At 41.9% G+C, this 72,089-nt stretch overlaps 1 long non-coding RNA gene across 2 annotated transcripts; it reads left to right on the top strand.

The window, feature by feature from the left end:
• Window positions 1-46,883: 46,883 nt before the first annotated feature.
• LOC147628064 (uncharacterized) lies at window positions 46,884-49,849 on the top strand. 2 transcript variants are annotated; one of them, XR_015268405.1, is made up of 4 exons: window positions 46,899-46,942; window positions 46,990-47,172; window positions 49,583-49,621; window positions 49,669-49,849. It is a non-coding gene; the product is annotated as an uncharacterized LOC147628064 (long non-coding RNA). The 2 variants fall into 2 exon arrangements; XR_015268404.1 differs by having other exon boundaries at window positions 46,884-47,172.
• Window positions 49,850-72,089: the final 22,240 nt, after the last annotated feature.

Raw genomic sequence — 72,089 nt, 5'->3', positions numbered from 1 at the left:
GATCATCTTTAGGATCGATAGCTTGTTTGCCACCATCAGCCTTGTAGGATGGGTCCTTCCCTATATCATTCTCTTCTTTGCAAGTATAGTAGTATTGCAACGGGGCTGCATGTGGATGAGAGCTCTATGAGAGCTATAAATGGGTGTATCAAACTCATTTTATTAATGCAAAAATGTGAGTATATGATTAGCCCTAATCCATATCTTATTTATCTTCATTGGAGTCTGCACTATACTCTAATTATGTAATCTTCCATCTTTCATCCACCATAGCTCTCATTTTTTCATGTTTATGCACTCATATCATATTCAAATCCATCTCATTTAATATGGTATTAGAGATAATGTCATCACTTCATCACATTATCATCCCAAAATAGCATAATTAGCAAGATTAAAATCTTAATTAGTGAGAAACTAACTCATCTTATCTATTAGAATTTGTGGCAGAGAACCACCTGCTGGTGGTGGAGGGCTTCCCATTGCCTTCTCTCTCTACCATTGGGGAAGCTCTTCAAGGACATTATAGAGGAGCTATGGGAGATTGTGCGACTCAAAGGCTTTAGCTCAATTTGGCGTAAATCAATGGGAATCAGTGCCGTATAATTGACACTTAAAATTTTGGGAAAACTTGACCTATTGTCGGGCTTGTGCAGCCATCGCCTAATTCCACTTGGCTCCGTGGGTTTTTGTTAGCCACAAATGCACTCGTAAAGTCCATTCTATAAATGGTGAAGTAGAAGTTGAGATCCAAGCCTGCACCTCCTTTCTCATTAAGCTTTTGTTAGGTTGACTAATCCTTGATTAAAAATTCATTAATTCCAAGTATCATTAGCTCAAGATCTGCTTCACTCATTGCTATTTCACTCTCTTAAAGCATTTTGGTTAAATGGGAGTACAACAATTCAAGTTACATAAATTTTTCTCTTCAAGATTAGTGATCTTAATCTTGTTTAGCACCTAAATGTGAGCTAAATTTGTTCAAATAATTGTAAGAAGATTAGACATTGCTGAGATTTAATTAAAATCTCGATAAGACCTTCCTCATTGAGCCATGGCCACTCAAATTTAGTGGTGAAAGATCTACTTATACAAAAGGAACTTTGGGGGGTAGTAAATGGAGATGAGCTTGATGAAGGGAGTGATGATGATGAAGTCAAAGAGTGGATAAAGAAGGATAGAAAAACCTTAGCTATCATTGGGTTAAGTCTTGGGGATAACATCATTCATCATATATTAGAAGGAGCATGCCAAAGAAGCTTGAGATGAGATAGAGAAGGTATTTGGAGCCAGGGCAAAAAATTCAAAAATAAACTTGAAAATACAGTTCTATGGCCTTGACATAGAGTTCAGAGACTCATTTATCGAGCATGTAGGTAAGATGAAGAGCATTATGATGCAGCTTGTGGTAGCAAGGCACCTGTGGATGTAGTCTTAATTAAGAGCATGCCTCAAGAGTTCTCTTCAGTGGGGTAATAACTCATACTAATCTTCCAAATCTTACCCATGAAAGTATAGAATCTTCTTTGTTTGAAGAAGGTAAGAAACTAAAAGGTCCACAACAAAGCTCAAAAAATAGTAGGGAGACTACATTCTTTAACAAAAACAATATCAAATGTAATGATTGTAGAAGGATGGGGCATATAATGGCCCAATGTTATCATTGAAACAAGCCCAAGCTTGTATGTGATGCATGTGGCAAGGTAGTCCCCCTTGATAAGAATTTTTGGTCAAAGGAGAAGCAACAAAGCAACTTTATGATGGAAACAACTCATGAGGATGCTCCACAAGAACACCTTTTCTAGGTGTGATGATGTTTTATGTCATGTCTTATGTTGATGTCAACCTTGGGATTGCGAAACCCTTGGTGAAGATATGCCCCTATGTATGCAGATGTGATGATGTTTATGTTCATGTCCATGATGTTATGTCATGTTGATATGTAATCACCTCTAGCCCACCGCCGACGGTGATGTAGGCTAAGTGATGTATGAATGTGTCTCCATTAAGCATGGGGCAAATGTCATGTCTATATATGTCACATTATCTTCTTGGGATGAGACCCATTTGGGCACCAAGGGGGGTGGTTAAATTATGGTGCCCATCATGTCATGTATGGGCCACATGTATGTGGGATCAAGGTAGATGGAGCTTAAGATGTTATGAAATTAGAATGGACAAAGTCTAAGGTTATTAGGAGATGTGAATGGATGAATGTAAAAGGGAGTCAATGGTCAAAAAGTAGGCACATGGAAAGTGCGAGGGTGCACAAGGCATGTGGGCATTTATAAACACATGGATGGCATAAGGGTGCATGGAGCATGTGGATGAGAGCTATAAATGGACGTATCAAACTCATTTTCTTAATGCTAAAATGTGAGTATGTGATTAGCCCTCATCCATATCTTGTTTATCTTCATTAGTGTCAACACTATAGTTATGTCTTCTTCTAACTTTCATCCACCATAGCTCTCATCAGAGTTGATTTTGTGACTAGATAGATTTGAATAGGATATGAGTGTATGAACATGTTGAGACAAGGGCATGCCCTTTGTGACCTGATCCGACCGAACCTGTAAGTCACATGGTCAGATCAAGGAAGAGACTTGCACTTGGATTATAGAGACCAACACTTTTTTTCTCATCAAGAGGCATAGCCATTGATTCTTTTCCATAGAACAAAGACTATTCGGGATTTATGGACCACATGGACTTGTGCTAGGGAAGTTGCTATATGTCCACATCACTCTGTGCATGGATTTGGACATCACAATCAATTCTCCTGGCGTGTCAAAGTTGGGTCCCGGCAAAGATAGTGCAAAATCGCCATAACAGAGTTTCGGATCCGAAATGAGTCCGAATCGCATCTGAACACAACAAGAAAGATCCGGGTTGCTTGCCACACATTGTCCATGCATGATTCAAATTTCATGCCTCTTCTCGGCACCGCAACTGGGCTGAAAGCTTCCTTATAATCAATGCCATATGTCTGCGCATATCCTTTGGCTACCAATCTAGCCTTGTACACCTATTCTAAAGCTAGCACTCTTAACCTAGGATCCCCTGGTGCACTTTAATAGACAAGTGGTAAGCACACAGATAAAATATACACTACAGAGAGAGCTCCAAGCTCCCAAGAGAGAGAAAAATTTAAGGGATAATAGAAAATATGATTATTTTAATATAATACTAGCATGGTATAGCTCCAATATTTTTTTACAAATGACTGAGGGTCTATTTATAGGTGAGGGAGGCCACTAACCAACTCCAGCCGAGTTCTAGAATTTTCTAAGTTCAGTTTGACTCAATTTGGACAAGATTTGAACCAGTTTGGCTCCCTTTTTGATTTGGTTTGATCCAGGAGAGAGGAGAGATAAAAATATCACAATTGTTTTGAATTAGAAACCCTTCCACACGTGAAATAGGCACCTACCTCAAGAGTCCCCCTTTCCTTACTAAGGTGTAAAAATGCATCATTATTCCAAAATCTCATTTTTTTAAGTAATATCTCATAATTTTTAACTAATAAACCTTGTACTCAGTCAACTCTTCATCTTATGTGAGCATTTACTCATTTTTGGGTATTTTATTTTATTCTTTTGGATTTATCTCATCCCAACACTTGGATTAATCCTATTGGCCCATAGAAACCTTAATTGGACCATAATCCAAAATTTTTGAAAATGTAGACCCTTAGGCTAAGGTCCCTTATAAACATTTTCAATGAATTCCTAATGCACCTTGGAAAGTTCATTTTGAATTTTTGTTTCAGGGGAATCCATTTTAGAAACTAGGAGGATTTTTATATCCAAAGATATCTCAATTTTGGATTATCTCTCTGTGGACATTCTCTCTCTCTCTAGGCCAAAACAGGGTAAAACAAAATCTTTCTTCTATTTCAGAGAGGGGAATTATTTCAAGAATAGAAGGGGAGGTTCTTACACCTTTACACCTCAAAAGCTAGAGAAAGGAATCTTATACAGACTAGCTTAAATCCTCTCCAGTACCCTTCTTACTTACAACAGTTCCCGACTTCAAGAGATATTGTGATGGCTACCTTTGTGATGGGGAAAGAAGCACTTATAGGGCACTCAAAAGCGCTTCAATTTCAGTTCCTTATGAAGGGGGACACACCGGTAATGCAACATAAAGTGCATCTGGCGACAGTTGATTGGAGACCTAGTGAGGGAGGTATCCCATTGTGGAAGAAAGACAGTGAAGGCAAACCGATGCTACCACAGGGAAATCCACCTCTATTGCCAATGGCAGAGTATGTAAAGGGGCATGAAGATATGATTACATGAATAAAATCTTACATACAATTTTGGTAGAATCTTAGAAATGGGATAATGTATCAATTTTGGGATAATCTTAGTGTGTTAAGATATTATAGGCCTATGATATTATTAGAATAATGTAATCCAAGAGCTTGAGAAACCGATAGCATCAGAGACTAGATTATACACAAATTGTTGCCCAAAATCTTTCCAAAAGTTGGATGATGCGGATGCTGAAAGATTCTTAGATTACAAAGAGCACAATGATCATTATTGTGGCCCTCAATGTGAAAAACTAAGGGAAGAATTCAACCTAATGCATGATGTTAAGCAAGGGTACTTTATATTGTTGCACCTAGATATTAGAGACATCTATCCCATTTGGCTTGATATGGCTGAATCATAGATTGATATGGACACGACGTCACCAAAATATAAGAAGCTTTTGATATAGTATTGGGGACCTTGTGCTGCAAGGAAGAATGGTATGATAGATGCAGAGGCCTACACTGATTGTTTGAAGGGGTTTTGGATGTAGAACAAGGCAGATCCATGAGTGTGGAAAATGGCTAATGCAATTGTTTGGTCATGGAGACCAAAAAAACCAAGGCCATATACAAGAATCAAGATACCAGCTAGGGAAGCCAAAATAGCACAAGAATTATTCCGCCTCACTAATGTACATGATCCAAATGGGGATGAACTTGATGGTGCCCCCGTTGAGTAGTAGTAGAATCGTGACTCAATTTTGTGGTGCTACAGTTATGCTTTTTGTATCTTTTTTTGCACTTAATATGAACCAACATTTGTGCCTGTGATGTTCTTTTTATCTTGACAGTGTTCATATTTGGTTGTTTTACATTTTTCAACATTGAGTCTAATTGATGTAGGTCTATGTAAGAGACAAACACCATGGTGTTTTTCAACACCACATTCCTACATGATCTATCAATCAACTTACAAATATGGATCTTTATATCTATGTATATTTTCCCACATTAAGTGGTAAATTCCCAAATTATACGAAACCTCTCAATTTTGAAATTCCCAAAATGTGGGACTCTTCCCATATTATCTAATATGGTGTTTTGAGGAAGCAAGGAATCAAGAGACAGCTTACATGCAGGTACACTTTACAATAGAATGGTGTTGCAGAAAGAAAAAACGGGCACATTGCAGAAGTGGCACATGCCTTGATGGTGGCTGAAAAGAACATGCCAAACTATTTTTTGGGCAAAAGCAGTAGCAATTGCTGTGTACATTATCAATAGGACACCCACTGCAGTTGTTCATGGTATGATGCCTGAATAGAAGTTTACAGGCATAAGACCGAATGTGTCTCACTTGAAAGTGTTTGGGTGTATTGCATATGTGCATGTTCTTGATGAAGTGAGAAAAATTTTTGATCCAAAGGTAGAGAAATGCATCTTTATTGGTTTTGCTATGGAGCAAAAAGGTTATAGATGTTATAACCCTACCACTCATGAGATGCCAATAAGCAGAGATGTTGCCTTTGATGAGATGAGTAGTTGGTATGCATTAGTAGTGAAGGAAACATAAGATGCAAATGTAAGAAGTGTTGATGATGCACCATATGTAGAGCAGCAATGATGACAGGTGCATAGTGGACCTGAAGAGTCCTCTAGCAATGGATCCAATGTTAGCCCATGGTCAGCCCATGGTCAGCAGGGCAGGTTGAGGATAGATGCAAGTACACATGTATCACGTAGAGGGAAGGAAAAGGTAGATCAACCTTTTGTGCCTGATTTGTCAACAGGTCACTCATATATGTGGATGGTGACTCTAGTGGCTTTGAGCAGAGCCTTGATGAGGAGCTTGGCATTCCATCTATGGTTAACTTCTCTTGTCTCTCTTTGGCTTCCCCTTAGGCTATTTCATCTCAACTTATTTCTTTTTTTCCTCCTTTTTGAGGTCGATAGACTTTAATCCGTTTTGGATCAGCGATCCATGAACAAAAGACAAAGACCATAACCCAACCCTAGTGGCGTCCAAGATTCCATCGTGCATGGCTAAGCAATTGTGTATCCTCATTTAATCAGTGCAAGCATGGTAAGCCTCAAATCCTCATCCATGTGTACGTATGTAACATAGTGCCCCCGCTCAACTGTACAGTCCCTCATGACCTTCACTGGGAATGATAAAATCATAAAAGCACAAAATATAACAACAAAGTTAAAAAATAAACAAAAATATGAACATTGGTATGCGCATGCATATTTGCATGTATGCTCACTTGCGCTCTTACATGTGCCCACACATGTATGCTCACTTGCGCTCTTACATGTGCCCACACATACACCCTATGCATTCACCCACACATCCATACAAACATACACATACACATCCACCCACACATACACATTTAGTTACAATTGCTTTCATGTGCACACACACACACACCTTGCACGTTCACATTTGTGTGCACACGCTTATACCTTGTGCATGCACATTCACTTGGACACACCCTTACCCAGTTGCCCATCTACGTATATTTGCATGCACATGCATGTGAACACATAATTTTAAAGAAAATGTGGGGGAGAGGGAGAGCTTGAGTTGCTTGCAAGCAAAACACACACACACACACACACACACACACACACACACACACACACACACACACACACAAGAGAGAGATGGATGGCTGAATTTTCTTCTATCTTCTTCTCTTCTCCACAACCATATAACTAAAAGATAAGAGAACATACATAAAGGGAAAGTACTATCCTACAACAACATACAAAATGGTTGCTCTATAGCGTGAGCCCAACTATATGAGTTGGCACTATAACTATGCCATAACTCTAGTACTCCAAAGTCATTGTCACATAGACTGCCATCCACTGGCAGCATATCAACCCTAATCACACCAACTGTGCTAGTGGCATGAGTGTGGAAGCTATCACCTAGGCGAGTCATCAATGTCCACGTCGCATTAGTTGAGCTCGATATCGCAACACTCCCCCTTGAGCTCAACTCCACACATTGCACTCCAAAAATAAGGCATCTCCATTAACTTAAGCCATAAACATGGATTAAGTTGTGGACTTAGTGTAAGATTCCCCCAGCCTCTCAAGATGTCCAACATCTTCCCTTGTAATCAATTCCCTCTTCAGAATTATAAAAGATCTTGTTTCTACTAGTTTTGGCCTAGAGAGAGAAAATCTTCTAGGGAGTGGTAATTCAGTTTTTAAATATTTTTGGATAGAAAAATATCTCATCTTATTAAAATAAGTTCCCCTGAAACAGAAGTTCAAAAAGATTTTTAGAACGTGCATTAAAAATTAAGTATAATTTATTTAAGAGGCATTATCCCAGGGGTGAAGATTTTTTTAAAATTTTAAATTAAGGTTCCTATGGACCAATACGATTCATCCAAATGTAGGGAGGAGAAAAATAGAAGAATAAAAAAAAAATCCCCCAAAAATGAGTAAATACTCACATAAGATAAAGAGTTGACTAAGGACAAGGTTAATAGTTAAAAAAGAGAGATATTTAGGTGAAATGATGCATTTTTGACACCTCAGTATGGGGGAATTTTCCTCATGAAGGAGGCGCCTATTTCACATGCTTGAATGGGTTTTAAACTCCCAAATAATGAGATATTTTTATCTCTCCTCTCTCTTGTTTCAACTAGATCCAAAAAGTGGACTAAATTGACCCAAAATGGTCAAAAATTGACCAAACTGATCTGGAAAATTCTAGAATCCGTTGGCTTGGTTAGAAGCTCACTTTTTCCTATAAATAGAAGCCTTCCCCTTTGTTGAAACTCAATAGTGTTTTGCACTGTTACCCTGCCTCTCCCAAGTGCCAAGAACTGTGAATTTTACTCATAGTTCATTAGTTTTTAACCTTCCCTCTTCAAAAAGATTGGTGGCCACTCTTGTTTCCAAACAAGAGTAGAATCCTCAAACTATCAAGCCAAAGGAAAGCTCTCAAATTCCTTCGTAAGTTGGAGATTCTTCTCTTTTCTATTTATTTTATGGTTTTTATGATTTTTGTCTTCTCTATAATGGAAATGATGTTATGCCTCATTAAAAGAAGGCATTCCCCTCTCTTCTTTAGTAAATCCAACCATTCTTTATCCTAGATGATTGATTATTGGATAAAATCAAGTTTTCATAATGTTTCTCTTAAATAAGTAGAAAATGTTTACTTTAGAATGATTTAAATACTCTTGGTGAACTTCTAATTAGTTTTTAAAAGTACAAGTTTGAAAAATGGTCAGCCAACCATACAAAGGAGGTTATGGTAAATTTTTTCAAAAATTTGGAAATAAGCATTATCTTTTATAAGTGTGATTTCATGCATAGAAGATGCATTTTGATTATTTGCATAAAAGAAATTATTTTTATTTAAGAAGTGTTATTTTTATCATTATTGATTTTTATGCATAAAAGTATGCATAAAAGATTTTTTTTAAATCATAAAAGTGTTGCTTTTATCATTATTGATTTCTATGCATAAACATATGCATAAAAGATTTTTTTTAATTATAAAAGTGTTACTTTTATCATTATTGATTTTCATGCATAAAAGTATGCATAAAAGATTATTTTCTTATTATAAAAGTATTACTTTTATCATAAATGATTTTTATGCATAAAAGAAATTCTTTTATATTAAAAGAGTGATTTTTATCATAAATGATTTGTATGCATAAACATATGCATAGAAGATATTTTTTTAATATTAAAAGTGTGATTTTCATCATAAATGATTTTTATGCATAAACATATGCATAAAAGATATATTTTTTATATTAAAAGTGTGATTTTCATCATAAATGGATTTTATGCATAAACATATGCATAAAAGATATTTTTTTATATATTAAAAGTGTGATTTTCATCATAAATGATTTTTATGCATAAACATATGCATAAAAGATATTTTTTATATTAAAAGTGGGATTTTCATCATAAATGATTTTTATGCATAAACATATGCATAAAAGATATTTTTTTATATTAAAAGTGTTATATTCAAAGTGTGATTTTCATCATAAATGATTTGTATGCATAAACATATACAAAAAAGATTAATTGTTTTATATTAAAAGTGCGATTCTCATCATAAATGATTTTTATGCAAAAATGGATTCATAAAAGAAATTCTTTCATATTAAAAGAGTGATTTTCATCATAAATGATTTTCATGATGATAAAAATGTGACTTTCATCAGAATTAGATTTTATGCATAAATAGATGCATATTGAATGATTATATTTAAATAAGGGTTCTCTTAATCCTCTGTTTAATTTCTGTAAAAATTAGAAAAATGAATAAGTAGATAATCTGTGAGAAGAAATGCTACCTTTTCATTTTCACTAAGATGGTAATGAGAAAATTCAATTAAACTATCAGAGTCGGAGATCGAGATAAATGATTATTTTATTCCTCTCATAAGAAATTCATGTTTTAGAAATCTGTAAGCAAATACTCGTCAAACAAAATTTAGAAAAAGAGAAATTGAAATAGTACCTTTTGAGAAAGATAGTTTAGGAAGAACCTTTCCAGACCGAAAATCTGATTCAAACTATTGACCAAGACCTAATTCCTTCATCAGTTTCAATCAATGACTGTACTCAAATCACCACCGAATCTGAAACTATGTTAAGACTTAAAAAGACGCATATTGAATGTCAGTAGGATAAGGGTTAGGATCGGCCGGCCATGTATGGGCGCCCAAGTGTGAACGGCCAAGTCACCTATAAGAGTCAAATGTAACCCTAAAATCCTCATTCTCATGTGTTGTGAATACAAGAGTGCTCTTGCCTTATCTCTTTGGTTTCCTTCTCCTGCGTGTGTGTGTGAGAGAGAGAGAGAGAGAGTGAGAGAGCGATCGAGCGCACTGTGTAGTGGCACAGCGGCGGCGGTGAGGCGGTAGAGCGGCGACGGCGGCTCCTCCTTCATGGCTACGACGCGGGAATCCTTCAAGGCGGCGGTTGAGCGGTGAGTGACACACCCTTTGGCATTCTGTTTGAGCTTCCTTCCCTGGTTGTATGCTTGTAGACATACGTGGCTCGCATACGGTGTCTGGCAAGTCCCCAGCTACGACCTGTGCGACAAAAGCGCACAGGGAGCCCGAGCCTGCAGCCGCTGCAAAAGAAGCTCTTTCCAAGGCTCAACACCTAGAAGCAGCCTCCGAACAATAAGCTTCCGCAATAAGGCTCTACTCTGATCAATTGGATCTATAATGCCCAAGCCCCCCTGGGCCAGCGAAAGTGTAATAACTGCCCAAGCGACCTTAGCCTGGGCTGGCTGACCATCCCGCCCATACCAAAGAAAGTTCTTGATCAGCCTCTGTACCTGGCTGATGCAAGAGCTCGAGAAGATCCAGCAAGACGTGATGTACCACATGGTCACTAAAAGCACCTGATTCGCCACCACCACCCTCCCAGCAGCCAAGGATAGTCGAGCTGTACTCCAATACAAAAGCTTCCTCCGAATGCTCAGAAGAAGCAGGGCAATCTGCTGCTCAGGTGACAAATCCAGTCCAATCTGGTATCCCAAATACCGCACTGCTGTGCTAGGAGGAATCCATCAAAAACTTGGGTCTGGGCTCCATGTCGGAGTGGGAGCGCTACTGATCCAAAAGGCCACTGTCTTACACCAATTAATCAATGCTCCCGAAGCTGCACTAAAAACCTGAAGCGACTACTCTGCCCTCTGAAGATTGTCCTGGCCATGCAAAAATAAACCTGTGTCATCAGCAGTAGAGCAGAGCAAACTCAGCATCGAGCAGGTCCTCCCCCCGGACTGGGAGCTGGAGTCCTCTCAAACCAACCTCCTCTGTCGTCAGATACATGCTCAGAGAGCCTCAGCAAAGAAGAGAAAAAGAAACGGGGCGAGAGGACACCCCTGACGGACTGATCTGGTCAACTCAAAACTCGACCCTCGTCCTCTTGCCATCAGCACCCTGGCTACAAGCTGTGGAATATAGAGCCGCCACTCCTCGGATCCAAACTGGCTCAAAGCTGAGGCAAAGCATCGTGCCCTCTAAGAAACTCCAATCGACTCGATCGTATGCTTTCTCAAAATCGAGAAGCATCATGACCAGGTCCGCACCGAGAAATCTAGCTCGGGCCGTCGCCTCCCAGAAGGTGAAAATGTTGTCAACGATACTACACTCCTTGGACGAATCTTGTCTGGGTAGCATGAATCAACTCTCCCAGGAAGGGCTGGATCCTCAAACTCAAGGCCTTTGCTCTAAGACCTTGTAGACAGTATTGAGGATCGTTATAGGTCTCCAATGCCGAATATCATCATCTGATACTCCCTCCCCCTTGGGGATAAGAAAGATCAAGCCCTCTAAAAAGCTCTGAGGCATCACCCCAGTGTCCAAAACATACTGAAAGCCCCTGCGGAGGCTTGGCCCCAAAAGGTCCCAATAGCGCATAAAAAAGGCAAGCGTCAATACGTCCTCCCGAGGGCAACTATGGCGCGAAGGACTCTCAAGGCCTCAGCAAGCTCAACCTCTGAAAGAGGCTCACCCAGAACTGTACGCATACGATCTATGACCCTCCTTTGCACATGGGCCCACACAGTCTGTCTGCAAGCATCCCGAGCCTCAATGGCTAGCTTCGCTGAAAGGTAGGTCTCTATAGAACTCAGTGGGTGGCAATGGCTCTGATCTCCCCGGGCTCAGTGTGGTGGCTACCGACCCGTCCTGCCTCCTGAGATTGCGAACTCTTGCTCGAGCATGGCGAGGTCCAGTAATCTCAAAAAACTCCCCAGTCACTCTATCACCAAGCTGCGTCCACTGAGAGGCATGGCGACGATAGTAGAACTCATGTCTCTGCTCCTCTGCCTCTCTAACCTCCTAGCATGCCTAGCTCAGCTGGGACGCCACCCACTCACATGTAGGTTGCTGCTCCTGAATGCGCTGAAGCGAAGCAAGGCTATGTCTCAACCGACGCTCCCGCTCGCGTGTCTCTCCTAGCCGTGTCAAGGCTACAACGTGCAAAAAAGAGCTGAGCTCAATGAGTCCCTGGGCACACTGGCCTGCTGCATCTCGATCAGAGCTCTGGCTATCATGCCATATCCTCTCAATGTCCTCAGCGAGACTAGGATCTGTAAGTATCCTCTCTGGGATCCTCAACTGCAAGCTTGTCTCCCTTGTCCTCTCCTCAAGTGTCAAAATAACTGGCGCATGGTCTGAAAAAGAGGTGCCAGTGAGAATGCCAACAGAGCCCCCTTGCTCCCCTTGCCTGTCCCCCACATAGAAGCGATCAATCCATGATAGATTAGTCCCTCCCTGCCCGGCGATCCGTCGACCGAGAGAAACTAAGACTGTCTTGAGAGTGGGAGAAAGCCTCATGCTACCATGCATCAGTGATCCTCAGTGTCATGCAAAATCGCTCCCAAGCTGCAAGCTCCGTGCCCGTGCACTGTAACATGACTGCCTCCCACCCTATCGGCCGGGTCCTCAAGCATGTTGAAGTCTCCCCCAACACACCAATGTGCAGCCTCTGGTAGTGCATTTGTAACCTGGGTCCAGAACTTTGCTCTGGCACTAGCATGGTTTGGGCGCATAGACATTGAGCATGCCAAAGAGCTCATCATGCATCCTCAAAATGACATACTGTGCTCTACCAGGCACCATGATCCCGTGATCCACAATGGCTTGCCGCCATACATCCGCAATGACCATACATACTTCTCCCTGCCCACCCAAGGGGCCAAACCCTGCAGAGCAAAAGGTGTCCCATCCGCAATGACCATACATACTCCTCCCTACCCACCAAAGGGGCCAAACCCTGCAGAGCAAAAGGTGTTCCATCTACAAGGCATCATCACCGACGAATTGTATCTCCGGATCCTGCTCTCACCCAAATGGTGCTCCTACATCATCAAAATATCAATACTGCCCCCAACCAGGCATCTCTAAAGCTCCTGCCTCAAGCAGCCACGATAACGTATATAATGTGCGCGCCACCAAGGCCCTGTACATTCCATGAGATGATCCTCATGGATGACCTGCTGAGGTGGATGCTGTCTCAGCCGTACGACGGGCCTTCGCAAGCAGCTTGGATGGAGAATAGTCCCCATCCGAGCAGCTACGAATCTGCCCACTTGGTGTGCTGCTAGAATCTCGGATCAGGCGCCAGTGTGGCTGTGTCCCATGGCGACTGCCTCCCGCTCAGACAGAGCAACCTCGTGTATGCATACATATCCAGGGTCGCGTGCTAAGTCTACCACTATGCGAACCACCAGATGTCGAATCCCGGAGGCATCCACACTCCCGGGATCAAAGAAAAAATGAACCAACTCCCATTGTCTTTGAAATCTTCAACATAACATCCATCAGGGTTAAACCGAACCTGCAAACCCTGCTCAATCATCTGGCCAACTGAAACCAGATTCTTTGTTATGTTTGGTACATGAAGTACATCTACAAGGTACTTCACTTTGCCATCCTGTATAGACAATGGCACATCTCCAACGTGGGCAATTGGATGAGCAGTGTCATCCCCTGTTTCCACAAAGCCTGGTCTTTCCGGGTTTTTCATCTCCTTGAACCACTCCCCATGACTCGTCATGTGGTTCGAAGCGCCTGAATCCACATACCATACATTATCTTTTTGTGCTGCATCAACATTTTCAGACATGGCATTCACAACATGCTGCATAACAAACAACCTTTCAAATGTTATCCTCATTATTTCTGCTTGAGGATGCATAGTTGTTTTGCTGCACTTTCCCATTTTGCATGTCAGCCTGCTTCTTATAACATTCTGACTGCACATGTCCAGGCTTACCACAATAATAGCATTCACGTGCATCATTATATTGCCTTTGCCAATTTCCACGGCCTCTTTGACTCCCCCTGCCTCTGAATTTGCCTCTTCCACCTGTGTGTTGTTGTTGTTGTTGTTGATTCTGGGACTGTTGTTGCTGCTGCTGCTGCTGCTACTACTACTGGCCATAATTCTGATTACCTGTTCGGCCACCTCCTTGACCGTGTCCACGGCCTCCTCTACCTCGTCCTCTTCCTGAACTCGTGTAGAAGGCCTGTTGCTCTGAACTGTTTTTGGTTTGTGAAGACTGTTGGTCTTCACCCAAGCTCTTCTCTTCGATAATCAGCATAGACACCAAATCTGTAAAGTTGGGAATGTTTTCCCGAGTCTGAATGGACGTATTGAACGCCTTGTATTGTGGCCCGAGACCACGTAGACAGACTTCCACCTTATCATCATCATCTACTGACACACCAATAGATGCAAGGGATTCCACAATACCCTTTATCTTCAGCGCATAGTCATTCACAGACATGCTCTTTTTCTCCACAGTATGAAGTTCATTCTTCAACTGTATCTTACGTGCCTTGGTATTTGTTTCATAGAGCTTTACCAAGGTGTCCCACGCCTCCTTGGGGGACTTGGCATCCTGAATGTGCCCAATCATGGTGTCCTGTATACTAATGGAAAGCCAATACATAACCTTCCTGGCTCCTTGGTTCCAGTCTTTAAACTCTTTCACATCTGTAGCAGTCGGATTTATATCCGGTATTTCCGGTGCCTCTTCATGCTCACCTTCTATGTAGTCCCAATAGCCTTTTCCCATCAGGAAATTTGTCAACCTGAACCTCCAAGCATGGAAATTATTCTTATCCAGCTTCTCAGCCACAATCTGTGTTATGCCATCATTAGACATCTTGCCAAACACACAATTTTACCAGAAACTGCACTCTGGTTTTTCCTGCACAAATGCTGTATTTTCTGCACAGCGGTACTGTAGTACTCTCAAATGTCACAACCAGTGACTTCAATGTGCATACATACACCCAATGGCAATTGTAGACCTCTTTGCAGCACCCACAGTGTCTGCACAGTCAATCTGTCTTCTTGCAGTTCTTAAAACAGAGTTTTGCAGAGAATCGATGACTTACCCGCAGTGCTCGAAATCGCCTGCTTTCTGAAAAACGGAGGTCCAGACGCGCCCGAAACGCGTTTTCGGCCCGAAAATTGTACTCCAAAGGATTGTATAGTTGCCCTATAGCTTTACTCCCATGAAGAAAGCTCCTCAATCAGAGACCGTCTACCGGTGCCTCCCGTAGAGCTCCCGACAAGGGTGTAGTCACCAACACAATAGGGAAGAGTAGTTGAAGCTCTTACCCTCGTACCGCTTCTTGTGGTTCTCTTGCTTGCAGCTCAGCCCTTAGCACGAACCAGGCTCTGATACCATGAAAAGATGCAGGGGGGAAGAGAGTTTGAGCTCTTGCAAGCACACACACACACTCACAAAACCCTAATAGAGAACACACACAAGGTGAGAGGCTGAAATCTTCTTCTTCTCTACTCAACACTCAACACACCATATACAAGAATAAGAGTACACACAATATGAAAGGTACTCAACCAAATATATACACGGGTTCTCTATAGTGTGAACCCGACTAAATGAGCTGGCGCTATAACTATGCCAGTCTCTAGAATGGCTGTCACACAGCCTGTCATCTCGCTGGCTGCATATCACCCAAGATCTCACCAACCATGCCAGTGGTGTAAGTGTGGGGCCTATCCCCCAGGCGGGTCATCAGTGGCCACCGCCTCAGTAGAGACGAGCTCGATATCTCAACAAAGCAGCCACGATAACGTATATAATGTGCGCCACCAAGGCCCTGTACATTCCATGAGATGATCCTCATGGATGACCTGCTGAGGTGGATGCTGTCTCAGCCGTACGACGGGCCTTCGCAAGCAGCTTGGATGGAGAATAGTCCCCATCCGAGCAGCTACAAATCTGCCCACCTGGTGTGCTGCAAGAATCTCGGATCAGGCGCCAGTGGCTGTGTCCCATGGCGACTGCCTCCCGTTCAGACAGAGCAACCTCGTGTATGCATACATATCCAGGGTCGCGTGCTAAGTCTACCACTATGCGAACCACCAGATGTCGAATCTCGGAGGCATCCACACTCCCGGGATCAAAGAAAAAATGAACCAACTCCCATAGTCGGCCTATCACGTCTGCTGTCACCTCCAGATCGCTAGCATGGTGAGAAAACTCAACTGCCTGAGTCTTCAAAATGCTAAGAGCGAGATCCATAGTCCACCACTCCTAGTCGCTAGGGCCACAGAGAGGGAATGAGAAGGCCACCACTGAATCAAGTGCCTCCTCCCCTCGGGCCGGAGGTATCACTACATGAACTCTGATGGGTGCTGGCTCATGGGGGCCCTCCGCTCCAAAGAGCCGTGTGAAGGAATAATCAAAAGCCTCCGAGCGCTGTCTAATGTCGAGACGACTCCAGCCGATTGCGGATAGAGGATATCCGTGAACCCGAATCGGCATGGTAAGTTGCCTCTGCGGTGCTCGAGTAAGGTCGGTGCTCAGTGCGGCCCGCCGGACTGTAGGTGAGCGCTAGGGAACTGCCAGGGCCTCCCAGGGAGCTGAGGTGAGCGGGGGGGAGGAGGGGGGGAGAAAGAGCTGCTGCCAAAATTGGAGTGGGGATGGGAGGAGGCGAAGGTGGAAGCGAGGTGCGGGAGGGGGGGACGGGGGAGGGGAGGTGGGGGCGAAGGAGGGGGTGCTAGCATCTCCTGGTCCTCAGTCGGCCCTGGGGTCTCCTCCTGTAGGGGAGCAAAGCTGTTCCTCATGGGAACCCAGTGATGCTGAGACTGTGGCTACAGGACAGTGAAAAGGGTGTGTGTGGGAACAAGCTCTTGGATAGAGGCTGTAAAAGAGGAGATGTAATTGTGAAAGAACCTGTGAAAAGGTTAGAAGAATCTACTGGGAGAGAATAATGGGTAGCATGAGAGAATTTAGGAGTGTGGAGATATTCTGGGAGATATTCAAGGAAAAGAGAAGAGGTGGAGAGAATCAGGCAAAAGGTGGAGATATTCTGGGAGTGAATCATGGAGAAATCAATGGAATTAGATGCTTGATGTAAACTCTATAAATTGAGGCATAGCCCTAATGAGAATTTGCTAGTTTTTGAGTATCCATGCCTACATTAATCTATGTGCTAATTATTCACTAATTACGTCTTAATCACTTGCTAATCACTTTGTTAATTATGTTGATTCTAGTGTTTGATCCACCATAGCTCATCATTTTGCTCAAATTTCAACATGGTATTAGAGCCATGCCTAGAATCAATCAGATTTATGAGCCCATTAGTGAATTAATTAGGATTAGTAGATAATTAGCAAAAAAATCAATTTTTTAGTAAGCCTTCACTTCTCCCCTTCACCCCCAGCCAGTGGAGGACTCCATTCTCCTTGCACACATAACATTAGGCTAAGCCCTCTTAGGTAATCATAGTAGACTCATAGGGCTACACACATCTCAAATCTTGTGGGCTAATTCAACGCAGAACGCCGGCGGGAGCTCGATTTGCAGGCTACATTTTTCTGAGATGTTTTTGACATTGCAACTTCCACAGATCAAAGCTCTCTAATTCCTCTTAGCCCAAGGGGTAATCAAGCATGCTCTACAAGCTGGTGAAGACAGAATTGAGTTTCATCAAGTCTACATTGAGATCCAAGCTCTTCATCAAATCTGCACAGGTGACTTTGGTAAAACAGAGATTAAGCTTTCATTATTTGGTCAAATCTTGTGTTTCTTGGCTTAATCCTCTACTAGACTCATTGCTATTGATGCCTTTGAAAGCATTTGAGCTCATTTGAAGTGGAAGGCACCAGATCTGGGCTCCCCGCATACTCTGTTTTCTGCACACAAACCAGAGCATTAATTTGCTAATCAGTGATTAATCAGTGCTAATCACTATACTTTGGTACAATTGAGGGTTCAAATTAACCATTAGGTATCTGATACAGATCCCTATAACTTCAGATTTCAAATCGGAGTTGGTTTGATACTCCAACCATCCCGTACAAATTGGTTACCCTTGATTTAATGTAATTTCTGGTAAAATTGTGCTGATAAATTTGTGAAAATCATCATTTTGCATTCAACCCTTGGTTAATGCCTGTAAATCTCACTCAAATTCAAGATTATTCACAGCCAGAGTTGCATTTGGAATGTGCATGAGAATGAATGCTATACGCATTATGTATTGGGCACATTTTATCAGTGTAAAAATGGAAACAGACACTGCCCTTGTCCAGATTAAGGCAAGAGGTAAGACCTCCCGCATAAATTTGGGTTTGCATTGCATAATGATACAAAATAAACATAAAAAGCCCAAAGTAAATGTCAGCAAAACATTGAAACATGTTGCTCACATGGAGCAAAAAGACCTGACGGACGAGCTCATGGCCCCAGCCATGAAAGAAGAAGAATATCTCTTCCCAAGAAGAGGATCCACACCGAGAAGAAGACCTGAAGGAAGACATGGACACGAGAAGAGAAGCTGCCACAAGAAGAGAAGCTGCCCCGAGAAGAGTGAAAGAAGAGATGGACGCGTGGAGAGATGCTGCCACGACAAGAAGACTGAAGACAAGAGAAGATGTGAGGCTCCAAAGAGTGAGGAGCCATGTGAAAATCTCTGAGAGAGAGAGAGAGAGAGAGACCCCACAACCCAATGTAACCTGCCCCAATAAAGTAAAACCACCTCTGAGCCACCGATGATGTAGGCCACGTGGTAGATGTATGTGTGAGCACTTTGGTCAAGGTCACGGGCACTTATAGTAGCCTTGGACACATAGAGAGAGAGAGTGTCAAGGACTATGGAGTTTAGGGACTTGAGGCACGGTCGCGGACTGTCAAGTAAGAAAGAAACTTGATACAGGGTCCAGGTGTGCTGAGATAACTTGAGGGGAGGAGTAGACACTGGTCGCGGACTACCAAGTAAAGGGTGGCAAACTTGGTATAGGGTCTAGGTGTGCTAGGATTATTCACTTGAGGGGAGGTGTTGAAATATACAAGTGAAAAGGGTGTGTGTGGGAACAAGCTCTTGGATAGAGGCTGTAAAAGAGGAGATATAATTGTGAAAGAACCTGTGAAAAGGTTAGAAGAATCTACTGGGAGAGAATAATGGGTAGCATGAGAGAATTTAGGAGTGTGGAGATATTCAGGGAGATATTCAGGGAAAAGAGAAGAGGTGGAGAGAATCAGGCAAAAGGTGGAGATATTCTGGGAGTGAATCATGGAGAAATCAATGGGATTAGATGCTTGATGTAAACTCTATAAATTGAGGCATAGCCCTAATGAGAATTTGCTGGTTTTTGAGTATCCATGCCTACATTAATCTATGTGCTAATTATTCACTAATTACATCTTAATCACTTGCTAATCACTTTGTTAATTATGTTGATTCTAGTGTTTGATCCACCATAGCTCATCATTTTGCTCAAATTTCAACATGACTCACGGTAGTTCTCCTGAGAAGACGACGACTTGTAATTCCTCCTTTGATGTAGGAATTTTATTCACCAACCAGGCGGTGCATTTCTCCATGGTTTTTCAAACCTTAGATGGTGTGAATGTTTTATCTTTTAACACCTTCCTGCAAGATCAGCAACATCTTTGAACCTTAGACAACTGACTACAAAACTGTTTCAGTTAGCTGACTTAAATAGCTGATTCAATTAGTTGATTAACATTTTTTGACTCTAACAAACTCTTCATGTTGGAAGCTAACTTCAACAACTTCTTTATTCATCTGATTCAAATAGCTAACTTTGATAGCTGATTCAGTCAGCTGATGCATATTCAGGCAGTTGACTCAGACATACAAAATGAAAAATTTAAAAATATAAAAACATGTTCATTGTGGAAGACTATTAAGTCTTCCCTTGCTCCAAGTATGGAGCACCTATGGAGCCTTCCCTTACTTTTCAAACACCTTTGCTTAAGGGAAGCTCCATCATGCCAAGGCCTTCTCTATGCTTGAAAAATATCTCTTTGCCTAGGGCTTTAGTGAAGATGTCTACAACATTCTCTTTGGTATTGCAATGCTACAACACTATGTCTCAAGAGTGTATCTTCTCCATGATGAAATGTTCTCTGACTTTAATATGTTTGGTCCTTTGATGCACGACCGGATTCTTAGCTAGGGCTTCACCTGATATATTATCACAAAGAATAGGAGAGAGTGGGACCATCAGCTCCATAAAGACCAAGTTCTTGCTGCTGCTGCAAGCATCTCTTCAGCTAGATAACTTCATAGGCTAAGGTGGTTAAGGCTTTGTATTCAGCCTTTTTAGAGGAAAGGCTGACTGTATTCAACTTCTTAGAACACCATGAAATGGCTCCTGCACCAAGAAAGAATGCATTTCCAATGATGCTTCTTCTATCCACATCAAACATGATGCATAGTTAGAATCATTGAACCCATGTAGACTTAATGTGTTACCTGCATATAAGATACCCCAAATGATGAGTACCTTTCAAGTATCTTTTGGCAGCAGTCTAATGACACAATTTAGGTTTTTACATAAATTGAGCAAAACTCTTTACTGCAAAACAGAGCTTAGGCCTAGTAATAGTCAAGTAGATGAGAGAACCAATGAGTTTCATGTACAAAGTAGATGAGAGAACCAATGAGTTTCATGTACAAAGTAGTATGAGAAGGATGTCCTGTTTCACCCTTTGTTAGGTTCAAAGTGGATTCCATTGGTGTAGATATTGGCTTGCAGGTCTCCATACCAAACTTTTTGAGAATAGTATGTAAGTACTTTTGCTAAGAGATGAAGATACCACCTATTGTGGTCATGGGTACTTCAATCCCAAGGATATAGTGCAAGTATCCAAGATCTTTTGTTTCAAACTTAGCTGAGAGTTTGGATTTGACAGTTGCAACCATGGCTTCATTGCTTCTTGTCATCAATGTACAGAATAACAACAATAATTCCTTCCCTTTCACTATGTATCAAAGAGTATAATTTGCATTGGAAACTTTGATCTTTGAGATACTCATCAATTCTACCATACTAGGCTCTTGGAGCTTGTTTTAAACTATACCGGCTCCTCTACAGCTTGCAAACAAGATGCTCTATTCCTACTTTGACATAACCATGGCTTCATTGCTTCTTGTCATCAATGTACAGAAGAACAACAATAATTCCTTCCCTTTCACTATGTATCAAAGAGTATAATTTGCATTGGAAACTTTGATCTTTGAGATACTCATCAATTCTACCATACTAGGCTCTTGGAGCTTGTTTTAAACTATACAGGCTCCTCTACAGCTTGCAAACAAGATGCTCTATTCCTACTTTGACATAACCTACAGGCTCCTACATGTGGCCTTCTTCCTCAAGATGGCCATTGAGGAAGGCATTGTTGACATCCATTTGCCACAATTTCCACTTATGAAGAGAGGCAAAGGTCTCTTCATAATCAACCCCTTGTTTTTTAGCAAAACCTTTAGCCACCACCACAAGTATTACTTTGTACTTGTCTTTCCTTCCTTGTTGTACTTCAACTTGTAGATCCATTTGCAGCCTATGGCTTTCTTGTTGGGTGGAAGCTAACACAGATCCCAAGTGTGATTCTTATGCAAGGTAGTCATCTCTTTATCCATTTCATCTATCCATTATTTCTTATCATCACAGGCATCCTCATAAAAGAGGGGTTCAGCATGCTACATTAGTGATGTTAAGACAGCATAGTTCGTTTGTTCAAAGTCTAAAATGTCACCTCTATGACATGGATGTTCTTCATATAGTAGCTGCCTGTCTTTGATCCTCGTCCCTAAGGATCTGCTTCATTTCATCTAGGGAGTATTTTTCTCTCAGAATGATGAGGCCTTGAACAAGACCTTCATATCTTGCCTTCATCCCATGGTTGATGATTGTAGCAAGATCGTTGTCGGACATCTTGTCTCCCACATTTATCAATTGTTGATGGGTGTGCAGATCTTTCATCCACTTAATGAAGTTTGTCACATCCTCATTGGGCTTCCTTGTAGCATTATTTCACCCGCTTAATGAAGTTTGTAGCATTCTCATTAAGCTTCCTTGTCTCATTTGTGAGTTTAGCTCTCTCAAGGCAATCTGTCTTGAAGTGCTTTTAGACACGTTCTTCAGATTAAGCTTTGTTGGGAGTTAGCACCTCCCTCAAATGGCTAAGGATGTCATCCTTCACACTTAGCTTTATCATGTGGACAGCAAACATGGCCTTCTTGTCCCATTTTTTTAGGGCTTTAGTAGTAGATAGATCAGTTGTTCTCTCCATAGAAACCATCTCCCAAACTATCTTGGAAGAATAATAGTGACTCCATCTTCAGCTTCCATGTTGCATAGTTTGTATTATTGAATTTTTTAGCTCCTTCCAAGTGTAGTCTACTCAGGTTGGGTGCCATTGACTCAGCAAAATAGTCAATTGATTCTGCCTCTGGTGGGTTCTGACAATTGGAGCTAACTTTGATAGTAGTTGACTCCAATAGTTGTTTTTGATTGAATGCAAAAAGCTATGTGAAAACATTTGATGACTTTGGAATGTGAAAAGCTATGCGGCAACATTCGGTGACTGTTTAGCAGAGCAAATCGTTCAATACTAACAGGTCGTTAATCGGAGGTCGATGGCTTATCAGTAGCAAGTTGACTCAAAAAATTGATTCTGATAATTAGACAGTTGATTCCATCAGGCAATTCAGGAAGCTAATTTTGATAGAGCTGATTCAAGCAGCTAGCTCTAGTAATTGGTTCAGCTATTTTAGATAGCTAGCTTCAACAGACAGTTAGAAGATTACGTAGCATTAGTAGATCAAAGGATGACATGGCTTTTACAAGTTGGATGATGATGTGGCTTTCATAGGTTGGAAGATGATGTGGCTTTGACACTTTGGAAGATAATGTGGCATCAGTTGGAAGCTAAAGTAGATTCTACGGATTTGAGTCTGCATGCAAAAGTGGCTGATGAATGAATCTGCAACCCAAGTGCAGAATGTTGAATGCCAGAATGTAGAAGACTGATTTAGCAATTTGCGCAACGTCGACATAGAGCAGAATGGCAACATGTGACTTAAGCTGATGTAGATGCTAGTGTGCTTGATTTCATGGACTAGGTGGTGCCTAGGTAGACTCTACATAATGGAGTAAACTAGGCTCTAATACCATGTTAGAAAATGGTAGATAGGAGGAAATGCGACACAATGACCAGCACATCTATTGAATGAACATATGAGATACAAGAGTGATAAATTCTGACTCTAATCTGTGGATGGGCTAATCCCAAAAACCCTAATCCTAATACTAAGGAACTCAAACAGCTCAGATCTGATAATTCATACAGTGTTGTAAGTGTCAGCTTAGGCTACACTCAGTAGTGGATTTTGCACATTGTCTTGTTCACTTCAGTTCACTATCATTCACTACGTAGTTAGCAGTTGCATACAAAACAGGCTTTTATAATGATCTAGGATGAATAGCTCATCACACTTGATAGTAGACACGTCGTGATCGAGGATTCATCTTTGTCGATGTATTCAATTAGGTATGACCAATAATTATGTAGCTTCCTATTAGCTAACTCAGGGTAATTCTCCTAAGAAGAGGTGACCTATAATTACTCCTTTGATGTAGGTGAAAGATCCTTGCCCCCTCTGCATAACAAATTTCGGGGGTGCTAGCAGCACTTCTTGTGCAAGGCAGCACCTCTCACTTGGGGCCTCGCCCACGGATATCTAGAAAAGAGACTAATCCCTCGGTTCTTCTAAAACCGAACCCAAAAAAGCTTCCCTCGCCCAGTAGACATAGGCGATTCCTCCAGGATATTTTTATTCTAACGTAGTCAAGAGCCTTAACTAACTAAACTGATCCGACCGAACCCATAAGTCACATGGTCATATCAAGAAAAAGGCTTGCACTTGGATCATAGAGTCCAATGCTTTTTTCCTTATTAGGAGGCACAGCCGTTGATTCTTTTCCATAGAACAAGGGTTATCCGGGATTTACTTCAACTATCATAACTTAACAGAATTGAGTCTCATTTTAGGGTCCATCCATCAGTCCAGCCTCAATCCCATGGGTTAGCCAACCGCCCAACCACTATAGTGATGGGATCCATTTAGGAATTTGGTTATGCACTTAGCCCCAGGTATCAGGGAAAAGAATTCCCACGCCCCCTAGCCAGTGCTTCAAGCAAAGTTAAAGATAGTCACACCACTTACATACCCAATATGAAATTGCCTTTTTCACAGATTTAGCTATCTTTAAAACAATCGTTTAATGAAACCATAGTATCACTAATCATAATCCTCTAAAATATCTAGCTTGAATTCTAATTTCCAATCATGACTCAATTTGGACAAGATTTGCACACTAGTTTGGCTCCCTTTTTTATCTAGTTTGATCCAAGAGAGAGGAGAGATAAAAATATCACAATTGTTTTGAATTAAAAAACCTTCCCACACAAGGTCCCCCCTTCCTTACCAAGGTGTCAAAAATTCATCATTTCTCCAAAATATATCATTTTTTAAGTAATAACTCATTTTTAACTAATAAACTTTGTACTTAGTCAACTCTTCATCTTATGTGAGCATTTACTCATTTTTGGGTATTTTATTTTATTCTTTGGATTTATCTCATCCCAACACTTGGATTAATCCTATTGGCCCATAGAAACCTTAGTTGGACCATAATCCAAAAACTTTTGAAAATCTAGACCCTTAGGCTAAGGTCCTTTATATCATTTTTTTAAAATTCCTAATGCACATTGGAAAGGTCATTTTGAACTTCTATTTCAGGGGAAACCATTTTAGACACTAGGAGGATTTTTATATCCAAAGATATCTCAATTTTGGATTATCTCTCTCTAGATATTTTCTCTCTCTAGGCCAAAACAGGGTAAAACAAGATCTTTCTCCTATTTTAGAGAGGGGAATAATTACAAGAATAGAAGGGGAGGTTCTTATATCTTTACTCCTCAAAAGTTGGAGGGAGGAATCTTACAGTAGGAATTTTATTCACCAACCAGGCGATGCATTTCTCTTGCAAACCTTAGATGGTGTGAATCTTGCATCTTCTAGCAAAAGTTGGTAACTAAGCATCTAAAGTGAACCAAGTAGGTTACCCAAGCACATGGAATGGTGACCTACCACACGAGATTGTGAACCATAGATAACCCATCTAATTCCCTCACACTTATCCAAAACACACCAACAAGGATCTTACCTAGTTGCCAAACTTGACAAAGATCTTAAGCCTCACCTCCCACTTGCCAAACCTGACAAAGATCTCAAGCCTAGCCTAATGGGCTAGGTCTAGATACAAAAACCTTTGTAAGCTAACATGGGTGCCTGCACGCTTATCCAGAACACATCAACAACTCATGGCTCTTGGCTTAACTCACCAACACTTTCCAAACCTAACAAAGATCTCAAGCGTAGCCTCATGGGCTATGTCCATGTATAAAACCCTCGTAAACTAAGCATGGGTGCCACATTTACTTCTTGAGAAAAGGAATGAGAGGTGGAATGTTAAATAAAATAGTAAAGAGAGTAAAAGAAAGCAAGAGTAGTAGGAGAAGTCAAGAAATCAGATGTGTGGGAAAAGTGAAGAAAGCAGTCCAAAGAAGAAAAAAGTAGACATGCATAAGTCAATGGGTTGGAGAATTCCTTACACTAAGAGTAAATATTTCCATCGTACATCCCTTAGAAAGGAATAAATAAGAAATAAAAATGTCAAGGAAAGCAAGAAAAGAGAGTCAAAGAAAGCATAGAAAGTAGCATAATGAAGAAAGCAGAAAGTGTTAGAGGTAAAAGATAGAGATAATGTCAAGATGAGAAGGAGACACATAAAGGGCACACATCAGATACATAACCCATAGATAACAAATTTATCATTCACTTAGGCTTAGCACATCATATAAGGAAAATCTTCTATGCATAGGCACTTGCACAAACACCATAAAACTTTGGGTCAAAAACTATGCAAAAGTATGAAATTTTTGCTAAGGGCCATTGGAATTTGTGTTCCTTTAGGATGCATACATATGTACCCATCCATAAAGCCTATTCTTCTAGCCATACATATACATAATTACATGCATACATACCTTTCCAATTGACTACATACACACATACCTAAAAATACTCTCTACATGTATGTATTACTCTATGCATGCACATTTTCATAGCACAGCTCTCCATGCATATATGTAACCATCTCTCTGTGCATGCACATTCTTACCCCATATTTCTCTATGTGTGCATCCACACAACCCTGCATGTACCCACCCATCAAGTCCTCTTTGTCTGTATGTTCCAAACCAAAAACCTATGTAAACAAGTGGTCCTCCCCATTTTTCATTGTTCTCTCACTTGTGTAGCTAAACTATTATAGTTTTCTCTCTTTTGTAGCTAAACTATTTTGTAGTTTTCTCTCCGTTTTCTCCACACTCTCTATCTTCCATAGTTATAGACTCTTCTAGTGCTCTCTATCTTCCATATAGTAATTATTACAGACTCTGCTGGTGCTGTTGGAATTTGATATAAATTTCCACAAGTCCATCATTATAACAAATGTCTTAGGCCACTCCAACTCCAAGACAAAGGCCCTAGTGGCCTCACCAACAAAAAGTGAAAAAGTCCCAAGATCTAGAGGCTAGAGGATCACCACTTTTTGGCGGTGGAAACACACCCACCAAAAAGTGAAAGGGCCCCAAGGTCTAGAGGTTAGAGGAATACTCCATCATCTTGATGATTAAGCACCCAATTGAGCACTTCCCCTAGTTGAAGGAGCTTCGAAGGCATATGATGCATAATAGAATCAAGAATGACAAGAAGATTGAATAAAAAGTTACCTACCACACTCAATGGGTAGAGGTGATGCAATAGTTATAAAATGTCTTAGCTTGGGGGAAAGTTAAGCTTTATGCTTATTTGTAATGCATTCTTTAAGTAAATCTCTCTCTCTAAAAGAATAGTCATCTTTATGGCTAAATCCTTTGAAAAAGGATGCTTCTCAATGATAGTCTCTTAATTCAAAGCTAAATATAGGCTTGATAAGCTAGAGATTAAGAAAATGGTATTTTTTATGATTTTGTGCTAACAAAATAATGGTTAATTCTTTTAGATTATTTAAGTAGTTAAAAACTACTTTGATTGATTCTAAATGAGAAATAGATTATCCTATCAATTTGGGAAAAGAGAAATAATGAAATTAGCTTAATCTAGTGGGATAATCATAATTAAGTTTATGATTATGGGTTAAAATTATGATTTAAATTCATAGTTTGATTTTAAGCATAAAAGAGGAACTACTATCATATTTTCATTAGAAGCTTTTTGTTTTTAAGAAAAAAATTAAGAATAATCAGTAATTGCAATGAAGCTATGGTAAAATTTTTTAAAAATAATACATATCTTGTTTTATGCATAATGCTAAAAGAGGACTTCCTACCATATTCTAGGATTGGACATCCTATGCAAAAAGAATAATTTTCATCATATTCATGAGAAATATTTTTTTTGTAATTATGCATAATTAATTGATTATGAGAAAAGAGTAAAATTTGGTAAATTTATTTTCATACAAAAAGGGAAATCCCCATGATATTGAGATCCAAGTAATTAAATGGTAAAAGAGGATTTTTTGGCATAATTCAAATTATGAGTATTTATCAAAAGTGGAATTTTGAGCATTATTAATTTTATTGGGAAATATGGGTAGAATTGATTTTTGTAAATCCCATGAATATTTTACTCAAAAAGAAGAATATTGAATATATTTCACTTGAGAAATTTAAGAAAGAATATGAAAATATCCATCGAGAAAAAGTACCTTTAACTAGGCCAAGCAATTGGCATAAACTTAGAAAAGTCACATCAGTATCGAAAGTAGAAAACGATACTAAATGTGGATGCGATGTGATGATATCTGAATGGATGTGGATGCGATGTGATAAGATGTGAATGTAATGTGAGGAGATGTGAGTGGATGTGATGTGAGGTAAATGGATGTGGATGTGAATGTGATGAGATGTCGATGTGGATGTGAATGTGATGAGATGTGATGATATGTGAATGGTGTAATGTGATGTAAATGGATGTGGATGTGAATGTATGATATGTGAATGGTGTAAGTAATGTGATGTGGATGAGAATGATGTTGAGATTCAAGCTCGATGTCAGTGTGAGCCAGCTATGCTATGTGCTGGCAGATTAGGTAGGAACATGTGTGAGACATAAATGACCGCGTGTCCAGCTGGTCATAGTGTGTGGACATTAGCTAGGGTTAGTAGAGTGTGGACACAACTCATAGTGTGTTATGTGGATTATGGTTTATGGCATTATGCTTTGTGTGAGAGTGGACATGGCTTCCCTCTATGGTTAGGGTTTGCAATATACATTAGGGTTTGCTCCTGTGTGTGTGTGTCTCCTCCCCCTCTACCGTTCTTTCAACATGGTATCAGAGCCTTGTGCTGTTTATTAGGGTTTATGAGTGAGTGAAGAGAAGAGGGAGAAGAAGCTGTGAAGCTTGCCATTGGAGATGTGAAGCTTGGAGCACACCAAATACTATCAGATCTGAGATCTTGGCCTACCGGGTAAGGTCTTCTAAACATCCTTGAGCAGATTGTAGGTGATATAGGCAAAAACAAAGCAAAATAGAGCAAATCAAAGCAAAGAGAAATTCTATTTTTTGAAGCTTTCCATTAAAGCTTGGGAACATTGATGTATGGTGGAAATACATGTAAAACTGGCAAAAGACATATGTATTTGACAAAGAGGTATGTATTGGCAACCCATGTGCAAGCCTTGAACAAATTTTGGAGCAATTTGAATGCATTTCAAAGTGTGAAAAAACTCTGGTTTTTGAGCTCTCACAAAACAGAGAAAAAGGAGTCAAAAATTGAAGCATTTGGAGTGTGTTTTTGGTAAAAATTCAACCATTGGTGGATTGCACACATACCCAAGTGTGTTGGGGACTTTTTTAGCTCATCAATTAGCAATCTAATCACTCCCAAAGGCCTCATTTGTAGGCGGCGTAGCCAGAACAGAGGAAACAGAGCAGTTTTTTGATTTTTTGCCTACGAGGAGATCGATTTCTCATTGGGTACTTGATATCTTCCACAATTTCTTTAGCAATTGGATGCTCTACACATTGGAGAAGAGGGCTATGTGATTTGTTTGGTCAATGATGCTTAATTGAGCTGGGAATGAGCTGATTAAAACAGGCTGTCCACTGGTTGCAGAGAAACAGAGCATTTTTAATTGAGCAATTAATCCTTGGTCTTTTACAATTAGACAAATTCCTCTTACATGGAGTTGATGGACACTAATGCTAAGCTAATGAATGCCTGGTTGCTCAATTTGGACAAATATTGAAGAAATTAGAGCCAAATTACTACTAGTTTTTTTGGTTTTTCTGGTTTTTCCCAAAACAGTGAAAGGGGTTTTCAAAAATTGATATGTACACATGTCAGATGGTGTTGATACTCAACATTGAGGTTGATTAGGTGTCAATGCAAGTTTCCCATACTTGATTGCACCATTACATTGTGATTTGGAGCCTTGGAAGGTGTGTCAATTCAGGGTATCCCGGACTACGTGAGTCAGTTCATCTTGGATGATTACAGGTTGATTCTCTACATCAAATTTGGAGTTTGTTGGCTACCTTGGAGTATCTGGAACATTCATTGGAGTGTGGTTGAGCTGAGGAAGGCTCATTTATAGATTTGAAGTGTGCGGAAGGTGTATGCATTGAGCAAACATGTCGGATAATCCAGTTCAGATTGTTGGTGAAAAGCTGGATAGGAAGAACTTCCAGGCATGAAAGTACAGGATAAAGAGTTTCTTGAAAGGAAAAGGATTTTGGAATCTCATTACAGGTGCTGAGCCAGAGCCAGAGCTACCTCGACAACCTACACAGCATCAGCGGTCTACCTGACTTTGATGAGTTGGTTTCACTCTTGTTGGTTGAGGAAATCAAGCTCAGTGATTCATTTATGGATGCATCTACTAGCCATGATGATGGCAGAAATCAGGCTTTCTACTCGCAGAGAGACTTTAGAGGCAGGGGGAGATTCGCATCACGTGGACGTGGTGATAATGGTCGTGGATGGCAGGACAGGCCTCCACAACAGAATTTTCAGCCTTCATATGGTGCTCGAGGTGGTCGTGGATATGCACCTCAGCGAGGCAGAGGTAACCCCCATGGTCGAGGACGTTGGCAAGGCCAACAAAATTCTATGCAAGATGTGGAATGCCATTATTGTGGCAAATTTGGACATATGGCGAGAGATTGTTTCCGCAAACAGAATGATTTGAGAGGGGGTAGAGCACAACGTGGTGGTCATTATGGTGGAAATTATGCACAACATGGTGGAAACTATGCATCAAGCAGCAATGATGGCACAACAAATCATTTGTTTGCCATGAAGCATGTTGTGGGTTCTATGACGACAAATGTTGAGAATGATGACACATGGTATATGGACTCAGGAGCATCAAACCATATGACATGTCATGGTGAATGGTTTGAGCATATGAAGCCTATGGAAGTGAAAGGCTATGCGGAAACAGGTGAAGTGAAAGGTTATGCGGAAACAGGTGATGATACCTAGCATGTCATTACACATGTTGGAAGTGTACCATTGGTCATGCACAATGGTCAGACAAAGTCTATGTCAGATGCATTGTATGTGCCTTCAATCACAAAGAGTTTGGCCTCAGTTGGTCAAATGGTGGAACAGGGATTACAGGTTCGTTTCAACGAGCATGGATGCTTCGTTGAAGATTTCAAACATGGATGTAGAGTGATTGCTAAAGGCAAGAAAGAAGGCAGATTGTTTAAGCTCGATGCTGGAATTCCTGAGCTAAAATCAGCCATGTTCTCCAAAAGTAAAAATGTGGTACAGGACATTGATATGTGGCATAAGAGGATTGGACATGTCAATATACAGAGATTAAAGAACATGCAAACAAGAGGCATTGTCAATGGATTGCCTAGGTTCAAATATGATGGATATATGCATGTTTGTGAAGCCTGTCAGTTTGGAAAGCAGGCAAGGTTGAGGTTTCCTAGAGAAGGAAATATGAGTAGCAGGCCACTTGAGATCGTACACAGTGATGTATGGGGTCTTGCACAAAACCCATCTATCAAAGGCAGTTTATACTATGCTACATTCATAGATGATTTCAGCAGGATGACATGGATATACTTTCTGAGAGAGAAGAGTGAAGTGTTGGAAAAGTTCATGGATTTCAAAGCTTTTGTAAAAAAGCAATATGGCTGTTGGATTAAATGTTTGAGAACAGATGGAGGTGGTGAATACACCTCAAAGGCTTTTGAGCATTTCTTGAGGAAGCATGGAATAAGAAGACAGTTGACTTGTAGGTATACACCTTAGCAGAATGGTGTGGCGGCTGAGAGAAAGAATAGAGTCATATGTGAAGTGGCTAGGGCGATGCTCAATGAAAAGAGCATGCCAGATTACTATTGGACTGAAGCATGTGCTACTGCAGTGTATATATTGAACAAAACACACCTACAGAGCAGCCATTCATGGAAGCACGCCAGAGATGCGGCTTACAGGTTACAGGCCAGACATTGGACACCTCAAAGTATTTGGATGCATAGCTTATGTACATGTGCCTGATGAAAGAAGAATGAAGTTGGATCCTAAGGCAGAGAAATGTGTATTTGTTGGATATGCACAGGATCGAAAGGCATACAAATGTTATAATCCACAAACTAGACAAGTGGTCATCTCACGTGATGTGGTGTTTGATGAGCTTGCTAGTTGGTACAAAGCAAAAGATGAAGGTGTCATTGAGTCACTTGAGGCTGATGTGCCTGTGAACTTGCCACAAGCAAGTTCTAGTTCTACTACTATGTCTGGGCCAGCAGCAGAGCAGAAACTGAGAGTAGCAGTGTACGTCCATGGTCAGGATGTTTGAGGCATGAAAGTGTGAGCACTGGGAGTAGTGCTATGGATAAAGGAAAAAAGAAAGTCGAAGGGATTGGAATCACAGGTTATGAGTCATCTAGTTCTGAGAGTTTGGATGAGGAGCTTGGCATACCTGTTTTACGCACACCTGGTGCTAGGCAGGATAGATATGTGCCACCACATGCTAGAGTTACAGGTGTACAGAGTGACCCGCAGGCATTGCGGAGATCCCAGAGAGTCAGATATCCAGTTGACAGATTGACATATAGAGATTTTGCTATGCACTATGCATATACGACATCTATGGTGAAGCATGTGGAACCTACATGCTATACAGAGGCTATTGGAGAGCATGTATGGGAGAAAGCAATGGATGTTGAGATGGACGCATTGGTCCATAATGATACATGGGATTTGGTTGCATTACCAAAGGACAAGAATGTTATTGGATGTAAATGGGTTTACAAAGTGAAGTGCAAATCTGATGGTTCTATTGAGAGACATAAAGCAAGATTGGTAGCAAAGGGTTATGCACAGACCCAAGGATTGGATTATGATGAGACGTTTAGTCCAGTGGCTAAGATGGGCACAGTGAGAGCAGTCATTGTTATGGCTGCAGCTAATGGCTGGAAAATGCATCAGATGGATGTCAAAAATGCATTTCTAAATGCAGATCTACAAGAGGAAGTGTACATGGCACAGCCAGAAGGGTATGTACACCCTAGATATCCCACTCACATATGCAGATTGAAAAAGGCATTGTATGGTCTAAAGCAAGCACCTCGTGCTTGGAGTGATAAGATGAGCAGATTTCTTATCTCACTTGGTTTTCAGATTTCTACAGCAGATTCTTCACTCTATGTGAAGAAGACACAGCATGGGATTGTTTTACTAGTCATCTATGTGGATGACTTGATTATCATCACAGGTGATCATGGTGCAGATGTGATGCATGTCAAGAAAGCTTTGAGTGGGCAATTTGACATGAAAGATCTTGGTGAGTTGAGATACTTCCTTGGAATTGAAGTGGTAAAAGATCATGCAGGTACTTGGTTAGTACAGCGCCAATATGCATTGGATATGTTGGCAAAGTATGGCATGACAGGGTGTAAGCCTATGAGTACACCTTTGGAGCAAAATGTGAAGTTGCGGGCTGAATATGGCGAGAAATTGGATGATCCTTCTATGTATAGGAAGATGGTTGGTAGTCTCATATACATGACTATCACACGCTTGGATTTGAGTTATGCTGTGGGGCTAGTCAGCCAGTTTATGCAGAGCCCCAGGAAACCACATTTGGATGCAGTGAGACGCATCATGAGATATGTGAAGACCACAGCACATTATGGTTTATTTTATGAGAGTGGTAAAAGCTTGGACATACATGGCTACACAGATGCTGATTGGGCAGGTAGCGCATATGACAGGAGGTCTATTAGTGGATATGCTTTTACACTTGGAAGTGCCATGGTGAGTTGGAGTAGCAAGAAGCAACCTACAGTTGCTTTATCCAGTACAGAGGCTGAGTACAGGGGTGCAGCCATTGCTACTTGTGTGGCAGTTTGGTTAAAGAGTCTCTTGGCAGATTTATGTGAGCCTCTTGATGGCAAAGTTGTCATTCATTGTGCCAACATGAGCAGTATACAGTTGGCAAAGAATCCAGTGTTTCATGCGAGGACCAAACACATAGAGGTCCATTATCACTTTGTCAGAGAGAAGGTGCTGGATGGTACAGTTGATCTTCACTATGTGAAGACTGATGAGCAGGTGGCAGACATCTTTACGAAGCCACTTAGCAGGGAGAAGTTTGAGTACTTCCGGACTATGTTGGGAGTACATGGGATGAGCTTGAGGGGGAGTGTTGAGAGTCTTGATATCCCAAGCTCATCTACATCTTCATCGGCAGTACATCATGAGCTTGAGAGGGGGCCGTTGAGATTCAAGCTCAATGTCAGTGTGAGCCAGCTATGCTATGTGCTGGCAGATTAGGGACATAAATGACCGCGTGTCCAGCTGGTCATAGTGTGTGGACATTAGCTAGGGTTAGTAGAGTGTGGACACAACTCATAGTGTGTTGTGTGGATTATGGTTTATGGCATTATGCTTTGTGTAAGAGTGGACATGGCTTCCCTCTATGGTTAGGGTTTGCAATATACATTAGGGTTTGCTCCTGTGTGTGTGTCTCCTCCCCCTCTATCGTTCTTTCAACAAATGAGATGTGCATGTGAATGAATGGATGGATGTGGATAGATGTGATGATATGTGAATGGTGTAATTAATGTGATGTAAATGGATGAGAATGAGATGTGCATGTGAATGAATGGATGGATGTGGATAGATGTGAATGTGAATGAATGGATGGATGTGGATAGATGTACATGTGAATGAATGGATGGATGTGGATAGATGTGCATGTGAATGAATGGATGGATGTGGATAGATGTGAATGTGAATGAATGGATGGATGTGGATGAATGAGATGAGGTGTGAATGGATGTGATGAGATATGGATAGATGTGGATGTGATGTAATGTGGATGGAATGAATGAGATGTGATGTGGATAGATGTGGACGTGATGTAATGTGGATGGAATGAATGAGATGTGATGTAAATAGATGTGGATGTGATGTAATGTGGATGGAATGAATGTGACATGATATGGATGGAATGAATGTGATGTGATAAGCATAAATGTGGATAGAATGTATGTGATGTGATGTGGATGCAATGAATGTGATGGATGTGAATGGGTGTGATGAGATATGAAAGAATGTGATGAGATGTGAGTGGATGTGATGAGATGTGAATGGGTGTGATGAGATATGAATGGATGTGATGATATGTGAGTGGATGTGATGAGATGTGAATGGATGCAATGAGATGTGAATGGATGCGATGAGATGTGAATGGATGTGAATGTGATGTGATGATATCTGAATGGATGTGATGTGATATGTGAATATGATATGATGAGATGTAAATGGATGTGAATATGATGTGATGAGACGTGAATGGAACGGATGTGATGTGATGTGATGTGAATCTGGGTAGATGTGAATGGATGTGATGTGGATAGGGTAGATGTGAATGGATGAGATGTGATGTGAATGGATGTGATGTGGATCAGGGTAGATGTGAATGGATGTGATGTGGATATGGGTAGATGTGAATGGATGAGATGTGATGAGGATGGATGTGATGTGATGAGGATCTGAATAGATGTAATTGGATGTGATGAGATGTGATGTGATATGGATAGATGTGATGAGATGTAATATGATATGATTGGATGAGAATGGATGAAGGATGATGGGAATAGATATGACTATATGTGGAATAAGCAAAGTGAATTGATTTGGAAGAATGTGGAATAACGAGAAATGATGCGAAACAATGTGAAAAGATGAGAGTTCGTTAGAAACTATATTTATGACCTGTTTTATGTCAAGAATGCTGGGGAAGCATTTGGACCATCTTGTGAATGAGATCATAGATACCTAAGTGATAAAGTTGTAACAGCTGACGGAGAGTCAATGGAGGATGTCTTGCATAGCAAGGTCGGTTGAGGTCTTAACCAGCCTCGGTTCGATTTAAATGGTGAGCTTTCAGTACGGTGGATGAGGGACCAAGGAAGCGGCCTATGAGTGAAGCGCTAGGTGACCTGCATGAGCCTAAAAGGTGACCTGCATGAGCCTAAAAGGTGCTGACCATACGGTGCTCGGGCTCTGGGTCGTCAAAGATACCCATGTGTGCGTCGAGGAAGAAAATGGAACAAGGTGTTAGAGTTGTTTTCTCAACTCGGGCATGGATCTGGTTGATTGTCCTTGCTGGTCCTCAACCCAATGATGCCATAGGTACACCGATGAAGGAATGATTGGAAATTAGAATTCAAGCTAGATATTTTGGAGGATTATGATCAGTGATACTATGGTTTCATTAAAAGATTGTTTTAAAGATGGCTGAATTTGTGAAACAAGAAATTTCATATTGGGTGTGTAAGTGGTGTGACTATCTTGAAGTTGGTTTGAAGCACCGGTTAGGGGGCCTGGGAACTCTTTTCCCTGGTACTTGGGACAAAACATAACCAAATTTCTAAATAGATCCTATCACTACAGTGGTGGGCGGTTGGCTAACCCATGGGATTGGATGGGGTTAGAGGCTGGACTGATGGATCCCTAAAATGAGACTCAATTCTATTATGTGTTGGTCTCTATTATCTAAGTACAAGTATCTTCCTTGATCTGACCATGTGACTTACAGGCTCGATTGGATCAGTTTGGTTAGTTAAGGATCTTGACTACATTAGAATAAAAATATCTGGAGGAATTGCATGTTTGCTTGGGTGAGGGAAGTTTTCCGGGTTCCTCGATTTTGGAAGAACCGAGGGATTATTCTCTTGTCTGGATATCTGTGGTGGGTGAGGCCCAAGTGAGAGGTTCTACACTACGCAAGAAGTGCTACTTCCATTGCTAGCACCCCAGAATTCGTTGCATAGAGGGGGCAGGGATCTTTCAGCTGGTATCAGAGTGAATTGTCTAAAGTGGACAACTGAGAAGCCAAAAATGTAAAAAATTTATGAAGTACCAGCACTTAAAGATTGTAATTGTGTGATGAAATTCACACAAATTGATATTCAGAATAAAGATTCATAAATTGGAAATTGGTTCTTCAGATGGAAGTACCACAATTGTATGGAATCCCTGACTTGCTTGAGGCCTAGATATGATGGTATTTACCTTATAGCTTCAAGGACCGTGAGTGACTACCTGTATATATCGTGGGTATATCTGTAGCTCTTTACTGACAATATATACAAGTGAATCTAAGACTATTGTCTAGCATTATAGTCTGTTTAATGGGCCACTTAACTATGCTGATGCTATCCACATCGGTACTTGCGTGTGCCCTTTCAATAGCCACTCTCAAAGCTGACACAGTTGTTTGGAAACACATACAAGATCAACCCCTTGTACATCATTTGAGTCTTTCTCTCATCCCATAAAAGGACCTTTTTGTTCTTCCAAGATTCCTAAGTTTTTAGATCATTCTCTAAAGATGTTACTGGCATTACATCAACAATTGTAGGCTCCATAAGATCTGTTTGTCTATCTTCACTTTCAATAGACCCTCCAAAACTCATAAAGTCACCAAAAGGCCTTAACAACATCTTAGGCTACCAGACAACAGTACTCCAGCTTGCACCTCTTAGCTCACTTGTATCCATTGTAGGAAGGGAAGATGTGCATCAATTGTAGGAAAGGGAAGATGTGCATCCTTCACACACTCCTCCACAAACACAGAAACATTCCCTTGCCCAATCTCTGTACCACTGCAAAAACAAGTTGGATCTACTCTAGACACGCAACCAATACCAACACATCCCTTTGCTAGCATCATATAGATCTTGAATCTAGGTTGAACATCCATCCTTGTCATTTTAACGTAATATTGTCATAAAACATAATCATAAAACATTCCCTACATGTCCATGTGTAATATAGCAAGAATATGCATGGCAGAATGGCCCAACCTTGCAAGCACAATGTGTTTTAGAATGCCACATGGTCATTCTACCATGCATAATGTGACTGAAAAATGGCCTTAGGGCCAACCTAAAGCACATTATGGATGGTAGAATGGCTTATGGGGGAGAATTCTATCATGCAATCTTGAGAGAATGGTCCTAGGTTACACAAGATAATCTAGCCAGTTTCAAGAGAATCTAGATTAGCCCTAGGGCCAAGCTTCTTAGAGCAAATCTACATCCTCTTTGCTAGTAGCTTAGCCGCCCTAGGGCCAAGCTACCAACAACAAAGCAACATCATATTTGTTTGCAAATGGGCCCTAGGGCCAAGATTCCAACAAAGATGATGTAGAATTGTTCATGGTAGCTTGGTCGTAGGGCCAAGCAAGATTCTCTTGAGTGATTGTCCCTAGGGCCAAGCTGCTAGCAAAAATGATGTAGATTTATTCACGGTAGCTTGGCCCTAGGGCCAAGATAGATTCTCTTGTGTGTGTTAGCTAGATTCTCCTCTGTTCCCTAGAGCCATTCTCTTAAGATTACATGGTGGAATGGCCCTTGTGCCCATGTATGCATGTGCATGCCAAGAGTGACCCTTGCAAGAGATTCTAGCTTGGCATTAGGGCTAAGCTACCTTGCAAGAGATTCTAGCTTGGCATTAGGGCTAAGCTACCTTGTAAGAGAATCTAGCTTGGCCCTAGGGCCAAGCTACCAAGAATAAATCTACATTCTTGGCCAATCTACCTTTCAATAAAATCTAGCTTGGCTCTAGGACCATCAAAGATGATGTAGATTTGTTCATGGTTGCTTGGCCGTAGGGCCAAGAAAGATACTCTTGTGTGTGGTAGCTAGATTCTCTTGTGTTCCCTAGAGCCAATCTCTCACGATTGCATGGTAGAATGGACCTTGGGCCCATCTATGCATGTTCATGGCAAGAGTTACCCTTTTAAGAGAATCTAGCTTTGCCCTAGGGCCATTAGGGAAAATTTGGACTAAAAAAGGGGCCTTGTAAGAGATCCCTTGGGATGGTGATGTGGACAAAGCAAGCCAATAAACCCACATATAATATTGGAGGGTAGGTGCATCATTTTTGAGTTCTTTATTCCATTAACTGACATGTAGGGTTTTTTTATTCAAAACAATGCCTCTCAAGTATAGTTTTTTATTCCCACTATGGTGCCTTATTTTATTGGAAAAAGTCACCACTCTCTTTCTTCATTACACTTTTGAATGGAACCAAGCCAACTTTGCTTACCAAACTTGAACCAAACTTCGTCCCTGCAACCCATCATCTTGCATTGTCTCCCTCATTGTCTTCCCGACTCCACAACCACAACCACAACCACAACCATTCCAAATCCGAATTGTTTTGAGCAAGAAGTTTTTGATTTTCTCTTCTTCTCAAGGCGGCAAGTTTTGAAAAAGGATGGAAAAGAATTTGTTCTTCATGTGCCATACCTGCTTGTGCATGAATAACAATCCCATTTCTTACCTTTTTCAAGTGAGGGTTGTGCTTACAAGTATTGTGTACATTTTGGTGCATCCAGGATACCAACAAGTTTGTTTGATGGACAAGGAGGTATTATTTAGTGATGTTGTCTTTTGGTTTTAATGAAGCAATCTTCTTCACGGGAGATAAGTGTAATATCTTTGGTTTCTTTTGGTTAAAGTGTGAGTTCATGATGCTTTTTGGTGTTGTTAAAGCACAGAACAATGCAATGGAACCTGTAAAACAAAAGAAGAAAAAGGTGGATATCCACTTCCAAGTAGAAGCCAATTATGCTCCCTGCTGTAAGAGAAATTGGTCTAGGCCAGCATGCAAAGCCCACATTACTGAGCTTTGAAATGAAGGAAAGAAAAATATGGACCTATGGTTGGATGGTAGTATTTACCCACCAGATCCAACCTCCTCTCAATCTCCATCATTCTTTGGGTTGGCAAGTTTTTGTGTGGGTGAAAATGGATTGCTTGGATATTGCAAAAGATTGTTTGGCCAATGTCAAAGTATCTTTGAAAGACATTTGAGTGATAGAGATGCCAGAATAAAAATGCTTAAAGGTGCGAATTTTTACTTGGCATGGATCACAAGCTTCATATGAGGACAAAGCAAAAGTTTGTTCTGGGTTACAAAAAGAGATTGATCATTTGCAGCAGACTATTCGTAAGATGTAGGACACTATTAAAGAGAAGAATGAAATTTTGGCAGTTCGAGAAATTAATAATCTCACTTTGGAGAGTGAGAATGCACACCTTAGAAAACAACTTGAAAAGTTCAACAAAAAATTACAATATTTGAAAGACACTCCATTGGGTGCTCGATTACGCAAGAGACAGTTCAAACCATTGAAAGAACTCAATGTTGGAAGTGGCCAATGGAAGCGTCGTGTAAAAGCTTGCAGGTATTGGGATCTATAATTTCTTTGAGCACTCACTTTTCATTTTCATCTTTAGTTCCTTTTTTGGAGATGGGAGATTGGGTGTGGGGGTGGTATAGTTAGATGAATGATGGACTGAAATAGCTATCGTTGTTGCTTGAGGATGGTCACAGATGTTGTGGGTCCCAAAGAGCAAGGTTCTGCAAAGTTCTGACAAAAGACATCACGGAGTCAGCAATACATCATCCTAAGTTTGCAAGACTTTGATCATACATAGCAAAGCAATCCTTGCAGAAGGTGAGTGAAGCATTTACTCCTGCAGATGCACAAGGTATATATGACATGGCTGGCATAAGCACAAAGTCTTATAGGATGTTGTTTAATAAAGTTAAAGAAGGTTTCAATTCTAAGCTTGGAAAAAAAACAGTAATTCCCATTCCAAAACCATTTCACGTGAACAAAGCTCGAAATATTCTCAACTTGGGAATGGTCGAACTTGTTGGAGAGCCTTGTCACGTGTCTAGTACATTGACAGTGACTAAAAAGAGTGGGGAACAGAAAATCATAGAGCTTACAGAGTTCAACAATTTCATTATGGATGTTCGAAAATTACAAATGGCTATGGTGAAATTTTATGACATCAGTGTACATGAGTGCAATGGAAGGCTGAAATTTGTTTTAAAACTTGATGAGAGTGAGGTGACCAAAGGATAGAAGATGGAAAGGGTTAGCTTGACTTTAATGAATAGAACTTTGGATGCAAGTATCAGTGTACAATGAGTGCAATGGAAGGCTGAAATTTGTTTTAAAACTTGATGAGAGTGAGGTGACCAAAGGATAGAAGCTGGAAAGGGTTAGCTTGACTTTAATGAATAGAACTTTGGATGCAAGTATCAGTAATGCTAATGAGAGGCACTTTAGTGTACAATCTAAAAATGAGATTTGGTGGCTGGCTGCATTTGAGGTGACGTTCTATCTATTTTTTTTAAAAAGTATATTATGTTGCTATCAATTAGATGTTGTAGACAATTTAACTGGCCTCTTGTTAACAGGTTCCAACAGAGACCCATGAAATTCTAAAGTAGTACTTTAACCAAACTGAGCTTCCTTCCACTATCCTGGCGAAAAGCTTTATGTAGAAGGATATGGTGAATATGAGGTTGAATGGCATCTGGCTGTAGATCTTAAAACCTTGAAATGCATGTTTGGTATTTCCCAAAGAGCAATGGCCAAGTATCCTTGCCTGTATTACATGACCAAATGAGGTGTCTCCAAAGGAGGAAAAGAGAGAGAATGGAAATGCCTAAATGCAATCAGTAATAGGCATGAAGCCCTAAATCGTGATGCTCCAGGAGTGGATCCTAATTGGGATCCAATTCTTGCTATCCCTTTGATCAGAGTTCATATTTGTGTTTTGCATGCGCTGGTTAGAATAATTGAGAAACTAGTCTACATGTACATCGAATTTTCATGGAATATGAAACCAACATTAGAGAGTGAAAGAACTATTAAAAAAATAGAGCAAGTTCTTACAGATGCAGGTTTACATTGTGGTCAAGTGAAGATTGAGAAGGACTTGAGAAGATCGGGGAAGACAAGAAATGTTCCTAGCAAACCATGTTTTGGAGGTGCAAAAGCCAGAAAGTTCTTATCTAATCATACCCAGAGAGGTCATCTGGGTACAGATTTTGAGGTGTGGAGGAAGCTTCATGCAGCTGTACCTTATCGAGGCTCTTCAGGACAAGCAAGGGTGGCAAAGGCCAAGGCGTGGTTGGCACTTGATCGCCTAGCACCTTTGTTGCAAAAAGCAAGGTTTGAAGATGGGGATGTTGAGAAATTTGAGGCAGTTGTGAGTGACAGAGTTCTACACTAGCTATGAAAAGGCATGGGGTGCGATAAACTTGACACAATACATGGTTATTACTTGAATACCTACAGCTTTGAGTTTTTATTGTTGTTCAAAATATATTGTACGATACTAAATGTCTTGTTGTTGTTGAGCATTTGTAGCACATTTTGTATGCACATGGACCCTTTTTTGCAGAAGAGTTTGGAAGCCTTGGGATTTGGTCTACCCAAGGCATGGAAAGATCTCATTGGCAAGCACGTTGTGCCTATCAAAGGGCCACTCAACATGGAGGAGGAGTGAAGAAAAGTAATCCCATGAAGCAACTATGTCAGTGGTGGTATAGGCAGATTCAAGTGAGGGCTCTTGTGAAGATCAAACAGTCTAAATCAGCTGTGTCATGTGCAATAAGAGAGATGCAGGCTGAACGGAGACGATCAATATATGTCTCCTCACAGGGAAGGCAGAATCATGCTGAATGGCTAAGACAACGACAAAGATAGGGCAGAGTGTGGAAGAAAATTGATCATTGAAATACATATTATAAAACAATGATGTAACTTTAAAAGATTTTAAAAGAATAAGAGCTTTCATCTATGTCCCATATAAATGTTTTCAATATATATACATTTCATAGTTTTTAATGGTGGTAAGCAAGAAGAGTATTGAGAAATATGAAGAAACTTCTTAACAACTGGAACAATCTAAATCTATTGTTCTGGAGCAAAGACTTTCCCCAGCCCGTGCGAGCCCTTTTTGATGAAGTTTCTACAACATCTTCTTCATCCTCTATCAATGGCACAACAGGGACCATTGGCCTTGCTGTTCTAAGAAGATGCTTCTTCCCGCAATCACTCAACAAATTAAGATCTGTGATTCCACATGCCAAGCCGTAAGCAGCATATGTTAAATAATATTTACATCTCAATGAATATACTCCTGGTCCCTCCTCCCCAAAAATTCGAACAGCTGCTTGCCGCTCCAGAAGTATTGCCTTGTTTGCATTCAGTCTTAACTGATAGCCACCTAAATACCTGGATAGAGTCTTTATCACCATCAGAGGAAAACTTGCATTGTCCTTGGAGAAGCTAGCATGAAATATCATAATTTGAGGGAATTTTAGGCGATGTATATATGTTCCTAGTGTCGAATTGTGGCCCAATCCCGCCATATGCTTGCCTGAAGCACGTTTGAGGAATGTGCCTTCATATATTTCCAACTGAAAAAATAAAAGAGCATTAGCCCAGAAACAACATCACCAAACAATTCAGGACAAAGTTGATAAAGCCAAATCCGCAACAAAAGTACGAAAACACAAGAAAAGAAAATAACCTCTTGGTTCTCATCTGCTTCAAGCAAGGCATCTTGCCATAAATTAGTGCTCGAACTAGGAACGGTTTCTGCTATCTTACTTGGCACATCCCTAATTAAACTCTCCCATGTTGGTAATATTCAGTCTTTCCCTTGCTTCTTGTAGCTCTTCCTCTGTGGCATCTTTTCCTTCATATTTAAGGGCATCAGCATAGATCATCTTTAGTGTTGCTGTAGTAGCAGATAGGAACTCGGTGTCTTTCACATGGCTATCCACTAGTAAGTACTTATCTATCCCATCATCATCTACAAAATTATCATCAACCTCCAGATTCTGGGCTATGAAAGCTATGCAATGGTCCTTCCTTAAGTTAATACATGTTGTATGTCTGTCAGCAATATATACTCTGAATCTCCTACTTGGTAGGAGGGGACTAATGGCGTTGGAATGGGGGAGAAGTCATCTGATTCAATCACAAGCTGGCCTACGTCAGTGTTTTGTTCTCTCACTGCCTCAATATCAACCGCCGAACTGAGATTCCTCTCTTCTTCAACATTGAACTCCTCAATCACATGAGGAGTGTCCTCCTCTTCAGCAACATCCTCAACGGTGGGACTAGCCTGACGAGAAACCGTGTCTTCACTTTCATTTGTCGCATGCGGCTCTGTACATTCATCTGTTAATTGCTCATTCATGTGCAAGAAACATAAGAAGGCATAAGAGTATTCCATCAAGCGGCATTTTCTTTTGTGAAAAGGGCATGGCAAAGCTCTCTTCTTATCACATGGTACCTTGTGCCAATCCCTGTTTAACCTCTGCTTCTTCTCCGGCGACACCTTGAGATTAAAATGAATGTGGTTTTTCCCATCAATCATCATTGTATCTTCATTTGTGAGCTCATCAAACTCTTGCTTTGCCTCTTCAAAGTATCCGGGATGGCTAGAAAATGTATTCTCCAAAGAAAAATCGCAATTGAACATCAACGAAATCAAAGGGTGCAAATCATGATGTCCACATTTGTAGAGGAAGTCATACAATAGAGTTGCAAGTGTTTCTCTAATCTCTTCGTTCGACTTGAACTTGTGCCATGGCTAAATTCAAGGGAGTAGATAAGACATGGAAATTATTAGTTCAAGCAATGAATCAAGAGACAGTCGGTCTTAAACACCAAATCTCTGTGTGGTGAATGGATTCAACATATCGTGAGAGGAGATGCCAGAGGAAGCCAGGTATTCCTCCTCGCGTTGTAGTGAATCTATTTTCCCTAACGCAAATAAAATTGCAGCTTCGTCAAGGACCTCTTCTCGCGTTATGGTGAATCGATTCACCATAATGTGAGGAGGAATATTGTGCTTCCTATGGGACCTTCGCTCGCGTGATGGTGTGTTAACCCATGGCGGACATTGAGTCGTACTATATTTCACTTCATTAATTTAAATATTCTGAGTCATGGGCCGAGCTTGTCGGCACTATATGTTAAGGATAAAGGGATTGGGTGATCGCCGATGAGAGGCGCACCTTGGATATCAGTAGGATAAGGGTTAGGGTCGGCCGGCCATGTATGGGCGCCCAAGTGTGAACGGCCAAGTCACCTATAAGAGTCAAATGTAACCCTAAAATCCTGATTCTCATGTGTTGTGAATACAAGAGTGCTCTTGCCTTATCTCTTTGGTTTCCTTCTCCTGTGTGTGTGTGTGTGAGAGAGAGAGAGAGAGAGAGCGTGAGAGAGCGATCGAGCGCACTGTGTAGCGGCACGGTGGCGGCGGTGAGGCGGTAGAGCGGCGACGGCGGCTCCTCCTTCACGGTTGCGACGCGGGAATCCTTCAAGGCGACGGTTGAGCGGTGAGTGACACACCCTTTGGCATTCTGTTTGAGCTTCCTTCCCTGGTTGTATGCTTGTAGCCATTCGTGGCTCGCAATACGGTGTCTGGCAAGTCCCCAGCTACGACCTGTGCGACAAAAGCGCACATTTTTGGCGCCGCTGCCGGGGAGTTGCCCTGCACCAAGCTCCAGTTTGCAGCTCGGCTGCTGCGTGAAGTTTAATCTACACTGTAGGAAAGCGACTGTGTGTTTGTTGTTAAGGTGTTTCTATGTTGCATTTCTGTTTCTTTTGTTACATTTTTGCTCCGCGTGTGGGCGTGCGTTCTGTTATCTGGTTTCTGCGTGTGAGAGAGATTTCTGAATCCCCAGATCTGCGCTGTGTGTGCGAACTGCGCCGCGGCCAAGGCTGAACCCTAAGGAAACCCTAGAGAACTTATCTCACAAAAAAAAATAGAAAATAAAAAATAAAAAAAATTAAAAAAAAATTAAAAATAAAAAATTAAATTTTATTTTCAAAGAAAGAACCAAACATGCGGAGAGGAAAGATTTTCTAATTGGAGAAAAAAAAATTTGAAAAGAAAGAGCCCCAATCGACCCACGACCCCGGTCTCGGTCTCGGTCTCGGTCTCGGTCTTTTGATATATATATATAGGAGAGTGAGCCTCCATAGCTTTCTTTCAAGTGAGAGCTTATGGGAAGTTGTGCCCTATATGTAGCCCACTCCCCAAGGAGTAAAGTGAGCATGTGGGATAAAGCCCTCACCCTTTCCTCCACAAGCAAATAGGCTTTTGCCCCTTCCCCCCAAGGGAAACGGACTGTTTTGAGGACTACAGAAGCTCTAGATAGGCGAACACGGTGCTGTAAAGCACACTAGGACCCTTTGAACGATACGCTCGTTTTGAGCTATCACACGCCCTAGTCCAGGTTTGACCGTAAGTAAGGGGGTCAAAAACGGGTTAAAAACAACACAAAAACAAGTAAAAACGGGGTGCGAAACACCTAAGAAACCACTTGTGTGAGTTTCAAGGGTAGTTACCAACGCACATAGGGTACCCACGTCACATGCATCTACGCTCTGGTCGGGTGCTGGAGTCTGAGCCACTAGAAAGCGTTTCAGTCTACGCAGGCTCACACCATCCTTCCACGTTAGCATCTTGGCCTTCGGCTGGAACTCAAGGGAGTGCAACCCAAGATCCACGAATAGTGGATAGTGACTCATCCTCTGACTCAGAAGCCATGGAAGGGCACCCTACCAAGAACCCTGAGGAGACAGGCCAAAACATGCCAGTGTGGGCCCCACAACCCGGATCTAGCATGTTTAGTCGTCTAATAGAGACCTTTAGTAGAGCTACACGCTCTGAACATGCGACAAGGGAAGTAAATGAGGAAGGAGGGGTAGTAGATTCGCCATTCACATCTTATGTAGACCCTACCCTCCCAAAGAGTGTCCATGTGGATATTCTACCCACTTCGTTTAATGAGGGCCCTACTGAGCTACCACATTCCGATGCTCTTCCTAAAGTAGAGGTCCCTAGAAGCCAACCCATAAGAAGTGACATTGCGTCCACTTCAAGAGAGCCGTTTGGCACACCAAGTCTGGATGGGATATTTCTCAATAAAAATTGGGAATATGATCTACACACAGAGACTCTAACGGACCTATACACGGGTTACACCTACCATGTAGGTTGGTTAGAAGTCCTACGATCTACATCTAGCGCCACTAATCTAGAAGAGCAGCAGCAAATGATATGTGAGGTTATTCATAGAATTATCCAAATTGAGAGGCAAAATAGGGGAGTGAACTTAGGTTTCACTGGCCCTATGAGATTCTTGGATACAGGCAAGGCCAAACAACCAACCCTATCACAATTGGAGACTCCCTCGGTGAGTCCCATAGACCCTTCATATGTTGTTTCACCTGGAGTCTCAATGCAGGTTTGTTGAGAGATATAATCGCGGTGTTGTGTATATGTGAAAGCACCCTAGAGGTGCAAGATATTGTGTGTATGTGGGAAAGCACCCTAGAGGTGCAAGATATTGTGTGTATGTGTGTATGTGGGAAAGCACCCTAGAGGTGCAAGATATTGTGGTGAGATGGAATGCCACATGTAATATTGTATGGTGTGTGAGTGTTGACCAAAAGAAGTGGAAAAGGAGTTGCCACATAGATGATGATGTGTAAAGTGGGATAAGGCTAGAGAGCCTATATCATTGTATGGTTCATTGTGATATGGAATACAAGGGAATAGTGTTGAGTGTGCAATCTCCCTCTCTCTCTAGTCATGGAGTTTTTAGTGTGGTTTAATCCACCTTAATCTTATGCTTAATCTATGTCCTTCACCATGACCAATCCCATTTCTAGAATCTTAACATGGTATCAGAGCCAAATGGGCTCTTGGTCATGGGTGATTATTATGTATATTAGCTTGTTTGTGTGTTTGTTTGATTAAGCATTATTTTCAGCTTATTATGAAAAAAATTATGCACACTCATATTATCATTTGGATTTGCATTTGTGAGGATTTGAGAGGAGATTTGCAACAAGGAGGTTGCATAGAAGCTGCCCAAGAGAGTTGCAAATGGAGTTTTGCAACATGGAGAGCTTGCTCATCATCAAGGAAGCTGAAAATGGAGATTTCAGCATTATGAAGGCTATGGAGTCTTCATCATCATCAAGGAAAAGCTGCCAAGAGAAGATATGCTGCTGATTATGTCTCAAGAAGGTTGGTTTTGTGAAGTTTTGCCTCAAAGTTTTGTATTTGAGCATGGAAGAATGTTCATATTTGAGAAGGGTTGCTATGTGTGGGATTTGTGGATCCCATGGTTCTTTGCATTTGGGCAAAGAGTGTAAGAGGTGCAATGCTTGTCTAAGAAGGGACAAGCGGTTATGGGCTTGGAAGAAGTCCATGGTTGAGCACATTGGAAAGAGTGATGCTCATGTTTTTGCTCATAGAAGATGGGCAATGTTTGGTGGAAGCTTTTGGAGTTTTCACATTGGTTTGCACCTTGGTTTCTTGAGAGAAACCAAAATGAAAAGCACCCTTGAATGGATGCATGTAGTGAAGGAAGGGTATGCTGATTTGGAGGCCATGAAGGCTATGTCAATGGTAATGGAACACCTCAAGAGAGAGGTTAAATGAGAGGTTAAATGGATGAGGCAAAGTGAGGGGCTCACTTGGGAGCTCATTAACAACCGTATTGATGGTTGTGCAAACCTCAAGGAGGAGTTGCAGGGCAACAAACATTGTTGTAATAGCATGGCTATGCAAGATAAGCTTGTATAAAAAGCCTTAAGCACAAATAGAAGGGCAGCATTATGTGAGAGAAGATATACTTTGAGGAATGTTAACATCATGACCAACATCATCCATGAAGAAAGAGAGCCGCCATCGACCTCATCACTCAGCAGCACAGCAAGAAGGAGAAGCTCAAGCCACTGTTTTGCAGAAAGAGGCAGTGAGCAATCAAAGCAACAAGATGGGAGCAGTCGGCAACTAGATTTGCGCCTGTACATCACAAGAGAAGATACACGAAAAAGAAAGACACCCACGAGAGACAGGCACAGACCTGGATAGATAGAGAGTGTAACTGGTAGCTTGTGACACACAAATCTGAACGGTCACTAGGAGGCATTGTGGCAGACAAAGCTTGAGGAGCTTAGCTAGCAAGACAAGCAATGCAGGTAGATTGAGCAACAAGGTTGCCATGGAAGGTCGGCACCGTTGCAGAGGTAGCCCAGCGCAGGAAGCAGTAGCTACACCTACTGGCAGTGAGAGGCAAGAGTGGCTAGAGAGCACGCCACAGTCGACTGAAAAGAAGCGCAAGACAAAAGCAGCGCAGGAGGCAGCAGCGATAACAGCCAGAGAGAGAAGCAGGCGAAAGAAAGAAGACGCCATAACTGCTGTGCAGAAGCAGTCGCGGGAAGAGAAGAAGACGACCCCTGTGCGTCAGGGAATCTGACGCGGCGTTCACAGGCGCATTCAACGCGCGTGGGTGCAGAGCATTTCGAAAAAAAAATTAATTAATTTTTTGTTTGGTTCTTTAAACCCTTATTGATTATAAGGGTTCGTTCACACACACCATTATTTGTGAAGCTTGAAGCCTTTTTTGAGATGATATTTCTTCTTGAAATGTAGCTGATGCCTTGCCCGGCTTCAGCCATGATTGTATTTTTTTTTTCTCTCACCCATGAATGAGAAGGGTAATCGTACCCGAGCTTGAAGCTCGTACCCGAGCTTGAAGCTCAAAACGAGATTTTTTTTTTGTAATCATCCATGGTATGAGGGTAACCTGCCTGAGCTCACCTAGAAGCTCGAAATGGTAGTTATTGTGATGTGTGCAAGAACGATGCACGTGTGAGGTGCATGCGCATGGGTTGGATCCCTCCCGAACTTCCATGTTCAAATCGGACTCAGTGGTTCCGCTGTGAGCGATGAGTCGACTCAAAATGGACTAGGTGTCTAAGATGGTAGACACGGGCACACATGTTTGGTTGATAAACACTCCAATGTATCATTGAGGGGGAGTGTTGAGAGATAGCAATTGCGTTTGTGCAATGCTACATTGTATGGATGATGGATGATGGGTGAGTTGTAAAACACCTCGATTAAGAGGGGGTGTTGAGAGATATAATCGCGGTGTTGTGTATATGTGAAAGCACCCTAGAGGTGCAAGATATTGTGTGTATGTGGGAAAGCACCCTAGAGGTGCAAGATATTGTGTGTATGTGTGTATGTGGGAAAGCACCCTAGAGGTGCAAGATATTGTGGTGAGATGGAATGCCACATGTAATATTGTATGGTGTGTGAGTGTTGACCAAAAGAAGTGGAAAAGGAGTTGCCACATAGATGATGATGTGTAAAGTGGGATAAGGCTAGAGAGCCTATATCATTGTATGGTTCATTGTGATATGGAATACAAGGGAATAGTGTTGAGTGTGCAATCTCCCTCTCTCTCTAGTCATGGAGTTTTTAGTGTGGTTTAATCCACCTTAATCTTATGCTTAATCTATGTCCTTCACCATGACCAATCCCATTTCTAGAATCTTAACAAGGTTGAGCCCACGAGCAGTAACTTTAGCTTCCCAACCTTGGCTCAACTTTCCATTAGGGAATCCGCAATGCCTACCCCAATGATGAGCATAGTTGAAAGTGCACCTGTTACCGCGTAGTTAGTACGACACCGCTACCTAGTGGAACAGTACCTACAACAGTGCGTGCCAGTGCCTATCGGCCTTATGTACCTATTGCTACTCGTGCTCAAGTAGCTCCTACGCCTGTTGGTATGCCAATGGCGTATGCTCCACGACCGCCTTATCCAAGAGGAGCTAGGCCTAGCCACATATCATATCCTACGTCATTTGCCAACCTACTCAGACCAACGCCAACTCCTATCAGCCAGGCTATCCCAGAAGTGCCTCCACCAACTATGCCTGCTCACTTAGGTGATCTCGCAGCATTTGCTCAGACGATCGGACGATCCATTGCAGAAAACATGCGGGGTATGCCTGAGAGAGAACCTAGAAGCAAGGCAGTACAAGTGGCTAAGCTCACTCAAAACTTCAGTGACGAGGATGTTAGGAAGCACATTGAAGTCTTTGAACACGTGTGTGATTCCTTGGAAGAGCACAATGAGCTGCATAAGTGTAAAGCTTTAGGCTTAACCTTGAGTGGGAAGGCCGGAGATTGGTATCGAACCTTAAGGGTTGAAGAGCGCACTCACTACCCCACTCTCAAGAGATTGTTCTTGAAGGAATACATACGTGAGGGTGTGCTTTGGGGAGTAGCATCTCAACTCCAAAAAGCTGAACGCGAGGAAGGGGAGTCAGTGAGAGACTTTATAAGTCGATTGAAGCATCTAAATTCTCGCTGCACTCCCGATGAACGCTTCAATAACAACCAACTCCTCGATAGATTCATCCGAGGATTGCGCCACGAGGACATTTACAATGGCCTCATCATTAGAGGTCTTACAACGTGGGAAGCAGTCACGGCCAATGCAATCCAGTTAGAAGACAACTTGATGATTGCAGGTAAAAAGGTGTCTTCAGAAACAAAATCTGTTAGTTCGCAAGTATCTGGGCACGAGCCAATGACGATAAAACCTATTGCCAAGGAGCCCAAGATATCTGAAATGTCTGTGAGACCGACCTTACTAAGGCTCTCCAAGAATACTTTAGGGATAATCGAGCTCCTCAGAATAGCCATATGTACCCAAGGAGAGAGCAACAATGGTGTTCGGTGTGCTTAGGACCACATAGCACAAGTGAATGTCCCACATTCAGAGTCAAATTCAATGGAAATTGCAATGCATGTGGTAAGTATGGCCATCAATCTAAAGATTGCCTAACACTTAAGCGAATGTTGGCAAACCAGGCACCACTAGCTTGGTCAAACATACCTCAAGTACCCGCGCTAATGCCTGCACAACCTATCGAGCAACCGTCACTCACAGCACATAGTTCCAAGGAATCCAAATGTAGTCCAGTCTGTGCCGTTACCACCGCCAGTGCTAGGACCACAACCTCCACATCCAAGGATTACCCCAATAAACCAGATGGGTTGTGAGTCACATAGTGCATATGGGGATTATGAAGAGGAGATAGACCCTACTGCTCCATACGGGATTGATACGTTTGAAATGATTCCCCAGTACTACATGGAGGATCATCTCGGGCAAGTCAAGCCTGTATATCAAGCGGCTGCTCTCGCCACAAGAGGGCAAAACCTTAATACCTTGGCGAGGAGACCACCTCTTCAATGCTACGAGTGTGGTGGATCGCATCGTGTAGCAGAGTGCCCTAATAGGCTATAGAAGATCGCTACTCAAATGCAACCAAATCAAGGGAGCACATCGGGAATGCCGGTACTTACATGTAATCGTTGTGGCATAGATCATTTGATCGCTCAATGTCCACATAATCCTAATGCACCCAAGATTACGCCATTGAATTTGGTTGAGGTCACCAACCAAGCACGAGGAACCACACCTGTTGTACCCGCGAATGTAGTTACACGATCGATGCTTCAAAATCAAAACTACATTCTTGAAGAGAGGGATACTGCATCAATCGCTCAGGCAAAGAAAAAGAAAACACGGCGGAAGAGATCGCTTAATGCCACGAGCTCCAAGCCTAGTTCAAAGACTAACATAGGGACAGGAGACGACCCCGTGTATATGAATGATCCTGAAGATGATTCCGATTCAATAGAAACCATGGGGACCAAAGCCACTACCTTAAGGGAGGAACCCACTCAGGAGCTCAATGAAGGAGAATCAAGCGAGTACATAAATAAGGGAAAACAGAAGGAAACTTCCTCGGCCCCACAACCAAGTCAGTTAATGCCCTCTCGACCACCCAAACTGACTGAGACTCCCCAAGACAAGCCACGTGGGCCAAAAACCCTCAAGAAAAAGATTGGAACTTACCCAAACCCAGTTGAGGAGATTGAACAAGTGCAACACTTAAGGGGTTTGGTGGAAGAAACACAAAGAGAACTGGAGCCAAACTCGAGAAAAATCAAAATTCCAGACACAGTGTTTCCTACGCAAGTTCAGCCTCACGGAACCATAAACCGTTAGCTATACCTAGTATCATTCGGGAAGAAAGTGAGGATAGGACATCCGGAAGTGGGCAAACACCCTTCTTGCTGGAAAGAATGTTTAGTGAGGGAATGCCTGACCCCATCGAAGAGGAAGTGATTCCATCTTCACCAGTCCCTAGTCAAGGGGCGATGTCTCGAAAAGTACCGTTGAATGTGTCTAAGCTAATGGATTTCATGTCCTCTGAGATCAGAACCACGATCATATCCAAATTATACGGAGATCCTAAGCTATTCTTAGCTCTTCGGGCATTTCTCAATGGAGAACTAAAGGCGGGGTTACCACAATTTGCAAATATGGATAGACCCGACACGATTCAAGATGAAGGGGAACATTGGGATCTACAACCCAACTTTGATGAAGATTCGGTCGTGGAAATACCTGTGAACAAGTTGGGACAGTACTTTGAAGGTGACGAATCTAATGCCACCCTCCCCATTACTACCAAGGGATTAACTCTAAAGGGAATCCTTGATGGTGGTGCTGGCATGAGCATTGTGACTAAAAACTGTTGGGAATCTATGGGAAGGCCTCACCTCGAAGTCACAAACATAGTGGTTAAGATGGCAAACGGAACCATAGCTAAACCTATTGGAATGTTAAGGGACCTTAAGATCAAGGTCCTGGGATACAAGGTAAAACATACCTTCATTGTAATGGATTTCTCCAAGCATCCTATGTCATATCAAATGATCTTAGGACGTCCTTTCATGAGGGAAGCACAAATGGTGCATGACTGGTCGAAAAACCATGTCTATCTACAATTCCAGGACTCTGTCATTCGAGTTGATCTTGAGAATGGTCGTGCGCATCCTTTAGGAAGCAAGGTTATCATTGATAATCAATCGGATACCACTATTCACTCTACCCCATTAAGATATTGCTATACATGCAAAAAAGAGACTGATGATGGGAAAGATTCTCCTTATATGGATGTTCTACCGGGTATGACTGAGTCGGATAACGTGGATTGGGTACACCTAGCGGCAACCATAGACACGTGGGGGAATAGAGGCACAAGCTGGGTAACACCTGAGGGGCAAGATATGCCACCGTTAGTGCCAATAAACATGATAGGTGTTATGCACTTGACTCCTGATGGCGAGAATGTGGCAAACTCCACCGACACTGAAAGTAGCGAAGACTCTGATCAATGTAACTCTGAGTATGAATCTCAAGAAGAAACTGACCCTGAGCTTGATGGGAAAAATGAATCAAATATTCACCCAAATGTGGAAGCAAGGTGCTCAAGGCCTAGGACAGTGGCCTCCTGCAGTTCATCCGAAAGTGAAGATCGACCAAGTGAGTCCGAATCTGATAGAAACAAAAATCAAAAACTTGGTAAGAAGAAAATGAGACATAAGCGCCAACGCTATCGAGCTAATGTACGCACTGCAATAAACAAGGAAAGATCCACTGCAGAATGGCTCAGTTATGTAGGAGCCATTGATGCTCATCGAAAGATAGCTAATAATTGGGGACAATATCTCCAAAGTGTCATGTGGTGTATTCCGCAACCTCATGACGTCGCCCAATTAGAAATCGAAGAGAAACCGAAACTAAGTCGTACTGCAAGAAGGCGGCAAAACCAAGAGTTGGCTCAGCAACAAAAGGAAGCGGAATTGAAAGAAAAAAGCCTGGCACAACAAGAACCAGTAGACTTACACCCCGCACCCGAGCATTTCAAATCATTCACCCACAGGGGAACGTAAAGTGGTCTACACAAAAGCCCAACGAACGCCTACCAATGGGAGTAGCGGTGTCTACGATGGCCCTGCGGTAGTTAAGGAGATAGACTTAGCAGATCCGGGTGAGGAGTCTAAACCAGTTTATATTGCTCAAGACCTCACCAAGGCGGAAGAAGCTGCACTTACGAAGCTTCTTAAAGAATTCAAGGACATATTTGCTTGGACATATCATGATATGAAGGGTGTTCCACCCTCGGTGGTGCAACACACAATTCCAATGATTAGCACTGCTAAACCAGTCCAGCAACGTCCCTACCCAATGAATCCTAAGTACGCAAAGATTGTACAAGAGGAAATTGAAAAGCTTGTAAAATGTGGATTCATATACCCTATTGAGCACTCAGAATGGGTGTCTCCGATAGTCATCGTACCAAAGAAGAATGGGAAACTTAGAGTGTGCGTTGATCTCAAAAAGGTTAATGCAGCCACCAGAAGGGATCATTATCCCTTGCCATATTCTGAACATGTGCTTGAAAGAGTGGCAGGCAAGGAGGCATATAGCTTTTTAGATGGGTACTCGGGTTACAATCAGATCACAATTGCAGTCGGAGGACCAAGCTAAAACAGCATTTATCACGGAGTTTGGAGTGTTTGCCTTTCGCGTCATGGCTTTTGGCTTGACCAATGCACCTGCAACGTTCCAACGATTGATAAACACGGCCTTTAAGGAATATCTAAGGGACTTCTGTGAAGCTTTCTTAGATGATCTTTGTGTTCATTCCTCTTGGGATGAGCACTTGATGTGTTTACGAAAAATATTTGAAAGGTGTAGATTATATCGCATCTCCTTGAATCCTTTCAAATGCCAATTCTGGGTTAAACACGGAGTTATCTTAGGGCATATAGTGTCCAAAAATGGCATTTCCACCACGGACGAGAGTAAAATCAAGGTCATTCTGGAATTGCCACCACCCACCAACTACAAGGGAGTCCAACGCTTTATGGGCCACGTTGGTTATTATCGAAGGTTTATTCTATTCTTCGCCGAGATAGCTCGACCATTGTATAAGCTTCTCATCGAGTTTATTTGGACCGAAGAATGTGACCGTGCCTATGAGCTATTAAAGAAGGCCCTGGCGAGTGCTCCAATCTTGAGAATGCCTAACTGGGATTTACTCTTCCATGTGCATATTGATGCATCAAACTTTGCTATTGGGTGTGTGTTAACTCAACCTGGAGAACACAAGCTAGACTACCCCATTAGCTTTGCCAGTCGCCAGTTGAACGATGCTGAGATGAACTACACCACTACGGAGCGAGAAGGGTTGGCAATGATATATGCAGTAAGGAAATTTCGTTATTACCTCCTTGCCACCAAGTTTGTTTTCTATGTGGATCATCAAGCATTGTTGTATCTGGTAAACAAACCATGCTCCACAGGAAGAATCACACGATGGCTATTGATTCTTCTTGAGTTTGATTTCACTGTTGTTGTGAGACCTGGCAAAAAACATGTTATGGCTGATCATTTGTCTCGCATACCTAATGGTGAGGCTCCTACGGGGGTTGATGATGACTTACCTGACACTTCCCTGTTCATGGTGGAGACAATGCCTGAATGGAGTGAGAAGATTGTTAACTTTTTGGTTAATGGCTTTCCACCCAAGGAGCTTCGTAAAGATCTAGCTCGAAAGCTGATCAAGGAATGCGAACCCTATTGCCTGATGGCCGGGACTCTTTATAAAAGAGGAAAGGATGACGTTCTTAGGCGTTGTGCCCGAGAGGATGAGTATCTATACATTTTGCAAGAGGCACATATGGGCGTAGCCGGTGGTCACTTCTCAGGAGACTTAACTGCGCGAAAGATCTTACAATCAGGGTATTGGTGGCCCACTATGTTCCAAGATGCATCACTCTTTGTGAAGGGTTGCGATGAATGCCAACGATATAAGAAACCCCAGAGGAAAGATCAGATGCCCCTACATCCAATCAAAGTAAACCAACCATTTGAAAAGTGGGGTTTAGACTTTGTAGGTCCGATTAGCCCAGCGGCCCGAAACACACAATCTCGCTATATTATTGTGGCCCACTGACTATATGACCAAATGGGCTGAAGCGAAAGCGACACGTAAGGCAGATGCGAGGACAACAGCCAAGTTCCTCTTTGAAAATATAATCACACGCTTCGGTTGTCCTTTTGAACTTGTGAGCGACAATGGTACGCATTTTATAAATGAAGTGATTAAGGAGCTCACAACAAATTTCATGATATCCCATCATAAATCTACTCCTTATTATCCGCAAGCGAATGGCCAAGCCGAGAGTACAAACAAGACATTAATCTCTGTTTTGACAAAGACAGTTGAAGCTCATCGCACGGATTGGGATCTAAAGCTCACGACAGCTTTATGGGCCTATCGTACTGCGTACAAAGTGGCTATTAATTGCACACCATTCAAAATGGTATATGGCCAAGAAGCAGTCATGCCGTGGGAATTTGTCATTCCTAGTCTTCGTGTTGCTACTCAAGAGGGTTGGGATGGTAATCTCTTAGTAGAGCGTCTATATATCCTTGAGCGGCTAAACGAAGAAAGACAATTGGCTGTATACAATGCCCTTGTGGAGAAGGATAGAAGGAAAAAATGGTTTGATCGCCATCTAAAGGACAAGGACATCAAGGTTGGGGATAAAGTCCTGATGTATGGAGTGCGAAATGAAAAGAAGAAGCTCAAATATGCTGGTAAGGGACCATATAGAGTATGTGAAATTACCCCGCAAGGTACCATTAGAGTGGAGACTCTCGAGACGGAGTTGAAACCATTGGATTCCTTAATGGGAGTAAATTCAAAAGGTACTATGACCCCCTGAGCCAAGAGGAGTTACATGCAATCCATCAAAAGAAGGCAGCTAAAGAACAGGCTGAGCTTAAAAAGATACAAGCAAGAGTCGAAGCCAAAGAACGTCAACAGCGTGCTAAGAGACAACGAGAAGCCAACTTGGGAATTACGCAAGTATTTTTCGAGGAAGCAGAAGAGGATGCACTGGAATCTGACCCACCTCTAAGGTACCCAATTGAGTTACAGAGTCCTTACGGGGAGGTGCTGTATAATGCATTATTGGATACAGGAGCTCAACACAATTTGCTATCATATGGCGTGTGGTGTCAACTGGGAAAACCACCTTTAACCAAGAGTTCTATCCAAGTTCAAGGAATCAACAAGAAGAAAACCCCTGTCTCAGGAATTCTGCACACTCCGGTTGCTTATGACAAGGGAACCATAATTCAAAGCTTTTTGGTTATGCCTGCTGGTACCATGGAAGGGACTGTAAACTTAGGGCGCAAATGGATGATGGCCACCAAGTGCAATATCGATTGGGCAACCAGACGAGTCACAACGCAAGAACCAACACTCAGTCTGACCGCTCAAAATCCTGCACCTAAGTCATTCACTCAAATATTAGATAACAAAAAATCACAAAGTCCAGTGGCAAAACCATCTTTGATTGTTGGCCACCCCTCTAACGCTTCAACGCCAAGAGTGGAAACAGGCAAGGTGGTCCCTAAAGCTTCGCTTACTATGCCAAAGAGTACATACAAATGGGTCCCCAAAGCTTCGTTAACAGCTACTTCCCCTGCTCAATCTCGTTCAGCCACCAAGAAGCCTCGTAAAAGGAAAGTAGCTACCCACCCGAGAAAGGGCAATGTAACATCGCGATGGATCCCTAAAAAATTATTAGTAGCCCAAGGGTACTATGAGGGGAATGACCAGATTTGGGTCCCTAAACATAAGGTGAATCCCTCTACATCACCTGTTAAACCTTGCAAACCAATTGTTGCCACCCCAATGACAATTCAAGACCGTGGTAAGGGAAAGGTAACAGAGTGCTCCGCACCACTTCCAGAGTTAGTTTGGATTCCCAAACGATATCGATCATTACCACCTAGCTCAGGAAGGGGGGAGCCACATGAAGCTTCTAGCTCCTCATGCCAGGCACACACTCATATAGAAGTTTCTACATGCTCTACACCTACTCTTGTCAACACCCAACAAAAAACCGATGAGCCTACGTCTCCCCTTGTAATAGTATCGATGGAAACCATTTCCTCCATTCGTCAATGGGAGCGTACACTACCATCTCTGCAATTGGATGTGGCCACAAGGGTCATAAAAAGCTATCTGCCCACATCACAACCTATGACCCGCTGGACAAATTGGTTCCAAGAGGCTGCAACATCATTGCAAATAATATGATCTACCCAAAGAAAGGGGGAGCATGTACTCACGCTCGACATTCTAATGCTTCCTCCTTAACCTTCTCCCCTGACCATGTAATTGCCAAATTCAAGGGGACGTATATATATAGCTTCATACATTATAAAAAAAAAACAAAACAAAGAAAAGAAAAACAAAAAATAGTAAAAAGAGCAAGAGCACAAAAAGAGGATAAATATCCGTATACAATCAAGAACTAGATTGACCTGTCTCACAAACCTACTGATGCTATATCTGTGTTTGCATATATGGCAGATGCACGATCATCATACACTTCATCCACTCCCGCCTTTGATGAGAGGTATCATATGTACCTTTCTCAGATATTTCACATGTGCTATCCTGTAATTGAAACTGAATGGGATCATATAGATGTATTAGCCAGAGAGGAAAATGTTGAGGAATTAGAATGGCTAATTCGCTTATTAACCATGACTGACCCCTACTCCGTAGAGGACATATCCCCGATAGCCCAATGCTTTCCTTTTCCACAAGATGACTATCCTCGCATGGTTACATTCTTGATGAGTCTATGTGGATGGGAAAATGAAAAGGAAATATCTGACAATGATGAATGGACGGATGAAACTCATGGCACTACTGAGGTTGACTTTATTTGTTTGGATGATGCGGATAGAGGCTTAGCCTTAGGGCTAGAGCCAGGACTCTACAACATCCTCTTACCGTATCCTCAGTAGTAGTGTGGTGACTGGTAGGTAGGTTAGCGTTTCCAAGTTTTTTCTAGTTTAGATTCCTTAAACAAGTCTTGAAATTTTCACACTGATGTGCCTCTCGAGGTATAGTGCTTGTTAGTTGATTGTACAGGTTAAAAAGTTTGAGGTGGGTTTGCTTTCAAGTCTGAGACTGCCACAACGTTCATCAAAATATATCTACATCAAATTGCAAGCTGTCTCATCAAATCAAGGACATCTCCTTACAGGTGTAATTCTTCCATACCCACTCTCTTCCATTTTTACTGTTCAATTAATTTCATAAACTATAAGGCATGACCACATGGAAATTGTCAATGTATTACTTAGTTTTTGAAGTTGCTTGCATGCTAGTGTAAATCATTAATGAGCTTAACTTTATTGGAAATATTCCTAGGCAGCATGACGTCTTTAGTTAACCTTGGAATACGATTGTCTTAGGTCTAGGGTCAAACCATCTTAATGTTTGAACACCTGGCTGTGTGTGTGTTGACCTCTAGAACATAGCTTTTACCCCTTGTCGAAAGGATGTAAGAACACATTTTAGTTCAGGAGCGAAGATCAAAAGAATCTTAAAAAAAAAAAGCCTACAATAAATGGCAATACAAGTCTATGATGTGCTTTAATGTTGGCCTATCGCCTTATTGATACTTGGTAGCGAGGAGTATTCTACTCCAGACCGATGCCTTGGTTGGTAGGGGGTAGCCTTGCCTAAAGTGAGCTAATAGATTCCTAGATAATGCCTTGTGTTAAACATGGTACCAGGATCGATGTTAGTTTTGCCTTAGGAAGGTCGCCATTGTGTATAAAAATTGTCACGTGCGTGAAGAAATAAAGGCAAAAGGCTCCTGTAACTCTAATGTTTCTTGTGTCCCTAGGCTTGGGATATAAACATGTTCTTAGAGTAGACACCGTGTGGTCATCTGTTTATTTATTAAGCTTGGTTCTTTTCCTTGACTTAGGCCAGTTATAAACCTTGCTTAACCTTTGACATCTTGATAACTCTTGATTTACTTTCAATAATTTTAAACTCCTGTTACTTTGCTACACTAGCTCATTCATGTGACCCTTAAACTAAGTTCTCATAGCAACATCCATTGTGGTCTAACATGCTTGAATTTATACACTTTATATCTTTTGAATTCCAGCATACTTTCACTCTTTTCCCTGTTTTGCAGACGGTCAACCACAACAACCCTATCGAGCTTACCATACCATAGCTTCCGAGGACGGAATCTACATCAGGAAGGGGGGCATGTTAACCCATGGCGGACATTGAGTCGTACTATATTTCACTTCATTAATTTAAATATTCTGAGTCATGGGCCGGGCTTGTCGGCACTATATGTTAAGGATAAAGGGATTGGGTGATCGCCGATGAGAGGCGCACCTTGGATATCAGTAGGATAAGGGTTAGGGTCGGCCGGCCATGTATGGACGCCCAAGTGTGAACGGCCAAGTCACATATAAGAGTCAAATGTAACCCTAAAATCCTGATTCTCATGTGTTGTGAATACAAGAGTGCTCTTGCCTTATCTCTTTGGTTTCCTTCTCCTGTGTGTGTGTGTGAGAGAGAGAGAGAGAGAGAGCGTGAGAGAGCGATCGAGCGCACTGTGTAGCGGCACGGTGGCGGCGGTGAGGCGGTAGAGCGGCGACGGCGGCTCCTCCTTCACGGTTACGACGCGGGAATCCTTCAAGGCGGCAGTTGAGCGGTGAGTGACACACCCTTTGGCATTCTGTTTGAGCTTCCTTCCCTGGTTGTATGCTTGTAGCCATTCGTGGCTCGCAATACGGTGTCTGGCAAGTCCCCAGCTACGACCTGTGCGGCAAAAGCGCACATGGTGAATTGATTCACCCGCAACATGAGGACTTTTTCATCCTTTGGCGCCGCCTCTCACATTTTGGTGAATTACAAATAAAGATACTTCTCAAGTACCCATACTGAGAGAGGAGGTGCCAAACGAATTAAAATAGTCTTTCTCGCAGTCAATTCACCATAATGCAAGGAGTCATAGGTTTTCAATTCACCTTAACACGATGAAAAGACAAAGCAAGGAGTTCTGCAAGAATGAAACCAAAAGAACGAAATAACAAAAGAAGAAGGAAGCACAAAAGAGATAAAAATACTAGGAAAACGAATTGTATACAAACGTCGCCGGAGAGATGGAGATGAAGGAGGTTGGAGGTTTGTCTTTGTCGTTTGATACAGGACGATGAAGGAGGATGATTGATGAAGGAGGGTTGGAGGAGATAGTCATTGATGGAGATGAAGGCCGTTGGTGGGAAGATAAATGAGAATACGACCTCCAAGAGAGGCAATAAATGAGATGGGTATCCTAGAGAGGTAATTAAAAACCGTTTTTAATGCTATGCGACACGTCAGCGCCACGTTTTCACTCGCCATTCCATGAATGCCACGTGGCAGCCTGCCATGTACCTAACATGTGTACACGCTATAAAGACTAATCAAATTCAGAGAGGCAATTAAAAACCGTTTTTAATGCTATGCGACACGTCAACGCCGCCATTCTAAGAATACCACATGGCAGCCCACCAGCACATGTGTTCACTCTAAAGACTAATCAAAGCCGTTAATCACGCCACCTTTTCATCCTCTTATCAATTTCGCCTTGTCCGTCCTCCTGTTTGCATCCTTCCAACTTCCGACTACCCCCACACTACTGCACCAATATTCCACCTCCTACACGATAGTCTCCATCCATTCCCACACATAAAATGTGAGTTTTTGTATATTACTTGATTGTTTTGTGAGTTTCTTGTATATTCCTTGATTGTTTTGGTTTTTCTTCGACTGTTTTCCCTCTGCCATTGTTTTTTCTTCGACTGTTTGCCCTCTACCATGGTGATTGGATTCACCTTAAAGCAGACGACGGACCATTAGAATCTCAATACAGCTCCATGTGTTATGGTGAATCAAATCACCAAAATGCAAGATGGAATGGTAAGAGATTCGCGATAATCCTCCTCCCGTTGTAGTAAATCGATTCACTATTAACGCGAGGAGGATTGTTTTGCTTTGACTAGCCCTTAGTCTCGCGTTATGGTGAATCAATTCACTACAACACAAGATCAAAGGGCAAAGGATTCATGATAATCCACCTCTTATTGGTGTCAATTAATTCACCTCCTACACGACAGTCTCCATCCATTCCCACGCGTGATATGTGAGTTTTTGTATATTACTTGATTGTTTTGTGAGTTTCTTGTATATTCTTTGACTGTTTTGTTTTTTCTTCGACTGTTTGCCCTCTACCATTGTTTTTTCTTTGACTGTTTGCCCTCTGCCATGGTGATTCGATTCACCTTAAAGCAGAAGACGGGCCATTAGCATCTCAATACGGCTACATGTGTTATGGTGAATCGAATCACCAAAATGCAAGATGGAATGGTAAGAGATTAGCGATAATCCTCCTCCCGTTGCAGTAAATTGATTCACTATAACGCGAGGAGGATTATTTTGCTTTGATTGGTCCTTAGTCTCGCGTTATGGTGAATCAATTCACTATAACACAAGATCAAAGGGAAAAGGATTCACGATAATCCACCTCTTATTGGTGTCAATTAATTCACCTCCTACACGACAGTCTCCATCCATTCCCATGCATGATATGTGAGTTTTTGTATATTACTTGATTGTTTTGTGAGTTTCTTGTATATTATTTGATTGTTTTGTTTTTTCTTTGACTGTTTGCCCTCTGCCATTGTTTTTTCTTCAACTGTTTGCCCTCTGCCATGGTGATTCAATTCACCTTAAAGCAGAAGATGGGCCATTAGAATCTCAATACGGCTCCATGTGTTATGGTGAATTGAATCACCAAAATGCAAGATGGAATGGTAAGAGATTAGCGATAATCCTCCTCCTGTTGTAGTAAATCGATTCACTATAATGCGAGGAGGATTGTTTTGCTTTGACTGGCCCTTAGTCTCGCGTTATGGTGAATCAATTCACTATAACGCAAGATCAAAGGGCAAAGGATTCACGATAATCCACCTCTTATTGGTGTCAATTAATTCACCATAATGAGAGGAGGATAATTGTGCTTCAGTGGGCCTTCATCTCGCGTTATGGTGAATGGATTCACCATAACGCGAGGAAGTGCATATTGCTTTCTTGGCCACCCTCTCTTGCTTTATGGTGAATTGTTAATCATGTACTACTGAATAGCTAAGTTTTCTGCACTTGCTTGCATTTTCAGATGGCTCATGTAAGGCATACAGCTAGACCCAAGGACAATGCAGGTCCCTCATCTAGTGGGAAGAAGATGGGCACTCTGAATGCCTCAAGATCGAGGAAATCAAGTAGTCCTTCCCGATTATCCAAAATGCAGCCTAGACAAAGGCGTTTCGTAGAGCATTCATCAGCGCTGCGAGAAATCACACGATTTATGAAGCACTCGACTGCTGCTATTCCAAGATTACCTTTCCAAAGGCTTGCCAGGAGAATTTGTGAGAAAAATGGATTTTTGTTTAGGTGGAAGGCATCGGCCCTGTTTTGCTTGCAGGAGGCCTCAGAGGATTGGATGATTGAATTTTTTTTGGATAGTTATGTTCTTGCTGCCCATGCACATAGGGTTACAGTGACGATGAACAAAGATTTTTTCAGCCTAGTAGCCCTTGGTTTTAGATATGATAAGTTACTTAGACCTTGGTTTTAGATATGATAAGTTACTTAGCCCTTGGTTTTAGATATGATGAGTTACTTAGGCCAGTTACATTTACTGACGAATGGTGCAAATTTTGGATGTCCGTCCTATTCAAAAAGTGAGAATTGAAGAGGTGAAGGAGGTAGTTCCAGAACATGAACATCAGACTCGGGCAAATTTTCGGACCAGCGCTCATGTGGCAATGCTTGCATTGCAAACAAAAAGAGAAAATGTTCGCACACTCCACACTATGAATTGGGAGGCGCTTCAATTCTTGTTGCCGGAGTTCTATGTACCCTATAATATTAGAGGGCAAAGATGTTATTTCCTGATTCATGTTGAGGAGATAAACATTTTGTTTGATCCTAGAACTGAAGTCAACGACAAAGTGCTCAGATATGTTTTAAGGTATACTCTTTTCTCTGTCCTCCCACAATTTTTCATTCTTGGCACTTAAAGTTTATGCCTAACTCTTGATATGTTTCCTTGTGAAGTTTTGTTATTTCGCAATTGCCCGAGGATGTACATCATCGAGTGTTCCAGATTGATTCGCTGGTGTCAACACTGTTGCTAGTAGAGTCAGTTCTGTATCTCGATGTGCTGAACTGGTTTTGGGAGGTCCAGCTAGACAATGCTCGAGTAATTTTTTTGGCATATCATGAAAAGTGAGTTTGTCTCTGTATCTCTCTTGCATGATGTTTATACGAATCACCATACACGAGTTATATAGTGCTTCCTTTGGCACGAGCTCTCGCTTCACAAAATGAATCGATTCACCACAATGCAAGGAGGCATTTTGTTTTTCATCTGCCTTGAAACTAATAGAAATCTATTTGGATGTGATGTAGTTCCCATTGGAGTCTTGTTCTAGTCGATTTGCAAGACAATGTTATTTACCTTGGAAATTCGATATCTGGTGTCCATGGCAATGTTTTGCTGTAAGTTAAAATCATTACGATACATATTATTGTTTGAGTTAAAAGTCTGGATTGATTAGGATATTGATTGGTCTTTGTTTGCAGTGGTGTCAGGAAACTAATGGCCGCTTATGAGAGCCTGAGCATGGACATTGACACCCTGGATCGAGCGACCGTTCGAAGGGTTAGTGTGCCCAAACAAGAAGATGGTTATAGCTGTGGGTGGAGGGTTGCACTTAATGCATTGTTGTTGCTACGGAGCATTTTCAGCTCCTTCAGAGGACGTAAGCATTTTTTAAGCTCCCATACTCATGCATACTCTTGTTTATCTTCTTGTATATTGTCATGTTGATCTTATGCCTTGATGAAGTGTGATGGCAGTTTCCATCCATGTCTCATTACGTGGACCTAGACGTCCAAATGTTTAGGGAGGAAACGGTTGCGAAAATGATCGAGGTTGCTGAAGTAATGCCTCCAGAGACGGCCCAGTGGACTTCATCCCGCCCAATCCACGAGGGGGGATAGGCCCCCTGAGCCTCTTACATGGGCTCCGTACTTGGGAGAAGAGCCATGACTCCATCTCCTGAAGCCCTATCCTATGGGTTCCAGTAGTAAATAGTTTTTTCCTTATAGATGTGTTGTTGGATTGCTTCTTCCAACAAATGTACTCCACTTTGTAAAATGCTGTTTGTAAATATGCAACTACACATGTACATTTATATTTTTTTGCACATATTTAGTGTATAATCAAATAAGCTTTGTAACTGTTTCACAAAAATACATTTGAATGTTATAACACTCACCGAAATGCAATGTCGGAGGTGTTCAATCGACATTCGATCAAATCATCTCCCTTTGATGATTTCACTCTCCAACCTTTGTCAAACAAATGATCAAGCCAGGCTTCATCTATATCTTTGCACACAAAAGTTGTTCTCGTTTTTCTCAATTGTTTACAATCAGAAAATAAATCAACAAAGCATGCAATTGGAGATTGGATGGGTACAAATCTGTGCAAGGCAGAAAAATGTATATCAATCACCTTATTTGCAACATTGAAATACAAAACACAAGCACTTACAATGTGGTCTGTGTCTTGGAAGTCCTTCCAATGGTCCCACGTTGATCTCTTTTTGCATGAACACATGCTGGATCAACACTTCTTTGACAGTTTTCCCTCCTAGTGCCATCTTAAAGTCAAGGATCCTTTCTTTCCAATGTTTGGCCAAGTCTTCAGATGCCTTTCCCTTCACTCGGTAGTGGCCATGTTTTCCTGGCTGCATAGTGACCCAAGAGGACTTCCTGTATACTTGGGGAATCCATTCTTCGTTCTCGTCTTTTATGTTATACAACACAACAGATGAGATACTGCTCCTTGCTCGTTTCAGTCCACTTTCGGGTGCCATGAGAGATTAACAGACGTATGAGAAAGAACAAGTAGGATGACTGAGCTAACCACTTTTGTGGATCAAGGAGGGAAGAAGAAATGAGGGACGGTGTGTTCTTTTGGGCGCCAAAGATGTTTCGAGATTCAAAAGTGGAACCAAGTTGAGGGAATAACCAGGAGAATGTGTCTATTTATTCCAAGCATTCAAGCTTCATTAGTTCTAGGGGTGGTGGAAAGAATTTTTTAGTGCTCCACATCTAACATAGGAATGTGGAAAACATTCTTTTATTGTGTTAGGTGCTGACAAAAAAACGGTTTAAAACATTTCAAGACAAGGTGATGGTTTTTTTAATATTTCATGAAGATAAGAGTTTCTCCACATTTTAGGTGGGTTTGTACAGAGGTCCCACCACTGGTGAATATCGTTGGTAGATTTCATTTCACTCAATCTATGTGTCTATTATTATATTATTATTGAAACAGCCCTCTTTTGAGTCCATGTGTGGCCCTAGGGACAATCTACCATCAACAATTTTCCTAATGCAAGATTCCATGTGTGGCCCTAGGGCCAAGCTACCATGAACAAATCATCATCATCTTTGCTGGCAACTTGGCCCTAGGCCCAATCTACCAACAAAGATGGTGTTTCTCTGGTGATGGTATCTTGGACCTAGGGCCAAGATACCAACATAGAGGATCTTTATTTGTTCTTGGTAGCTTGGCCCTAGTGCCAATCTAGATTCATGGTAGAATGGCCCTATGGCCATTCTAAAATTCACCCGTTGTTGACGTAAGAGGTAGAATGGCCCTAGGGCCAAGCTACAATCTCTTGGAAGGGTAACTCTTGCCATGCACATGCATAGACGGGACCAAGGGCCATTCTACCATGCAATATTGAGAGAATAATTGTAGGAAACACAAGACAATCTACCTTGGTCCTACAAGCTACCAAGAACAAATCTATCAGTAAAGATGGTGTTACTTTTTTGATGGTAGCTTGGCCCTAGGGCCAATCTACCAGCAAAGATGATGTAGATTTGTTCATGGAAGCATGGCCCTAGGACCAAGCTACCTAGGGCCAAGCTTCCATGAACAAATCTACATCATCTTTTTCGACAGCTTGGCCCTAAGGCCAATCTACCATAATAAAAGATGGTGTTGCTTTGGTGATGGTAGGGGCCAGGCTACAATCTCTTGCAAGGGTAACTCTTGCCATGTACATGCATAGATGGGCCCAGGGGCCATTCTATTATCCAATATTTATAGAATAACTCTAGGGAACACAAGAGAATGTAGCTTGGCCCTAGGGCGGCCAAGCTATACCATGAACAAATCTACTAGCAAAGATGGTGTTGCTTTGTTGATGGTAGCTTGGGACAATCTACCAAAAACGATTATGGTTGCTTTGTTGATGGTAGCTTGGGCCAAGCTACCTAGGGACAAGCTTCCACAAACAAATCTACATCATCTTTGCTCAAGCAGCTTGGCCTTATGGCCAATTTACCATAAGAAAAGAGGATGGTGTTGTTCTAGTGATGGTAGCTTGGCTATACAGCCAAGCCAACAATAAAGAGGATGCTGATTTGTTCTTGGAAGCTTGGCCCTAGGGTAAAAGCTACCATGAACAAATCATCATCTACTTTTTCTCAAGGGCAAGCTGACATGTGTTCAAAAATTGGCCAGCAAATCCAGGTTTACTATTTATAGAAGATCGCATATACCTTCAGGCGAGAAAAAAACAAAAGGCTAAAACCTTACAGACTACATATTGTTTTCACCAAACTAATTAATTTCACCCCAAAAAAACGTTGTGGGTGCATGTTAAGGAAGAAATTAGAATTTTAGAATTTCTTTTGAGATTGAATACTTACAAAATTCAAATTAGAGTTGTTTAAATTAAGCTGAACCCCAGCACCATGTGTGTGCAAATCACAAGGTGAAAATTGTCGAATTACTAGTAAATTTTACTTATAATTTTATGAGGAAAAATAAATAAATAAGGAAAAGAAATAGCCTTCATTTACTAAAGGATGTACGTCGTGATGTACATTGGTAACTAAAGTGTGATTTTATTCACCCTTATGCATCAAAAAATATTATTTGGATCCATAAAACTATGTATTGGCTCTTGATCCGTGTGGAGGTGCACAATGTGCACATTATACATTAACCATGTGCACGTAAAATATTAGTGTCAAAAAAATAAAATCAATAGAAAAATAATATTAATATGATAATATGAATCCCTAGAACTGAAGGTGTGTATGTGCATTAGCCAATTAATTAAATTAATGTGCACTAGTGTAAGAGGTAATAAACTAAATTGGTAGGGCTACAGTCTTTAATTTCTAAGGTAAGAGAAACCATGGATTAGATAGGTGGAAGTGTTTTACAAGGCTATGGTTTTGGGCTAATGATTAATAAATGGTTTGTTTTAAAATATATTTGTGTGCCCAAGCTACCATGATTTTTCAAGGTGGCGAACGTTGACGGAGAGAGCTTACGTTGATGGAGAGAGCTTACGTTGATGGAGAGGGAGAGAGTTTTGATAAACCTTAGTCTTTGATTAATTAATTAGTGCTGTGAGGGCACTAATTAATTAATTCATGCGTAGCCTGAATATGTGATAAAAAAATCATGAACTTGTAGTTCAAGATCTTGATGATAATATGGGTACAAATAATAGGGGGAGAGGGTGTGTATAAATATATAAAAAAAAGACAATACCCATTAGGATTAACGTAATAGCATTAAGGTTAATAGAATTAACAAATTAGTATTAATGTTAATAGCATTAATGAATTACTAGCATTAACGTATTATTACTAACATTAACCTATTGAAATTTTATTTTCCCGGATGGAAGCATCACCTTGTCTCCCGCCCAATGAGCGAGATTAGCGATTGTTAATCCGTGATTTGCAGAGGATTAACAGTGGATTTATAGAAGCTCTCAACATCAGATCAACTCCCGTCCATCATCAGTCTCACCGGGCCCGAGGCTGTATGCATGGCTGCTGCATCAGGCTGCCCTCAACCTAATGCGTGGCATTTGCATGCACCTTCTCTTCTTCAGTTCAATGCTCCTCGTCCAGCCGAACTCTACGGGGCGGCTCCTTCTTCGTCGCGCTTCCCGTCTCCTGCCCAGGCATCGCACAAAGCTTTCCATGGTCCACCCATGGAAGCCACCTTCAAGCCTCATGGGAATCTCGCCGGCTCTGCCCTGAATCTCCCGCCTTCGCTGGCAGATGTCCATGGACCTTCTTCATCCAATCGTCTCTGCAACAACGGGGGCATTGGCGCTGCTGTAGCAGATTCTCAGTCTGGAGGTAAGCCCTCAGTCACCCTTCCTTCTTCTCAAATCCGAAGAATCCAGCACGACTTGGAGAACAGAGCTCTTATCGGTCTCCTGGCGGGTCCTAGACCTCCAGCAGAGGCTATCAGAAAACTGGATCCGTCTCCAGTGGGGTGCGATTGGTGCTAAAGTGGAAACCATTCAGGTCCTCCCCAAAAATCACTATTTGTTCGTTTTCAAGCTCCCGCACATGGCGTTTGATGTCCTCAGCAGAGGCCAGTGGCTCATCCGCAATTCCCCCCTCAGCCTTTTTCGATGGAACAAAGATTTCAATCCTGAAGCTTCTGCCTTGGTTAACTACCCTGTCTGGGTCGAGTTCCCTAATCTGCCCCTCCACTACCATAATCACCTAGGAGTCATTGGATCGAAATTGGGGAAAGTCCTGGGAGGGAAACCCTGTTCTGATTATGTGCCTTCTTGGCACCCTCAAGTTCTCATATAAATGGACATTTTGCTGGATCTCCCCTCAGCGATTGATATTTTCACCGACGATGGTGAGCATTTTGAGCAAGCCATAGTGTATAAGTACCTCCCCTCTGCCTGCTTTCACTGTGGTGCCACTGGGCACTTCGTCTAAACTTGTCCTCGACTTACCTTTGTCAATGCCGCTTCCCCTGCTTCCCCTGATGCTACCCCGCTCTCCAGCAAGCCCCTAGAGCCGCTAGGGCCAACCCCCCTAAGAGGGCTTCCAAAGAATCCTGGCAGGATGAATCTAAGACTAGGGCCAAACCTATGAACAAGTTTGCCCTCCTTGCTTCTCTACCGGAGTGGGTTGATTCGGAAGTTGATGAGTCTCTTCTCTCGGCCTCTGATGAAGAAACAGAGTTGGGCAAATCTCTGGAAGATCAGGTCAATGAAAATGATCATTCTGTAATGCGAGAAATGAACCCTAATTTGCTGGCGGGAGACACCTCTGCTTTAAAAGGCAAGGAAGCTCAGGTGGAGGAGGCTGGGCTATCCACTCGTATGGAGATTCACAAAGATCACAAAAGACCTATGCAAGCAGCTCCACAAGCATCACCCATCAGAGTTCAGCCCAAGAAATCCAATAAGAAGTCCCATAAATGAGGATTACCTCGAGGAACATCAAGGGACTCTCTGACCCCTTCAAAGCCAGGAAGCTGAATCAGTGGTTCCGCTCTAACCATTCTGAGATAATAGCTCTCCAAGAGGTCAAAACCATTGGCATCGATCTATCTAACCGTCTTAAGGAGGTCTCTGAGATCCATAGATGGTTCTCTTTATCGCATTCTAGAGGCTCTGGAGGTGCTGTCCTGGGTGTGCCTACTAACTGGGATGTCTCCCTTAACTTGGTTGTTGGGGGTTCTAACTCGATTTCAGTCAAGATAGATAAACCTGTAAAGTTTCAGATTTGCTCTGTCTATGCAGGAGGTGCTGCTGTGACAGAGCCAATTTGTGGAGGGAGCTTAGTGCAATGGATGGACCAGTAGTCATTGTAGGAGATTTCAACATGGTGGAGTCCATAGCGGATAGATACAAAGGCCTGGGACAAATAATCAAAGGTCTAGAGAAAGAGAGGTGGGATCAAATCAAAGAGCTCTTTTCTTTGTGGGATGTAAGAGAGGAATCTAAGTTCACTTGGCAGAACTACTCCTCTGGCAATAATGCCAGGAAGGCAAGACTAGACAGATGCTACATCTCCTCGGATCTAGCCAACTTATACTCCAGAGTCAAGTCCAAACCTAAATTCTCCTCCTGTTTGTCGGATCATTATCCCCTAGTAATCACCATGGATGACAAAGCCACTAAAGTTAGAAATTCATGGTTTCACACTGACGCCTCCCTCTTCCATCTTAAGGTGGTGCAAAATGAACTCAAGAGGATGTGGGTGAGAGCATTCAGCAAAGCTCACTCCCCTGCCGCCGCGGCCTAGTCTCAAGCTCTGAGGGAGTCACAAAAAGCCCTCATTGGTTTTAGGAAAGAGGTGACTATCATTAGGAGGAAAAGGAGAGATTCTATATATCTCCAGCTTATGGAACTTGAAGCCAAGAGCAATGTTGCAGCTGAGGAACAAGAAGTGATCACAAAGCTAAGGGCCCATATTAGATCTGAGGAGGAACTAGCCTTCAAACATACCACGGTGTTCTTTAGAGAATGGTGGGCTGGAAAGATAGACCGCTCGTCTAAAGAAATGTTCGAGATTCTGAGGAAAAAACAAGTGAGGGATCTTGTTCCCTTGCTGTCCACAGATGATGGCACGGCTAGGACTGAGGAGGAAAACTGTGTTGGTCCATAATCACTTTCAAAAGCTCTTTAGTTCACCTGAAGAGCCTAGTGAGATGAAGGCTAAAGCACGTGACACTGTCTGGGAGGCTAGATATAAGGTCATCTCTGCTGAGCTGGCAAAGCAACTTGATGTTCCTATCTCAATCTCAAAAATTAAGATGGCCATAGAGTGTCTGAAACCTAACAAAACTCTTGGATTGGATGGTATGCCTGGTGAGTTCTTCCTTGCATTCAAAGATTGGATTGCCCCTTTCATTCAGAAGGTCTGGGAAGAATCGGTGAAGTACTCAACCCTGCCCACTATTATCAATACGGGAGTGATAAAACTTA

Source organism: Cibotium barometz, chromosome 20 (assembly GCF_041138505.1).
Source record: "Cibotium barometz isolate CiBa-2024 chromosome 20, ASM4113850v1, whole genome shotgun sequence".
Lineage (NCBI taxonomy): Eukaryota > Viridiplantae > Streptophyta > Polypodiopsida > Cyatheales > Cibotiaceae > Cibotium > Cibotium barometz.
This window is presented reverse-complemented; position numbering and strand designations above follow the sequence as displayed.